The following is a 70,929-nucleotide window of genomic DNA, read 5'->3' on the forward strand; positions in this document are numbered from 1 at the left end:
GATGGGAGGTTAAAACATTCCAGTGCTTCCTTAGCGCACATTCTCCAGGTAATTCTCACGAATCCATCATTTGCTATGCAGACCTCAAAGCAGTTCGTTGAAATACAGAGATTTGGTGCTAATTCAAAAATCTGTGAGTGTATTTATGAAAATGCTTGAAAGGGACTACTAGGGCGAATGTGACTCCTTTTCAAAGGACCCTGGGTACGTTTTGAAAAAAAATCACATTTTTGAATTTGCACTCTCTTTTGATCTCTGCTGAAACACACAAATATCAATTTAAGGACCAGGTTTCCAGCTAAAAACGGTGCATTAAAATTCAGCACTTTACTCGCTTCCGTTCCAAAGCCCCCTAGGCTAAGAATAGGGATTTTGTTTTCAGTTGTATTGAGATACAATTGACACACAACGTTGTGTGAGTTTAAGGTGTGTGACACGATGATTTATGTCACCGCATTCCTTGGCTCTCTGACTCTCTCTCTCTCCTGCCTTCCTCTTTCATCTGTAAGGACCCTTGGGAATACACTGGGCTCACCTGGAGTGTCCGGGGTCATCTCTCCGTCTCAAGGTCCTTAGCCACGTGTGCTGAGTACCCTTTTGCTGTGTAAAAGTGACATATTCTCAGGCTCCAGAGCGGAGGGTGAGGACACCTTTGGGAGCCATTATTCTGCTTATCAGCCATGTCTCATCACTCTCAGTGAAACCCTCGGTTGACAAGCCCCACTCACTGGCTCACGACTTTTGCTCCTCTCTTTGCCGCCGTGTCTTAAATATCAGCAGACAGTTTAGATCTCTAAAGACAGTTAATATGTGTAAAGTACTTGAAAGACTTTCTGCCAGACAGTAAGTGCTATAAAAATGTTAGCTTTTATGATTGGATATTATTATCATCAAAGGAAACCTTCTAATGTGAAAATTCAAGAACAAAGCAATCAGGCAGAGGGAAAAAACTGGGGGGAAAAGACTGCATAGGAAGATGAAAACATACCAAAAAAAAAAAATCTGCCATTAACATTTCCTCAGAGAGAAGAAAGAAATCGTATCCGGGGCACCTGGGTGGCTCAGTCACTTGAACGTCAGACTCTTGATTTCAGCTCAGGTCATGATCCCAGAATCGTACTGAGCCCCGTGTCGGGCTCCTCACTGAGTGTGGAGCCTGCATGAGATTCTCTCCCTCTGCCCCTCTCCCCTGCTCGCATGTGTACTTTTTCTCTCTCTAAAAATTTTTAAAAAAGAAAGAAAGAAATCCTATCTATGAAATGAGAACTGGACACTATCAAAATGAAGGGAAACAGCCAGAAAATAAGTGTGTGCTTTCAGAAATTCAAAATATCTGAAGCATATGAAATTGCCACTTTTTGAGATCGAGAGCCGTCAAATATTGGCCATTTCATATGGTTCAGTCTAACATGAACACAGAAACCAAAAACTCAATAGAAGAAAACGCTGAGAAAATTTCGCAGAACAGGAAGGTAAAGACGTGGAAAATAGAAATGATGTAAAAAGCATCTCTCCACGAGGTCCAACAGATGAGGTCAAAGAGATGCTCACAGGAGCTTCGAGAGGAAAAGTGGGGGTAGAAACAACCTCATGCCAAAGATCAGAAGTTGAAATGCTTGGAGCTTCTCAACAGAAACCACAAAAGCTGGAAGTACTAAGCAGTCCCCTCTTATCCGCAGTTTCGCTATCCGCGGTCTGGGTTACCCAAAGTCAACTACGCTCTGGAAACAGATCCTCCTCCTTCTGATCTATCGGCAGAAAGTCAACAGGAGCCTAAGGCTGCGTCCCAGCGCCTGCGACATTCACCTGGCTTCATCGCCTCACGCAGTTGTTTTATTATGTCACCTCATCACAAGGAAAAGGGTGAGTACAGCGCGTTCACGGGAATGTGCTTTGATTACGGTATATTGTTAGAATTGTCCCATTTTATTATTCTTGCTGCTCATCTCTTACTGTGCCTAACTTAGAAATTAAACTCTATCCAGGTATGTATGTATAGGACAAAACAAAGCGCGTCTAGCGTTCGGTACTCGGTGTGGTGTCAGGCATCCACCAGAGGTCTTGGAACGAATCCCCTGCTGATAAAGGGGAACTACTGTTTCAGGAACGAAGCCTTTCAAATGTTGGGAGAAAACAATTGCCAATTAACAGTTCTGCAGCCAGCCAAGTTTGGAGTTAAGTGTGAATGTTGTATGCTGAAGACATTTTCAGACTGGCAGAACCACAAAAACTTCTTTCCTATGCGTTATTTCTCAGGAAGTTACTGGAAGACAGGCTCCCACCGCCCCCCGCCCCCCGCTCCAACTGAGGGAGTGGGTCCCAAAGGAAGAAAGAAAGATGGGTCCAGGAAAATTCTGGAACTGGCGATAAAGGTGCGGCTAGTAGCAGGAGGACTGGGCTTAAGAGAAAAGCAAACATATCTTAAAACAAGGTTTTACAATATGTTGTAAATAACGTAACAGAGAAAACCCTCTGGAGCGGGGGGGGTCTCATACTTGCACGCAAATTGCCTGGAGGGTCTGTTGAAGCAGCCCACCCTTCCTGGGCAGTAATCGTTCTGTGTATATGTTGTGGAGAGATTCAGAGGTTCACTGGGGGAAGAAACGGAAAGGTTGAAAGTGGTTGTATCTGCAGAAGAAACTCTGATAATCACCAAAGCCAGCCCTGCCAGAAAAATATCTGGCCCTTTAAACCCTTGGTCAGCAATGCTATGGCGGGTGAGCCAGCTGCCTATTGTTGGGAATGCAGTTTTCCTGGCACACAGCCACACCCATTTGTTTGCGTATTGTCTCTGGTCGTTTTTCTACCATGAGGGTAGACTTTGGTCGTTGGGAGGGTCCCTGTGGCCTGCAGAGCCTAAAATATTCACCATCTGGCTCTTAAATTAATCTTTATGTATTTTTGAGAGAGAGACAGACCCCCAGCAGGGGAGGGGCAGAGAGAGAAGGAGACACAGAATCCGAAGCAGAGTCCAGGCTCCAAGCTGTCGGCACAGAGCCCGACGCGGGGCTCGAACTCACCAACCGCGAGATCATGACCCGAGCCAAAGTCTACTGCTTAACCGACTGAGCCACCCAGGCGCCCCCATTTTGAATATTTCTTAAACATTTCTTCATTTCTTAAACATTCCTTCATTTCTTCTCCATCATGAGCACAGGGACATACATTTTAAAGCTTTTAAAAAAATTTTTTTAACGATGATTATTGAGAGACAGAGACAGAGCACGAGCATGGGAGAGGCAGAAAGAGAAGGAGACACAGAATCCGAAGCAGGCTCCAGGCTCCGAGCTGTCGGCACAGAGCCCGGCGCGGGGCTCGAACTCACGAACTGCGAGATCATGACCTGAGCTGAAGTCAGAGGTTTGACAGACTCACCCAGGTGACCCTACCCTCTGGCCAGCATGTCTATACCTGAAACCAATACAATATTTCTGACGATGATTGAACAAGAATAATTAGAAAGTCGGTGTTCATCAAACTGAAAACTAAAGTAAAGAAAACACAAAGACCAAAAACTGAATGACTGCAGAGTCCTAAAATCTCAGCCCTGGAAGAGATCACCTGCGACTGCATTGTTTTACACGGGAGGAGACTGGGGTGCGCGCCCCGACACTGGTCCCAGGTCCAGGGATGGTGGGGGACCTTGGGGCGCGCCCCCGCAGCTCTGTCTTCACCAGGCCGCTGCTATCTACCCCCCCCCCCCCCCCATCTAGCGCTGTGTTTCAGTGGCTTTCCATCTAGGCGGGTCATAAGTCGCTAGAGTAAGGTTTCGGGAATGCAACTTGGTGTGCGACTGGGGTCGCGGGGCGCTGTAATTCAGCGTTCCACGATGCAAGCCCAGAGCCCTGAAAGTCACACAGAACTGACCATTCCGAACTTCAAGATCACGGAGGATGCACAATCAATGCTCTGTTATAGGCGAACCGCTGTAACGAGTGGATCCAGAATGTAACGGCTCGTGCAGATTCCCAGAACACTTTGTTTCTCATTCCCAGAACACTTTGAAGGGGTAGGAGTGGAGGGACGGGAGGGGGTGCAGCGTGCAAGGTTGGTGGGGACAGGGGAGGGAGGGGCTGTGCTCTGCGCAGTCACGGGGGCGGGGGGGGGGGCCGCGCTGATGGCCGCGCGGTCATCTTCAGCATGTGGCTTCCAACCCCACGGCAGCTGCCACGGTTCCCGCCAGTAGGAAGTGAGGAGGGCCGTGGGGGAGTATGTGATGCCCAATGTCACTTCTGCTCCATTTCCAGTGGCTAGAACTTGGCCACATGCCCGCACCTGGGGCAAAGGCAACTGGGAAATTTGCGCATATCTGAAAAACCAGGGAACATAGGACGGACTTACTTTATTCATTCATTGTTTAAATGTTTATTTATTTTTGAGAGAGAGAGAGAGAGAGAATGCACAAGCAGGGGTGGGGCAGACAGAGAGGAGGACAGAGGATCCCCCGCAGGCTCTGTGCTGACAGCAGAGAGCCTGATGCGGGGCTCGAACCCACGAACTGGGAGACGATGCCCTGAGCTGAAGTCGGACACTCAACCGACTGAGCCACCCAGCGCCCCAGGAAGGGCCTACTTTAAAACAATATTTTGTATACATTTTCAAATAACACGCTCGATATGTTTTCTCCGACTTACAAACACCGGTCTTCCCCATTCTTGTTGCTAAAGATGACATTAGCCACCAACGCTGGTAAAGCAGCATGGCCTTGGTATCACCTACCTCCTTCCTCCACCGGAAAGTGGAAATGAGTCACGGGGGTGTTCTGCAGGTGCCTTTTGTCCCGCCTTAACTGTCAAAGACACTGAGTCGTTGCCTTAGAAGGGCAGTTTCACTCGACAACTTGGGGGCTGAAAATTAGCAGGTGGGGCTTTTCGTCGAGACTTGAAAAGGACATAGTCTGTCCAAGGACCCGACCTGATCGGAGGCTAAAACACTAAAGCATCAAAAGCCATATTCACCCGCTAGCCCTGACAGGGAATGGCCGGGGATGAAGCGAACTACTTTTCTCTTCCACACCTGCCATAGTTCAGACGTGGAGACAACCCTGACCCCAGGTAACGCGCATGTGGCTGCCTCCACTGCTCATGTGAGCATATGCGTCCTGGATCCTGCAGCAGAAAACTCGCTGTCACCTCCGTCTTGCATAAACTGGCCGGGGAGGGGCGGGATCCACATGCAGTGTCTGCTACTTGGTTTGCTCTCCCAGGCCTTGCTGATGACCCCAGTGCAGGGTGCGGTCGGGCGGTTCCCTACAGGCATCACAGATAAATGGCACTTGCCTTAAAATACTGCCTGAGCCTGTCCTGTCCTCATCCAGGGGCCATTCACTCGCTTTTGTAGTAAAAATGATTTGATTCATCATCTGCTTTGGGGAGATGTTCGCTTTGATTTACAAGTTCCTGCCATCTAGTGGCCACGTTAAGAACCCATCGTCTCTTTGGAACAACGATCCGATCCTTGAAATGTGAGCTGGTTTTTAACTGCCTAATGCACAGTAGATGTTCGAAACTATTTGATGCGAAGCGTAGTTCAACCAAAAGTTTCAAGATATGGTGTATGAAACACACAAGAATGTGAAAGAAAGTGGACGGAATTGGTGGCTAAGCTCTTGTCTGTGTTCTAGTCCAGTAAAGATCTCTGCTCGGAGAGGTTTGTCTGGAGACCCGGGTGGAGGGGCGGGGGGAGGACTGGACTACCCCAGCGGCTTTGACATCTGTCTGCACATTACCATCACCTGGGACCTTTTAAAAATCCCAAAGCCCAGGCCACATCCCAGAGCAATGTCCTGCATTTACACACACAAAAAATGTACTTTATTTAAAGCAAAACAAAGGCAGGAAAATCCAAATTTTTCTAATTATATGAGGTATGATTATTTACTTTGTGAAAGGCTTCCTCTCTTTTATGAAAAATTCACCACAAGATTTCTTAAGATAACTGACTCCTTTTCTATATTGTAAATTAGTCAGTTAAAAAAAAAAACAGTTGTATATTCACCTACCTTGCAACCCTTCTTTAGGTTAAAGCTAGGCACATCAAAATATTTGTCCGAGTCATTGGCTCTTTAGGTTTGTACTTGTCCATCCAGCAGACAAGCAAACAGAAAGAGGAACTTTCCAAAACCCAGAGAGACTCCCCTCCCTCAGGGCTGCTATGTATGGGTACACAGGTTGTGCACTGCACAACTCCAGGCGGCCCGTGGCACATGGACGGTGATGTGAATCACAGTCCCCTTTGTTTGTACAACATGGTGGGGCTGCTCTGATGGCAGGTGTCACAGAAGGAAGAAGCGGGGCGGGCATGCCTGTGTTGACTTGTGTTTCTTACACGAGAGCTGACGCACCACCAGCTCACTTTTGCAAGACCCCACAGCCCAACCCAGGGGCCGTCACTTCAAGGCTGTCACTTCAAGTACCGTTTCTCCCGGGATGGCTTCAGGCTGGTTCAGGCCGTTTCTCCAGGTAGAGGAAGAACGTCTCTTTTCTTTTTCTCCTTCTAAAAACTACTTTCTCTGAGAACATGTTTTTAAAAGACCCGTTCCAGCTCATCCATATTCAAGAGAACTTTGTGCCTTGTGCTCTAAACATGAAAACCTCAGCTAACAGATCTTTACTCCCTGGAACAGACACCATGACTCCTTGTCAACCTTCAGTGTCGATCTTGCCTTTCTTCTTCTGAGCAAATACTGATCCTCCCCACCCCACCCCCATATTCGAATACAAGTTTAAAGTCTTCTCTCAAAAATATTATCAGTTTTGTGTCTCAAGTGGCCTTTGAAATGGGTTTACCTGTAAGTGTGAGCCTCTCTCAGCTGGGAATCACAGCTTCTAGCCAGTGGTTCCTCCGGCCACTAGATGTTCAGTAAACGTCAAAAGCTGTCTTGTCGAATCCGAAGTCTGGGGGTCCCCCCCATCACGCGTCTCTGGGGAATCATACCCACTTCTTGCTAACGTAAGTTCTTCCAAATCCACCGGGTCTTTGGAATCTCGTAGGTTCAGTTTTGCGCATTTCTAACTCCGAGCCTCTGCGACCTGGTTATGAGTCAGACACTGGGGAAGCAAGAGACCCCCGCTTCCTGCTCATGGAAACGGGGACAGAAACATGCTTTTGCTGGCTTTTCTCTTCGCGCGTGGGAATCACGGGACACCAAGCCGGAGCAGCAGGCAGGGACAGTGCACGCGATGCTTCAGTTGCCAGGCTTGGGAGACCGGATGCACCCGAGTTCAAACCCAAGCTCTGCCACGTGTCATCTGTCAGTGTCTTCCTCCCTTATTCATCTGTAAAATGGGGATAGGGACTCCTACCTCTTCGGCTTTGTGAAGATTAATTGGAATAAGAAACGCAAACACTTAGCCCAGTGCTTGGAGAAAGCATAATCTGGGCTTAATATATATTATAGCCAAATACGATAAATAAGAGGTTGATCGTTTTGTTTCCCGCAGGAAGCTGGACAGCACAACGTGACCGGCTGTTTTATTATTCATCATTCTAATAGAAGGAACGATTAAAATTGTTCCTCTTCGTGAAAAGGTGTGGAGGCTATGGAAAGAAGAACTTCTAGGAAAACCTTATTTCCCTCTTGAGGAGTTTCCCCGGTGTTTTTTTTCTGAATTCTGGTATCTCGTAACGTAACTGGACTAAAGCCCTAGTTTAATAAGACAGTTAAAGGTGTGATTCGCATATAGTGAACTTTAGTTCAAGATCATGAGGGGCGCCTGGGTGGCTCAGTCGGTTAAGCGGCCGACTTCAGCTCGGGTCATGATCTCGCAGTCCGTGAGTTCGAGCCCCGCGTCGGGCTCTGTGCTGACAGCTCGGAGCCTGGAGCCTGTTTCGGATTCTGTGTCTCCCTCTCTCTGGCCCTCCCCCGTTCATGCTCTGTCTCTCTCTGTCTCAAAAATAAATAAACGTTAAAAAAAAAATTTAATTCAAGATCATGAAATGCTTTCCTGGGGGTTTCTTTCCTAAATTAAAAAATGAAAATATATTTCCGAAGTAACTGCTACTTGGGGAGTGGAGCTAAACCTGCCTTGAGTCGGAAGGGAAAGAAAGATAGCCAACCAAGGTTATCTGAAGCAAAAACCGAAATGGAGACAATTCTGTTACTTTTGGTCTTAGCGATGCATTATTTGTTTCGAAATTGCGATTACATTTAACGCCCTAAAAGTGCAAGGCAGGTGGGAACAGATCCTGTGTCATCCGGAGCACATCTACTCATCAGCGTGGATCTCCATGCCCCCCACCTCAGCCCAGCTGCCAAGGTCGGTTCAGACGGTGCAGAATCACCTACTTAACAATCGCCTCCACATTAAGGCAACATTTATACAGACCTATTCAAAACACTCTTTGTTGTTGTTGTTTTTCCTTCAACAGTAAAAGCACACTGCCTCCCTGGGAGGATGATTAAATTCTCCAGATGCACGCGCGTCCCGAGCTGCGGGTCCAGGATAATCAGAGCCGGGTAGCTATTTGTCCTTTAATTTAAATGGGTCCTAAGGCTTAGAGGTAGACAAGGAGAATCAGCCCAGCCGCCTGCGGGAGCCAAGACAGGGATGGAAATGTGCGACTAGGGCATGGCATAATGACAAACGGACCAGAAAGGCACTAGCCTTGACTAGGGGGTAAACAATTGTGGGTCAATGCCAGAGTAGGACCAGAACTTCAGATCTCTGGATTTTTATTTTTTAAGAGACAGAGAGTGCGGAGGGAGAGACTCTTAAGCAGGCCCCACGCTCAGCCTGCTGATGCTGAGATCGTGACCTGAGCCAAAATCGAGAGCCAGATGCTGAACTGAGCCACCCAGGTGCCCCCAGACTTCATTTTGAAAGAAACTACATAAAATAACATGTGTGAAATATGTTCGATTAGTTCATTCGTAATACACCTATTGAACAACCGCGGTGTCCGGGAACATCACCCGTGGTAGGTGTAGCAAGTAAGTAGGAAGTAAGAGTGAAAACACGGCCGAGTTCAGGCATGGGCTAAGGTAAAAATTCCAGAAAAAACAAGATATCTTAACACAAGCAGGTAAACCATTGTGGGTGGGGCAGAGGGTCTGTTAGGGGAGGATTTTGGTGAAAAGTCTGAAAAAACATGAAGGCCAGCTGTTATAGACCCGGATTCTGTGTGGACAGTAGACAATGGCATCATTCATTTGTTATCTCTTTACTTAAACATCGTTGTTTTTTTTTTTTAATGTTTACTGATTTATTTTTGAGAGAGAGAGAGTGCAACAAGCAGAAGAGGGGCAGCGAGAGAGAATCCCAAGCAGGCTCCACACTGTCAGCGCAGAGCCTGATGCAGGGGTCAAACTCACCAACTGTGAGATCGTGACCTGAGCCGAAATCAAGAGTCGGATGGTTAACTGATGGAGCAACCCGGGTGCCCTGTTTTTTTTTTTTTTTTAATGTTTATTTACTTTTGAGAGAGAGAGAGAGACAGAGTGTGAATAGGGGAGGAGCAGAGAGATAGGGAGACAGAATCAGAAGCAGGCTCCAGGCTCTGAGCCGTCAACACAGAGCCCGACGCGGGGCTCGAACTCACAAGCTGTTGGATCATGACCTCAGCTGAAGTCGGACGCTCAACTGACTGAGCCACCCAGGCACCCCAGGTGCCCCGTTTTTTTTAAGTAGTCTCCGCAGCTAATGTGGGATTTGAACTCATGACCCTGAGATCAAGAGTCACATGCTCCACCGACTGAGCCAGCCAGGGGTTCCAAATATCGTTTTATAATCACGGTAAGATTTCTTTATCCGTTTGTGGTCTACCCATTTCCTAGCCTATGATTTTCTTTGCCAAGTTAATGAAAACTATAAGGTGGGTCCTAGTCAAGATGAAACAGATGCTAGATGCCAGTAATAGCCCGCAAGTTGCAGGAAACAGAACCGTCTCCAGACATTTTCACGCGTCTCCCGGGGGGGACTGAACTGCCCCTGTTCGAGAACCACTGGCCAAGAGACAAGCAAATTTATCTAAATCAGGGAACGTGTCCCACAGGTACACCCAGTATTGCCATTCGAGTTGTTAGAACCGTCCGGTCAAAATGGTTGCATATCAGCAATTTCATAAGTTTCAACCTGACATTGACATATGTGTCTACTGATTGGCAAATGGCAAAATAGTGACTGCTAGTCGTAGTGAAAATAGTGAATAAGTGGCCTTCGAATACAAACTGGTGAGTGGAAGGTCATCATCATAGCAGCAGTGTGACTCTGTAGATTGTAGAGATATTAAACATATTAATATCCCAACTGGGAACAGCAGCTGAAAAAATGTTTTCATCCGTTTGCTGTTGGGTCATCAGAAGCTGAGAGTGAATTCAGTGCTGAGAAGAATGTGGCTGCCGTTAACATGTATTTTCTGCTGATTAGATAAGGAGTCACCAGATAACAGAGCTTACTGGCAGTTTCGAAGGCGGGCAATGGGGTGTGGGGGCGGTGCTGGTATCGGTACCTGGTGATGGCATTGGGGTGGGGGTGCCCAGAAGGCTGCAGCAAGGGGTATTGGTGGCCCCGTGGTCTGCAGAGCCAGAGTTCGGGTCCACGCCGTGTGGAAAGCTGTGGTATTCACAGGCTCTGCCACCTGAGATCCGGGGCACCCAGCATGGTGGTCCCTGGGCTGCAACAAATCCAAGATCTGGGATTGGGGCCCTAATAACATCCATGTAAGGGGAACAGCACTAGATGAGTTCAAGGTGGTTCCTTGTGTGAAATCACCACTCAGACCTCTAGAAGCATCATTTAGCTGGTCAGAGTTGTGTCAAACAAACAAAAAAATCAGGAATGATTTAGAAATTATTAGAATGTCTAATGAGCATTATGCTAGCGCTTAGATGACTGGGTAAATAGTTAGGGGTTGGTATAGTTTCATTTATTCAGAGTATACAGGGAGCACATTCATAATTTTATGTATGTATTGATTTTTATATTAATTTTCTTCCCACTGTAGTTGTAGATATATTTATTCACCTGTGGCTATTATCAGATGTCTGGAGTCCCACTGGGTCCCAAAGGTGAGCTCACCCTATCCAAGATTGAAGACTGAGCAATCATTTTCCGTGTTTCAACATATAAAAAGGAGGTGCCTGGGTGGCTCAGGTGGCTGGGTGTCTGGCTCTTGATTTCGGCTCAAGTCACGATCTCACGGTTCGTGGGATCAAGCCCTGTGTAGGGCTCTGCACTGACAGCTTGGAGCCTGCTTGGGATTCTCTCTCTCTCTCTCTCTCTCTCTCTCTCTCTCTCTCTGCCCCTCCCCTGCTCTCTCTCTCTCTCTCTCTCTCTCTCTCTCTCTGTCTCTCTCTGTCAAATACATAGACTTAAAAAAATATTTAAAAATCAAATGTAGAAACAGAAGACAGAGAAAGGAGTTCAAAGTGTTGCCCACCACTAACCTCGGATGCCTTACTAACCTTCTCTGAGCCTCAGTTTTCTCATCTGTGCTGTTTGGCCAGAGCCAGTGGGCTTGGGGAAAGAGCTAAATGTCTCCAGGTGAAAGAATGTTGCACGCAGTAGGGACTCATGTTCCCTCTGGGGTTTCCATTAATGAAGGAATTAATGAGCAACCTTTTTCTATATTAAACTGAAATGATGTATGCCTAATGCTTTGTATTTCACTCAATAGGAGTGTTTATTAAATGTATGTTATGGACTGAATTCAAGCACCTTATAAGGGTCTAAATATTCCAGAGGAGTGTGTTTGCACTAAAATCCCTGGTCGCGGCTACAGTCTGTCTCTTACCTAAGATCGTGTAACCTTGAAGGAGTGCCAGTGGGGTTAATAATTTACTAAGCATGGCTTTTTCCCCAAAGACACTTGAGCTGAGGCTTTTTTCAAGGCTGAAGAAGGTCACATCATTCTTCTTTTAAAAGATCAAGAAAATCACATCGTGTTTTGGAGAACTGATATGTAGACAGTTGTCATTCAGAGAAATGAACAGTTTTATTTTTGTTAAGAAGCTGTCCTTGTAATTCAAATTGTTACATATGATAAATCTTCAGAAAGTACATTCCGAACTCTTTCTCCCCCTTTAGAGTTCTATGCTGGAGAAAAAGAAAAAGGTTTCAAAAATTATTCGTTTTCTTTGTAAAAAAGAAACACTATCTTTGAAAATAATTTTTCAAGTTTATTTATTTATTTTGAGAGAGACAGTGTGAGCGGAGGAGGGGCAGAGAGAGAGGTAGAGCGAGAGAATCCCAAGCAGGCTCCGCAATGCCAGCACAGAACCCGTCGCGGGGCTCGAACTCACGAAACCGTGAGATCACCACCGGAGCTGAAACCGAGGGTCGGACGCTCAAACGACTAAGCCACCCAGGGGCCCCTCAAATAATGTTTTTTGGCAAACATGAAGAACCGTGGATTTCAACATTTCCCCACTACGTTTGCCGAATTAATTAGGTGGCATAAACACTTTGTGTCTTTTTAACGGACACCTCTGAGCCCAAGGAACAAAAGAGCTTTAGGACGGGACAAGAAAGAAATTGTGTTGCCTTCACAGCCCTGATGACTTGGAAGGCAGTGGGAACTGACCATGGTGGCGTAAGGGACTGAGGCAAGAGTACAACAAGCACAGAGTACCTGGGGGGTCAGTCGGTTGAGGGTCCGACTTGGTTTCATCTCAGGTTGGTGAGTTCAAGCCCCACATCGGGCTCTTCACTGATAGCCTTCTCTCTCGCTCTGCCCCTCCCCCGCGCACATACACACACTCTCTCAAAATAAATAAATAAACTTTAAAACAATTTAAAAAAAGAATGAAACCAGCACCAGCAAGAACACGTATACTGCTGATGGGGGTGCTGTTCTCATGGTCGCGACCCACTCCTCCAAGGAAAAGGATCTTAGTGTTCTGGAGAAAGAGAAGAAAACGTTGGGGCAATTCAGGATCCAGGGGGACAGAAAGCCAATGGTAGAACTGGAAAGATTTTGGGGGGGGGGTGTGTCCCTTATGATACAATGATCAGATGGATGTGTTTTGTTATTTGTCGTCTATGATCTGTCTAAGAAGTTTCTAGGGGTCGCTTGATATTACTTCCTATTTTATTACTGGAGTGTTTATGAGAGTGGCTGTGTCTGCACAGCGTAGAGGGAAGTGGATCCTTAGGAAGATGCCAAACTCTGAAGGGGCTTTTGGTTTCTGTCTATATTGAACGGGTCAACTGCAAGAGAACCGCATTTTTATTTAACCAGGTGCTGTGCCCTCTCGGGATGCACATTTAAGGAGTGTTGGTTGGAGAACATTTCTCATTTTTAAGTTCTGCCCGGCACGTCTCCTTTATTTCCAAAAAAAGAAAAGAAGGAAAAAGTTGTGAGAATCTGCCAAGGAATGTGCTAGATGAGGGGCTTGCAAACCACTTATGACCAAATGCCTCTGCACGGCCTTGGAGCTAAGAATGGTTCTTGCATTTTTAAGTGGTTGGAGGCAAAAAAAAACAAAAACAAAAACAAAAAACAAAACAAAACAAAACACCCCAAAGAATAATATATCATGATACATTGAATAAAATCACAGTTACATGACAGTGTCCGTAACTGAAGGTCTGTGGACACACAGCTGCTATCTGGCCAACTCCTATGCTGGACTTTGAGGACAAAGCTGTGACCAAGATGGACCCAATCTCTGACTCTGTGCTGCTTACAGTCTAGGGGCACACGGAGTCAACATGCACATAAAAGCAACAAATGACAGCTACAGATTAAGATAAACGCTATGACGGCAGTTACCGCAGGCGGCGATGAGAAAAAGAGACACCGGAGTTGGGGTGGGGGGAGGAAGGAGACTTGTGGTTTGAGGGGAGATTAAAGAAATGACATTTATAAGCTGGCACCAAGAGATCAAAGGAGCCAAGCCTGTGATGGAGGAGCCAGTGGAAAGAGCTCTCTGAGAGAGGAAGGCGCATATGCAAAGGTCCTGTGGCCGGAAGGTTTGTTTGTGTTTTAGGCAGGAGACTAGAGAGGCTGACGGTCAGGGAGGGAAGGGCATATGAAGCTGGCAGATTAGACATGGGCCAGTTCCAAGTACCGTGGGAAGCCATAGGCGGGTTTTAAGCAGGAGGGTGACATTATACAATTAGCTTTGATTAAAAAAAAAAAACTCTTTCTGACTGCTGTATGGAAAGGGACAGGAGGAGGCTAAGATACTGAAAATGTTGTAGAGGAGGTCCAAGCCCAGGGTGGCTGGTGACCATGGAGGTGGAGAGAAGAGAACAGGCTTGGATGGAGACTTTGCAAATGGAACCAACAGCCTCAGCACATAAAAAGCAGCGGGAAGGGGGCGCCTGGGTGGCGCAGTCGGTTAAGCGTCCGACTTCAGCCAGGTCACGATCTCGCGGTCCGTGAGTTCGAGCCCCGCGTCAGGCTCTGGGCTGATGGCTCGGAGCCTGGAGCCTGTTTCCGATTCTGTGTGTCCCTCTCTCTCTGCCCCTCCCCCGTTCATGCTCTGTCTCTCTCTGTCCAAAAAATAAAAATAAAAATAAAAAAAAAAAAAAAAAAAAAAAAAAAGCAGCGGGAAGGTCAGGATCAAGGATGATTTACATATTTTTGACTCAACTGGATAGTTAGTGGTGCTGTGTACTGAGGGAAGAATGGGTTGTTGGGAGGAGAAGCATTGAGTCAACAGCTAAATGGAAAGCACACACACACACACACACACACACACACAACATGGATGGATCTTGAGGGCATTATGTGAAGTGGAATAAGCCACTGAGAAAGGCAAATACTGTGCAATCTCACTTATTATTACTATTATTATTATTTATTTTAGAGAGAGAGAGAGAGAAAGCACGTGTGAGCAGGGTAGAGGGCCAGAGGAAGAGAGAGAACGAATCCCAAGCAGGTTCCACCCTTGGCTCAGAGCCCGATGTGGGGCTTGATCCTATGACCCTAGGATCATAACCTGAGCCGAAACCAAGAGTTGGGTGCTCAACCGACCGAGCCACCCAGGCGCCCCTGTATGATCTCACTTATATGTGGAATCTAAAAAAGCGAAAGAGGTGCATGGCCGGCTCAGTTGGAAAAGCATGAGACCCTTGATGTCGGGGTCGTGAGTTCAAACCCCACACTGGGCAAAGAGCTTACTAACTAACTAACTAACTAACTAAATGAGCCGAACTCAGAACGACACAGAGTAGAGTGGTGGTTACCAGGGACTGTGGGGGGAAATGGAGACATGTTGCTCAAAGGGTACAGACTTCCAATTATAAGATGAATGAGCCCTGGGAATCAAATGTACAGCATCGTGATTCTAGTTAATAGCACTGTCTTATATACTTGAAAGTGGCTAAGAGAGTGGATCTTAATTGTTGTTACCACAAAACAGAATGGTAATTACGTGACGTGATAGAGGCGTTAGCACTTTGTGCGCCTTAAACATACAGAAGTTCTAGGTCAATTATATCTCAGTGGCATTGGAGGAAAAAAATGCTTCTCATTGGAGAGGCCCAGCTTCTTCTGTAAAGAACCAAGTAGTAAATATTTACCCTTTAGAGCCACATGATTTCTGGCCAACTCCTCAACTCTGTCCTGGTGGCACAGAGCAGCCGTAGACAACGGGTAAGTGGGTGAATGTGCAAAACTTTATTTACAAAACAGGCCATGAACAGGATTAGTTTGCCAACCCATGCCGTGGATTTGGATGTTCAAGTCTAGCCCTGGAGAGAGGGGTCGGAGCTGGGGATATAAACATGTTAAGTCATCATCAGGATTCGGTCATGGACCTAGATGACCGTAAGGAGAGCTTATAAAAAGGACAAAGAGGACAAGAAAGCCCAGGATCGTGCTTGGAAGGCATTCCGACAACATTCCAAAAAATGTTGGGTGGGTGGGACAATCCTTATCAAAATGGTGTTACTGAGATTACTTAGGAGCGGAAAACATGGTCCTGGAGAAGAAGTACTGTTTTTGTGCACCGAGTGATCTAAAATGGAAAGCCTTCTTCAACTGCTCCCACTTACACAATGGAGTGACTTAAGAGGCAATAAATAGGAAAAGCTGCCCGGCTCTACTGTGTAGCTGTGTGGCCTTGGGCAAGTTCCCTAACCTCTCTGTTCCTTAGTTTGAAGGTCTGCCATGTGGTGTTACAGACAGGTACAATATCATTATTCCTTCTCTCAGTGGCTCCCTGATTCTAGAAAGGATTTGCAACGACGTGCTCTTACTGGGCCCTACTTAATTTAGACCCCCCCCCCCCACTTCTCTGTCACTTTGGCTCATGCTGATACGAAGCTCAGTTTAACTGAACTTACTTTATGTTACTCCTATCATCAGAACATTAGCCCACCTTCTCACAACATTGCAAATGCCGTGTCCCATTTAAGAAACTTCTAGCTCCACTCTTGTAAAACTCCCTCACGCTCCCAGCTCCACCCTGGCTGCTTGAATAATGTATGCTGGATCTAGCTCTCTTAAGCTCACTGAGGGCACCAGAGTCTTTATCTTTGATCGAATTTCCAGAAGTGACGGATCCGACCTACATGGAAAGGGCATTCTTCTGGAAGGCATCAAATGCCATGCAATTACTCAAGAAATCAGCTAATTCCACCTTCACCTTGCCTCTAAAGAAAACTTACTCTTGGGCCGCCTGGGTGGCTCAGTCAGGTGAGCATCCAACTCTTGATTTCACCTCTGTCAATCGTGAGATCGAGCCCCGCGTCTAGCTCCACGCTGAGGATAGAGCCTGCTTTAGATTCTCTTTCTCTCTTTCTGCCCCTCTCTCCACCCTCTCAAAAATAAAAATAAAAATAAAAATAAAAATATAAAAAACAGAAAGCTTACTCCTTAATGACCACTGGATTCAAGGGCAATTTACTTTTGTTTGTTTTGTTCTGGTTTTCATTTAGTTGACTACCATCATAGACTCATTGATTTTTATGGATTTGGTACATTTTAGGCAATTATCATTCCACGAATGGTTGCAAATTGATAAAGGGAAGAAAATGAAACTTTTATCTTGCTTCTCCAGTACAAACTGTATTTTGGGATAACAAAGTAGCCCCAGAGGGTGAAGGAAAGCTCTTTTTTTGTTTTTTAATTATTTATTTATGTTTCGTTTTTTTAGCTTTTCTTTGCTGAGGAGCTCCAGCTAATGTTTGTAGACAGTAACGGATGATAGAACTAGAAAACTGGCATTTTGCAGAGTAGAAAGCCTTATTATGCAGAAATCAGGCTGTCACCACCTTAAAGCAGTGATCGATCTCAATATATCTTAGACATAATAATTTGTTAGACAATGTCTGACATGTTAATATGGCAGATATGATCACAGTGTTGGAATCATGAAGAAAAATGTCCTTATCTTTTTTATTTAGCAGCTCTTACTGTGATATCACTTACGTACTGTTCAGTTCACCCATTTAAAGTGTAAAATTCAATGGCTTTTAGTGTATTGCCTGTTCCGAAAACGGAATCACACGACATGTGGTCCTCCGTGGTAACCGGCCTCTTTCACTCGGCACACTGTTTCTAAGGTTCACCCATGTCATAGCATTGTAGTAGAACCTCATGGCTGAGTGATATTCTATTGTGTGGGCAGGTCACATTTTGTTTGGCCACTCATCGGTTCTTGGACATCGGTGTTGTTTGTTTCTTTTGACTATCGTGAATTGTACTCTATGAACGTTCATGCAGACTATTTACTTGAGTACCTGTTTTCGATTCTGGGCTCTGCCCCTAGGAGTCAAGTTGCTGGGTCACATGGTAATTCTATGATTAACTGTTTGAGGAACTGCCAGATGGTTTTCCAAAGCAGGGGCGCCATTTTAAATTCCCGCCAGCATTGTGTGAAGGTTCTAGGTTCTCTACATCCTCATCAACATTTGTCTTATCTTTTTTTTTTCATAACTAATTTTTTAAATGACAGACTAAGATTATGTATTCATAGCTTATATGATGGGTAAGAGATAATTGGCCCTTACATACAAAGAAGGCTTATATATTTAAAATGCAATAATTTAATAGAAAAAAATCAAAGGTCATAAGTAGGTAATAGATGGAAAAAACATGTATATATTTTTTCTTTTTTTTAACTTTATTTTTTATTTTTTAAAATTTACATCCAAATTATTTAGCACATAGTGAAACAATGATTTCAGGAGTAGCTATCTTTAATGTCCCTGACCCATTAAGCCCGTCCCCCCCTCCCCCCTCCAGCAACCCTCAGTTTGTTCTCCATATTTATGAGTCTCTTCTGTTTTGTCCCCCTCCCTGTTTTTATATTGTTTCCCTTCCCTTATGTTCATCTGTTTTGTTTCTTAAAGTCCTCATATGAGTGAAGTCATAGGATATTTGTGTTTCTCTGATTGACTCATTTCACTTAGCATAATACCCTCCAGTTCCATCCACGTAGTTGCAAATGGCAAGATTTCATTCTTTTTGATTGCTGAGTAATACTCCATTGTATATATATACCACATTTTCTTTATCCATTCATCCATCGATGGCCATTTGGGCTCTTTCCATACTTTGGCTATTGTGGATAGTGCTGCTATAAACATGGGGGTGCCTGTGGCCCTTCGAAACAGCACACCTGTATCCCATGGATAAATGCCTAGTAGTGCCATTGCTGGGTCGTAGGGTCGTTCTATTTTTAGCTTTTTGAGGAACCTCCATGCTGTTTTCCAGAGTGGCTGCACCAGCTTGCATTGCCACCAACAATGCAAAAGAGATCCTCTTTCTCTGCATCCTCGCCAGCATCTGTTGTTGCCTGAGTTGTGAATGTTAGCCATTCTGACAGGTGTAAGGTGGTATCTCCTTGTGGTTTTGATTTGTATTTTCCTGATGATGGGTGATGTTGAGCATTTTTTCATGTGTCGGTTGGCCATCTGGATGTCTTCCTTGGAGAAGTGTCTGTTCATGTCTGCAAATATTTAGAGCTCTTTCTATATTCAGAGATCTCGGCAAAATGATGTGTGGAATACAGGATGTGAAAACGGTTCGCAAAGTCAAATCGGTGTTTGCTCATATCAGCCCTACTGATGAGTCAGTGAAGGTAGAAGCCAACAATGGAAATCGCTTATCATTCTTATATTCTCCGCTAACATTTTATGTTAGAATAATGAATATCGTCCAACTGCCCCAAATCTGAGACCACATATACACATGGCATATGTTCTCTTCATCCTGAGTCTTGAGTCTTTGTATATGTGTCCCATTTTCCTGAAGGCTCTCTCAAGTTCACATTCTGTCCAAGCAGTGCACTGTGGTTGAGCACTGGTGGACCATTGGACCTAGTATTGATGCCTGTATGCTGTCCCATACCCTACTGATGCTAGTTTGGCCACGTGACTTGCTTTCGCCAATGGGACATTAGCAAATAAGATAATACCAGAGGCTTGTGAAGGTCTTGCTCATTGAGGCTTATCTTCTTGGAACACTCCTTCTTGGAACTGTACAGCCATTCTGTGAGGAAGCCGGAAAAGCCCTGAGGAGAGGCCCACATAGAGGAAAGGAACAGGGGTTTGTTCAGACAAGCCGTTCTCAGTCTGGTGTGATTTTATGCCTTAGGGGACACTTGGCAATGACTGGAGACACTTGGTTGTCACGACTGGCGAATGGGTGCTATTGGCATCTAGTGGGTAGAGGCCTGGGATGTTGCTAAACGTCCTACGGTGAACAGGACAGCACCGTCACAAAGGCTTACCCAGCCCACGTGTCAGGAGTGCCAAGGTTGAGAAACCTGCAAAACACCAAGGTTTCCTCACAACACCCTGGGTCCTTTGGGTCAAGGATAAAGGGGCTTGGGAGACAAAGTGTTCACACTTCAATAAAATCGTCTATAGCTGATCTTTGAAGCCTGTACATTTACCAGTGACAGCTTTCCGGGCAGTCTGCGACTCACAATGATTTTCCATGGTCCCCATGTTACATTTCTCCTTGTTTCCCCTAAGCATCTAAGCCTAGTAACTCATCAAAGGGCTGAGCCAACCACGATTTTGTTGGTTGCCCCAGCCTACATATTGTTTCTCCCTGGCAGCATTGAAGTCATAGTTTGTGAGGATTCCACCCTAGCTTCCAAACCCCTGACCATTAACATACTCAGAGACCAGGGGCTTTCACTCACTTCTGCTGCGTTCGAGAATGCATCAGTTTTGTTACCAAAGAACCATGGTCCTGCCCTGCTGACAAGAGGCCACTTTCCCCCTGAAAAGAACATGTATATAGCTTGTCTCTGAGAAAAAAAGTTTAAGGACCTAAAAATTACAGCAATATTGTTAGTAGAAAATGTTATTAGGAGAGTTTAAAAATAATTACATTAGCAGACTCATTCAGTAAAAATTTTAGACATATGGTTGAGTATGAGCATAAATCTCATTGCCATGGTAATTAACTGTAAAACACAGAGATAACAACTCACTGCAAGGAGGGCTGGGTTGTTCTTTTCTTTTTTAATAATAGAGCACATACACGTCCCCAGGAAGAATGGAAAATGCTGCCAGAATGGGTGCTTTGGACAACTTTTGGGTAAACAGGCGGATTCAGGAGTTTAAAGAAAAGCACATGGACCCAGATGAAACATCCCAATTACATGAATAATCCCAAGAATCCCCCAAATCCCAATAATATGAGGTCAGTTTACAGCGGGCTACAAGCTGCCTTCCGTGTGGACGGAGGGCCAATTGTTGGCAGCGAAAACCCAGCCATTTATCCGACCTGTTTAATCTGTTGTCATTGAGAAGCATTAAATTGGCCAGCAGGACTAGCACGTGGGGCCCACATTCTCATGTAATACATTCCTTTCCTCTACATTTGATTTGTGCACAGAGGTTGGCATTTGCTTGAGAAAACCTTTCTTGCTCCCTTCTGCAGGGGGAGAGGGGAAGGAGCAGGCTCAGGGGCTATGGAGAGGGGTGGCTGGGGACCACCTGGAGGGAGTGGGCAAGGGGCAGGGTGAGGTTCCTGGGGTCAGGCCAGGAGAACCGACTGGCTGGACGTTGCAAAGCTGGCCTGAGGACTACCTGAAGACGAGGAATCTAGAGGCGCCTCGGTTTGCTCCCATTCACCATCAGCATGGAGAGTAACCCTGCCCCTCCATGTGTGGTCAGGTCTCAGATGGCCACTGGCATTGGCGGCTTTTTTCAAGGGCAGCGGGCAATTTTGTAGCAGTTGAGGCACCAGCGAATTTTGACTAAGGACTAGATAGTACATAATTTAGGCTTTGCGGGCCACGAGGCAAAATGGAGAGGTTATTACGTAGGTACTCACACAACAAGAGAGACAACAAATTTTCACAGTGGTTTCATGGACAAAATACAAAAAATAAAAATAATTTAGTACAGCTTTTTGCAGTACGCACCTACTAAAGAGAGGAAAGGATTTATTTATTTATTTATTAAGGGGATACTATTTTTCTTAACTGGGGTGCGATGGCAGGACAGGTACGATCACACAGATTGCAAATGTTCATGTGTAATTACCATGTTTAGCGCTCCGGTAGAAATAGGCAGCGAGGGGAATCCGGCCCCGCGGGTCAGAGTTTTACAGATCCCTGGAGCTGAACACCAGTCGTCTGCAATGGGTATGGGGGTATTCCGTGTTGGGGGGCTCGCTCCCGGTTGCTAGGTACGTCCACAGCCTCTTCCCGCACCCGCCCGCGGTGCCCAGTTAATCGGGCTCATTGGCCCTCCCTCTCGAGGCTGGACGGGAAGGTCTAGAACGGGGCCGAGAGCTCTCCCTCTACAGCCCCTCCTCCCCAGCTCCGCTCCCTCCAGCTCCCCCAGCTCCTCCTCCTCCCCCCGGGTCCCGCCGCGGCGCGTTCCGGCTCCGCCGCCCGACTCCGGGTCCACCAAGCCCCGCCCCCGCGAGCCCGGCTCCGACTCCGCCCCTGCAGCTCCGCCCCCTCCAGCTACTTTCCACTCCGCTCCTCCCTTGGTCGACAGCCGCGCTTTCCCGCTCGCGTCGCAGCCTCCGGTGCCACTGCCGCCTCCGCCATGCCCAACATCGTGCTCTTCAGCGGCAGCTCGCACCAGGACCTGTCCCAGCGCGTGGCCGACCGCCTGGGCCTGGAGCTGGGCAAGGTGGTCACTAAGAAGTTCAGCAACCAGGAGACCAGGTGGGGGCCGCGCCGGCGGCCGGGCCGGGCCGGGCCGGGCCGGGGAGGGCGCCGGGCGCGCGGCTGCGGGGCCGGGCCGGGCCCGTCGCCGCCCCCCCCCCCCCCCCTCCGCTCCGCATCCCGGACCACTCCGCGGCCGCCCGCTCCCCCTTCCGGGGCGGGACGGCCACGACGCGGCCTCCGCGCCACCGCTGCGGCGCCCAGGAGACGCGGAGGAGGGCGGCCCGGGGCCCGGAAGGGCGACCTCGGGGCGGTCACCAGCGTCGAGGAGAGGTGGGCGCAGCCGGCGGGAACCGCCTGGGTGCAGGGCACGCGGCGACGGACGCCTCTGGGTGTGCTTGCTCGGTGCTCCCAGATCCGCGCCTGGCCAGTCCTCTACCCAGCTCCGCCCACGCCCTCTGCCCGCCGGTGCCCTGCATCCACCTGGGGCCCGTCTGAAAGCCGCGTCCCCTCCCTGCCCGGGAGCTCTGATCCCCGCGGCGGGCGGGGCGGGGGGGGGGGCGTGGGTGTTGTAAAAGCTCCCGGGTGACCCTCCGGAGCAGCCGGGGTGCAGAAGTCTGGGTTAGCCAGAGGGGGTGTCTGTGCGGAGGGCTTGAAGAGCGTGAGAGCTCCAGAGGGCACGTGCTGGTGCCCCTGAGCGTCCTCTTCAGTTTTCTGTCCCAAACACGACAGACTTTCATCCTCTTCGTAGGCCTGGGACTCTGCTGTCTCCAGCAGCAAGGCCACGCATGGTTCGGGCGTAACTGCCACCTGTGTCTCAGGTCCAGGAGATGCGGTCACCTCTGTTCAGTGACGTCAGGCTGGTGGCCACCCTCGGAAGCGCGACAGGGGCCCCGTTTTCCACCTGCCTGAGTCCACCCAGCTCTTTGAACAATTTCAAATTGCTCTGTTTTTCTTCTCCCCCTTAAATGCTTAGCCCTGTACACACTAAGTCATGTATCTTTGGCAAAGATCCAGTTCAACCAACACTTTCAGCAAGCGATTCTGGAACAATTGATGCAGGCTGTCAAAAACAAACAAACAAACAAAAAACAAAAGCAAAAAACAACAACAACAGTCCTCCATCTATACTTCCCACCATGTCAAAAATGAACCTGAGAGGGATTGCAGACTTAAAATGTAAAACCTGGAACTAAGCATTTCTAGAAGAAAGCATGGGAGAAAACCTTGATGGCCTTTGGCTTAGTCAAAAATTTCTGAGCTCCTGGGGAGTTCTGTTAATACATACGGGGAAAATGGTGTGTGTCGAGTCAACTTTTTAGGCTATATGAAGCCCCTTCTTCCGGGTGGGAAATCGCAACACGTAGTCCTGTTGATTCTGTAAGTGAAGAAACGTTTGGGAATGGGTAACAGGTGGCATAAATGCCAGGAGTCCTTCAGCCAAAGATTTCCGCTTTGTGGAGTTTCATACAGAAGCCCTGGAGGGCTCTGGAAAAGGAGAGCGTAGCTAGGTTTGAATGTTGTGATGTCTGGCCAGTCCTATTTAGGTCTCAGGAGCTCTAAGAAGAATGGGGTGATAGTTTCTGTTCAAGAGCTGGCGTCGTGTAAGTAGGGGAGAAATGTCCGGGCAAAGTAGATTTTGAAAGCAAATTTGTTGCCCTCCTGTGTTATCTCCGTGCAACGCGATCCTGTGCTGCCGAAGAGCCACAAATCTAACTCGGAAGTCCGTCGTGAAGTCATTGTTGGATTTCTGTTCCAAATACTGGATGTACTGTTGGGTGCAACTCATTCAGGCATTGAAGTACGATTGTTTGTATGTTTAACTCCGTTTTATTTGCTTTCCAGTATTTTATCACCACCACCTGATAAGTAGAAATCGTGAGGTCTGGAAAACCACGAAACAGGATCTCTGGGAATTGCTTCTACAGTCAGATTATATGTTTTTTGTTTTGTTTGTTTTGTTTTTTAAGTAATCTCTAAGTCCAAGGTGGGGCTCAGACCCATGACCCGGAGATCAAGAGTCTCCCGCTCTACCGACTGAGCCACCCAGGTGCCCCAATATTATATGTTTTTAATACTTAGAATATAAAACGTTAGCTTCCTGACTTTTCTCCTTCCCATAAACTGTCTAGGCCCAGGGGTTGATTTGTACAAACAGTCCTGTCTATACTAGCTGTTGTACTAGAGATCTGGTTTTTACTGTGTGGTCCCAGGGATGAGACACAGGGTAAAAGGAAGAGAAAAATGATTCAGCTCACCTAAGACGCCCCTTCCTGAACGTCTCCCCTCAGCTGGGACCAGAAATCTGCTTTGATGTCCTGCTTATCACTCCTTCCGTTCCCCACTTTTTTTTTTTTTTTTTAAGATTTTTTTTTTGTAAGGAGTCTCTACATGGGGCTCGAACTCACAACCCTGAGATCAGGAGTCGCCCACTCCACCAACCGAGCCAGCCGGGCATGCCCACCCCCACCCCCCACCTCATCAGACACACAGGGCCTCCTGATTTTCCCTTCTCATCTCTGAATCATTTGAGGTACAGCAGAGAGATGCCCGCCCCAGCTTCGCTATAGACCACTGAAGTCCCACCGTGAAGGTGTCCGCGGGTCTGTTCTAACATTTTAGCCCCGGTCACTTAACCTGCCCACAGGGTCGTTCGCTGATACCGAGAGACCCCACATTCTGGTTATCTATTGCTGTGTCACAAGTCACCGGAATTCAACAGCTTAAGACAGCAATTGTTTATTTCACTCCCACAGCCCGGGCAGCGCCCTGTGTGCTGGCATCTGGAGCAGTTAACTGGGGGTGGCGGGTCCACTTTGAAGACGGCTCGCTCACACGGCTGGTGATTTGGTGCTAGCTTTTGCCTGGGAGCTTGGGCCGGAAGCTCAGTCCCTCTCCATGCGGCTGCTTGAGCTTTCCCATAGCACGGGAGGCAGGAAGTGGCCGCAGCCAGTCTCTTAAGGTCTGGACCCTGAAGTCAGTGCATTGTCGCCTCTGTCACAATCGGTTGTCGGGCAGAGTCCTCCCAAATCCAGTCCCCCCCCCTTTTTTTTTTTTTAGAATTTTTTTTTTAATGTTTCTTATTTGAGAAAGAGACAGAGAGCAAGTGGGGGGGGGGGAGGGGCAGAGAAAGAGGGAGACACAGAATCCGAAGCAGGCCCCAGGCTCCAAGCTGTCAGCACAGAGCCTGATGCGGGGCTCGAACCCACAGACCGTGAGATCCTGACCTGAGCTGAAGTCGGCTGCCTAACTGACTGAGGCACCCAGGCGCCAATCCCCTTGATGGGAAGAGTTTCAAAGCATCTCTGCAGCCACCTTTTCATCAATGAGCACACTCACTCATTGTTGAGTCAGATAAACTCATCTGCCTTCTTATTGGCGGATCGGTGAAGATTCTCCATCTGAATGGCAAACGGATGCTGCCTTCTGGCCACAAGTGTTTGAAATTAAGCCCCTACACTAAAGATTGGTCGTGATCATCTTTAGGAGTAGAAGCAGGAAGAAAAGTTGCCATGGTGATAGGATTTTTTTCAGCCTCTGCCGGACTGCTGGTCATGCGGGCCCTGAGGTTCCCCAAGAAAAATAGGCCAAAGAAGCAGGTCTTTTGGGATAAAGCGTCATAACACCAGAGGGTAGCAAGTTTTTTCTGTAACAGGCCAGACGGTAAGTGGTTTAGGCTTTGCAGGCCCGTGCCCTCTGGGTCGCTGCCACATCTTCCGGTTGTGTGGGGTAGAGGTCTGTCATGGGTCACTGCAGTCCTTTCTGGAAGCTCGAGGGGAGAAGCCGTTCCCTTGCCTTTCTCAGCTTCTAGAGGCTGCCTGTGGCCCTTGATTCCTTCTTCCATCTTCCAAAGCCAGCAACGTAGCATCTCTCTGACGCTGCTTCAGTCCTCATGTGTCTCCCTCTCCCATCTTCAAGGACCCTTGTGATTGCATTGGGCCAACTGGAATACTCCAGGAAAATCCCCCTATTTTCAGGTCCGCTGATGAGTAACCATAATTCCATCTGCCGACTTGTTTCCCCTTTGCCATGGAACTAACATTTTCAGGGATTCTGGGGCTTAGGACATAGACCTCTTTGCAGGGCCATTCTGCCTACCACGCCAATTTCCAAATTGACTTGATTCCACAGTTGAGAGGATGCTCACAAAGGAATTACATTTAGCCCCTTAGAACTCGAAATAGGAGGGAGCACATAGAATTGTGTCTCTCTCACCCTGGGGGTGGTGTCAGACTGCTTCAACCTGAAGTGGGTCATCATTTTCCACTGTTACCAAAAGTCATTTTCAGATCGGCTCAACTTGAAAGCCTTCATTTTTGTGTTTCGAGAGCCTGACGCGGGACTCGAACTCATGGACCGTGAGATCATGACCTGAGCCGAAGTCGGGCGCCCAAACGACTGAGCCACCCAGGCGCCCCTGTGTTCCGATTATTCTAGTTGAGGTTGGGTAGAAGCTTCTGTTGACTCAATAGACTATTGCATGGATTCCAAATTTTTTTTTTTATTTTTAAGAAAGAATCGGCTCTTTAGAGAAAATATGATTGGGTCTAGTTGTCATTTAAAATAAGATTCACGATATTTCTTTTTAGAGGGAGCCCCTTTGCAGCTGGTCTTACTGGAATGCTTTCCTAAAAATCATCGTGCTGTGCAGAGTCCTACAATAAAGACCACAGGGCTTATGGGGGAAATGGGGTTGGATGGGGGTGCAGTGATCAAAACTTCAGCAACATTTTAAAAAGACGCGAATGTCATAGAAATGGTAAAGCACTTTATACACATTACAGGCTTAGCGTAAGCGCTGTTGCAAGTATGGCCCTTTCCTTGGGGAAATGAGTCCGGGGGGGGGGGTGCTGTAGCTTTGGGGTTCTCGTGAGGCGATGGAGGGAGTCTGAAGTGGTATGTCGAGTGGTGATACCAGATGCGGGCGGGTGTGGCCGTTGTCATGGGGAGGCGGGGCGGCGGTGGCATCGCAGGAGGATTTCTTGAGCGGCTTCTCCATCCAGCTGGGCGCCATCCAGTTTGCTGCAGTCTTATCTCGGGATGAAAGACGGTGGGCAAGCCAACACGGCCTTCGAGTCCGGCTCGCATTGTTCCTGAGGTATCACTTGGAAGAAGATTAGGCTTTTCAAACCCAGCATCGTAGCAGAGCTGAAGGTCTCCCGGGCGCCTGGCAGTGCTGTGAAGGACGTGCCCCGGCACGTGCCAGGGACGGGCTGGCCTGCGGGCGTGTTGAGCGCTCAGGATTCTCCGCCCACAAAACAGAAATTGTCCAACATGCAACTTTCAAAGACTTTTGAAGCCCCTCTTCACTCTTTCTCCAGAAGCTACTGGAGGATGCCAACCAAAGTGCAGCAAGAAAGAGGATACAGAAAGTGGGCAATGATGTGTGGGAGAGGGGTGGTGGGATTCCCCCCCCCGGGGGGGGGGTGGCATCTGTGCATGGGCAGAGAGAACCTGGCTCAGCCGGCGACGGGACAAACACGGGTGGGCCAGTGACATGGATGTCACTCTTGGGGCCTCTGACACGGTGGGAATGTAGACTGTCAGCCAAGCTTTTAGGCCGGAATTTGGATTCACTACTCAGAAAACTTAACAGGTGAAAAGGTAGGACAATACACTCCAGGGAGAACAAAGCACCGAAAGTTGTGTGTAAAAGGGAAATATAAACTTGGATTGAAGTTTACTTTGTGGCTCGGCTCCGAGTAGCACTTACACAGTTAACAGTAGCTGTCGTATTTGGTTGGAGTATTGATCTCCGTTGGGATGGTGGGACCAGAAGGCTGCAGGTGTTATAGGCAATGGGAGGTGGGGGTGGGGGGTGGGGATAGACTTATGTCCTCGTCTTCATAGCACGGTGACCACACGTGATGCTTAAAATGAAAAATCAAAATGAAGCTATACAAACTTAGTAGTTGGAGGCTTGAAGGGAAATGCCTAAAAACCATACCAAGAGTCCAAATTGGTTGCCTCTGGAATGTTTGTTACAAGGCTTACAGAATGACTTCACTTTGTTTTGTTGTTGTTGTTTTTTTTTTTAATTTATTTTGAGAGAGAGAGACAGAGAATCCCAAGCAGTCTCCGCACTGTCAGCGTGGAGCCCGACGTGGGGCTCAACGTCATGAACCCTGAGATCATGACCTGAGCTGAAATCAAGAGTCAGACGCTTAACTGACGGAGCCCCCCAGGCGCCCCCAGAATGACTTGAATTTTTTAAGCAGTGTGTATATGTAACTTTAATAAAAGTAAAAACTCAATATACTATTTAGCAGAAAGAAGTCAATGTAACAGGACTGAGACCTATTTCTAACGAGCATAGTGGACCCTCTCCTACATGGAAAGTTCTGCTCACAAGGTGGTCCTCAGCTAGCCTTTGGGAACTTCATTTTGGAAACGGCTCCCCCCATTCCCAGATACGAACAGCTCACCCTACTAACCTGTATGAACAGTGTGGTTAGTGCGGAACACCTGGGGGTCCGGAATTTTGGTACGTGCCAGGCAGATGGAGCCCTTGTGACCAGCCCCCCGATCGTACCCTGGACACCGATGTGTATGGTGAATCCTGGCCACTTATCATACCTAACGGAGCTCCAGGGGACCTCGAAGACAGCAAATATACTTGACTATTAACAGATGGCATTTTTCTTTTCCCAGCGTCGAGATCGGTGAGAGCGTGAGGGGCGAAGATGTCTATATCATCCAGAGTGGCTGTGGAGAAATCAACGACAACCTCATGGAGCTTCTCATCATGATCAACGCCTGTAAGATCGCATCATCTTCCAGGGTGACTGCCGTGATCCCGTGTTTTCCATATGCTCGACAAGACAAAAAGGACAAGGTAGGAGATTTGGGTCCTGTTGGAGGAACCCGCTCTGGGTGAACATCAGCCTTTTTTCCTCCCCTCCCATAGTAACTCAGAGTATCTGGGAAACATTTGCTTTCTATTTTAAGGACTGTGTAAATATGGTATCTCATCCTGGCTTTTCAAAGGTTTGTCTTTGAACCAGCCATTACGTTAATATTTACAGATCTGCATACAGATAAGGCCTATTTTTGCATGTATTACAATACCATATAGCCCTGGTGACAAAATTGTTGTCTATCTCGATGGTGGTGGGTAGAACTAAATAATGCCACCCACTGAGTACAGAAAACTGGGGAACGGGAATCACATCGCTGGAGCATATCAACGCCAGTATCTCGGTTGTGATTCTATACTGTAGTTTTGCAAGATGTTCCCATGAGCCCAAACTGGGTAAAGGGCACAGTGGGACCTTTGAATTGAGGTGAGTCTACAGCTCTCTCAAGATAAAACATGTAATTTAAAAAGATACACCGTTACCTCTTTGTCACTGTTCAAGAAGAACGAAGGTTAACATCGTTGAATTTTTCTTTTAGCAACAGTAGCACTAGAGGAGGCTGTGTGGGTTTCTAGAAGAAATTAAAGATCTAGACCTTGCCTTTGAGGACAAAGAGAGAAGTTGGAATTTCTGGCGAGCTTTAGAAGGGATTGTATTAGTTTCCCATGGCTGCTGTAACACACGTGTAACATCACCACACGCTGGGTGGCCTAAAACAACAGAAACGTGTTCTGTCACCATTCTGGAGGCCAAGCGTCAGAGAACAAGGTGTCGGCAGGGCCACGCTCCTTCTGGATACTCCGTGCGGGAAGCCTTCTTTGCCTCTTCCGGTTTCCGGTGGCTCCTGGCATTCCTTGGCTTCTGGAAGCGTCACTCTCACCTCTGCCTCTTTCTTCACATGGCCTTCTTCCCTGTGTCCGTGTGTACTTTTCCTCTTTTATAAACAGACAGTCGTTGGGTTAGAACCCATCCTGATCCAGAGTGATCTCATTTTGATCTTTGCCTTACTTCTATCTGCAAACACCCTATTTTTATTTTTATTTTTATTTTTATTTTTATTTTTATTTTTTTTTATTGTTATTTTTAAATTCTCTTTAAGTAATCTCTACACCCAAGGTGGGGCTCGAACTCATGACCCCGAGCTCAAGAGTCGCAATCTCTTCTGACTGAGCCAGCCAGGCGCCCCTGCAAACACCCTATTTTTAAATGAGGTCACATTCTGAGGCTCTGGGTAGACGAGTTTTAGGGGGATATCACTCAAACCACGATAGGGGTCAACCCCTAAGCATTTATCTGCTTTATATCTTACGAATAGGTAGCTGTTCATTCGGGTTCCGTGTGAATCCTTCCATTTTGCAAGACACACGGCTGTTCTGTGATACGGTGACTAATCACGAGAAGGGTTCCTCCCGATACACCTCCATTTATCACCCTAATTTATTTTCTGAAACAACACAGATTTCCAAACAGCATACGAGATTCTCTCATATATGAAAAAAATCCCTTTATAAAGTTGTTTTTCATGTTTATGTATTTATTTTGCAAGACAGAGAGAGAGAATGAATGAATGAATGAATGAATCCATCCCAAGCAGGCTCAGCACTGTCAGCATGGAACACGACATGGGACTTGATCCCACGAACCATAAGATTGTGACCTGAGCTGAAATCGAGAGTCTGAGGCTTACCCGGCTGAGCCACCCAGGTGTCCCCAAAATTCCTTTATAAATTTGAATTCCCATACTGAGGTCCCCCTAAATTATAATGCCTCTTCAGATGTGGTTCCCAGGCCCCATGCTGAATACAGCTGTCTGTTAATTTCTCACTAGAAATTTGATCTCCAGAACTCGATTCTGCAGTTAGATATGATTTACCCTGTATCGATTAGAAGGGGTCAACATCCTTTTTCTGTAAAGGGGTGTTTGGTCTCTGTGGCAGCAGCTGAACTTGGGTTGTAAATGGCGGGTGTGGCTGGATTCCAGGGCAACCTTTATTTATGGAGACTGAAATGTGAATTTCATATAATTGTCACTTGCCATAAAATGTTCTTCTTTTGTTGTTGTTTTTTTTCTTTTCATCCAGCTATTTAGTCCTGTAAAAACCATTACTACCTCACAAGCAGTACAAAAACAAGTGGCTGGTCATGAGAGTGGGTGTGTGTGACGTCGTGACCGTGTGTCTGTATCACTTTGTGATGTAGCTTTAGCTGAGGGCAGCGAGAACCTTAAGTCGCATGTGCTGCTGTGAAGTTTCTCTGTCTGCATCTTTAGCTACTAAACTTCCGTTCATTTTTGTCCCCTAAGTATGATCTCTTGTCTTAGGTATTCCTCCCATTTGTGCGTTTCCATGGGACTGTTAGCGTCTTCACTTTTGTCCATATCACAAAGGAGCCAATGATGTTCTGCTGTTTCTCGTCTGTGTGGCAAGAAGTTTAGTAAATTCGGTATTCTGCGATTTGCAATTGGGTTCTCCTTTTGCTTTGGCATTCAGTGCTAAGATAAGCAGTGCATTGTATCTTCTTGGGTAAATGATTGCTTTCATTGTTACGCGGCCCCTGTCCCGCATGCACATAGCCCTAACTTTTCCTTCACTGATACCAGTCGAGACTGCCGCACGTTTTGCCTGCGAGCATCCAGTTTGCCGTTACTTCTGTTTCCAAGGTTGTGTTTTTCAGACTGTGTTGCTCACGTTCATTCATAATGAACTCTTTGTCGTGTAGACAGACCGGCACTGCTTGGCCCTGGTCCTTTGTGTGCGCCCGTCTCCTGCTTTCCGGGGGGTGTGACCACACTCCTGGCCTCCGGCCTCTGCCAGTGGTGCCCCCCATCCCCCCACCGTGCTGACGAGGACAGCCCTACAGAGTTGCTCAGACACTAGCGGGTTTACCTCTTCTGTGGCACCTGCCTCACTCTTTACCCTGTCTCCTGGTGTGGGACACTTGGGTGCGTGTTCCGTTTGGGGCCATTTTGCACACCTGTTTCCTTTCATGCCGTCTGCATCACATGGTTGTGTGTGTCTTGAAACAACCTGGTACCTATTTTTAGTGTTTCCTTGTGTTTTTTTAATTTATTTTTAAAGTAATCTTGCACCCCATGTGGGACTCGAACTCACAACCCTGAGGTCTAGAGTCGCGTGCTCTTCTGACTGAACCAGCCGGACGCCCTTTTTTTTTTTTAGGTTTTTATAAAAGCTGTTTTTAGTTTTTAACCCCATCGGACAGTTCCACACTTGGCCAAGCTTAACTGCTGATGGAAGAGATAAGACGTTCATTGTCAACAACGCACAGGCAGGGATGTGGATAGCCATTGAGAGACTGCACGGAGAGCAGCGGAGGGAGGCCTGAGTTCAGAAATTGTGTGGCTTATTGTTAGAGATAACTTACTAGAAAAGAAGAAATCGTGGACGGTTGTTGGCGTCCGGTTTCTTTCGCTGCTGTGATAAATTACTATAAACTGGGGGGCTTAAAACAACCCAAATGTTTTCTCCTGCTGTCCTGGAGGCCGGAGGTCGAGAACCGAGGTGTGACAGAGCTGTGCCGGCTGTAGGCTCCAGGGAAGGATCCTGCCTGCCTCTTCCAGCTTCTGGGGGTGGCCTCACTCCTTGGCTCAAGGCCACATCCCTCCAACCTCTGCTCTGTCTTCTCTTGGCTTCTCTGATCTCCATGAAACCTCCTTGGAAGGAGCGTACCAAGGGATTCAGAAGTGCCTGAGAGAAGTGGCCTGAGCCTGTGAGCAAACTTCATTTACCAGGAACTGGGCTGAGCGATGAGACCCCGAATGTGGGAAAACCCTTCTCCCTACTTTTCACTTTGCTTAGATCGGCTAGAGGCCCTACAGTGTTTGAATGTGACGGGAAGTCATGGGCCACCCTTGCTCTCTGGGCTCAGAAAGAAAATTCTCCTCAGCCACGGGGGGATCCCTGGGCTGCATCCAGCCCACTGGGTTTCTCTAGTCCTTTTCCTTCCCATAGGACTGTGCTACCCATGATGTCTGAGACACGATGAAATTCTGTGTAATTGACCTATTCAGAGTTATGTGCAAAGAAGCCCGTGTGTGTGTGTGTGTGTGTGTGTGTGTATATATATATATATACATATATATATGTATGTATATATGGGCTGTAGCTTTACATATATATGTGTGTGTGTATATATATGTGTGTGTGTATATACACACACACATATATATATTTTAAACGTTTGTTCACTTTTTGAGAAACAGAGACAGAGTGCAAGCAGGGCAGGGGCAGAGAGAGAAAGAGACACAGAATTCGAAGTAGGCTCCAGGCTCTGAGCTGTCAGCACAGAGCCCGACATGGGGCTCGAACTCGCAAACCGTGAGATCATGACCTGAGCCAAAGTCGGACGCTTAACCGACTGAGCCACCCAGGCGCCCCGCCCCAGCCTTTCACCCTAATTCAAAACCTGCTTCGTGATGTTTAATGTTCCTGCTTCTTTTGAAGCAAGGCCCACACACCTGTAAAATTTTATTTTTGGTTTCATCTGTATGTGCAAAAAGCCAGGGACTAGCTCAGACAGTGAAGGAAAACTTACGGTTTCGTAAGCCATTACCCATCAGCACAATGAGCTGCTAACACAGAGAAAGGAAGCTGATGTAGGAATTGGAAAATGCCTGGTGTATTGTAGTCTGAGCTCTGGGGTCACAACCTTGGAATCAAGTGGACTCAGGTTTGAATTTCAGTACCACCATTGACTCCTTTCGTCCTTTGTAACAGTAGCTTAAACTCTCAGTTTTTAGCTCGCCTGTATATTAAGGATAGTACTGGCTACTTTTTCTGAAGTACTTAGAGTATAATAAACATGTGGGTAGACAGACTTTTTCCAAAAAGAGCCGGGTGTCAAATTTTTACACTCGGTGGACCACCAGATCTCTTGGTCAGCTCCACCATTTTGGCATGAAAGCAGCCATATATGATATGTAGATGAAGGGCTATGTGTCCGTGTTCCAATAAAATTTTGTTGCTGGACATTGCTCTATGAATTTCATGTGTCTTTCAGACATCACAAAGTGTTCTTCGTTGGATTGTTTTTCAACCTGTTAAGAACGTAAAACCCATTCTCAGCTCATAGGTTGTGCAGAAACAGACCACAGCCTGGGTTTGTCTCCTGGGCCGCACTTGGCCGATGCCTGCTGTGGTGGACACTCAATAATTGCTAGTTTCCTTCCCTGGTAAAAACAGTATGACGTGGGCAAAGCTGGAAATCATTACATCTGAGAGGGCAGAAGATTGCTTCTTGGCCTTTTGGCTAAGATCAAGTGTAGTATCTGAGAGGATAGAGGACTTGAGGCTTTTTTCAAAATCATTTTCAAGGTTATGTTCTCTTTTCAATTATCAAATTGTTTCGATTTTTTTACCTGGAAAAAGTGAGCACAGTTATCCTGATGTTAGTTTCTGTAATCTTGTAAATTTCTACCGCTTGTCAAATGTATGCTTTTAGCAGGGCAGCGTCTGATACATTGATTAAGATCTGGAGCATCCAGAGAATCTTGGTCATGGCTGGGCCGCCTCACAAAATGTTTGACTTTTCTCCATTTTTCATCAGGGGAGTTGAACGTTTTACTTTTGGTTGCTGTTCCTTAACGCTACCTTTGTTGAAATGCCATGCTGATTGTTCTCATAGTGGCTGTAAAGTCGGTTAACTCGCAAATCTTTCCTGCAAGATTTAGTCGGCTCTTGAGCCAAACTCATAGGACAAAACCCAAATTTGTAAACAAGGTCTGGAGAAGGAAATCAGAAAGTATGAGTTTAGAAATGACCTGTGGTTTGGATCTCAGAAGTAGCAAATGCGAGATACCACGGAGGAATGTTTTTTTTGCCCATTATAAAATTGTCAGAAGAGCCCCACTTGGATTAGCGTCGAGAATCAGATTGCATTACAGAGAAGTCCCGGTGATCAATTTGTTCTTCTAATTATCCTGAAATTGTGTTAAGCTAAATCATTCTCACAGTCATTGAGGCAGATAACTAAGCCTTGAAAACTCGACGTGGTAGAGTTTGTGTTATTAGATGTTTTCACTTTCTGGAAACCTCCACTGTTCACATTTTGAGGTTGGAAAGAATGTATGTGCATGTTATATATGTATTGCTGACCTTAAAAGTAAAACTACCAGTTATTTTACTGCAAAAGGTGGGTTTATTCAAGAATTAAAAAACAAACAAACAAAAAAACGTAGGCAGGGCACCTGGGTGGCTCAGTCGGTTAAGCGTCTGACTTCAGCCCAGGTCACGATCTCACGGTTTGTGAGTTCAGGCCCGCGTCGGGCTCCGTGCTGACAGCTCGGAGCCCGGAGCCTGCTTCAGATTCTGTGTCTCCCTCTCTCTCTGCCCCTCCCCTGCTCATGCGCTGTCTCTCTCCGTCTCTCGAAAATAAATAAACGTTAAACAACTAAACAAACAAAAGTAGGCAATTCTGGAGGACACAGGAAAGGTACGCTTTTGAAGGAGCAAAGGGGGGGTAGTTGGGTTGTGATGAGTTAACAACTTCAAGTCAGTTGGAGAAAACTGGGGGTTTGAAGTATGGTGGCTCTTCATCGACGGAGCTGTTGTCAGGGATGAGGAAAACATTTCTCCCTCCTGCTGGAGTAGTGGAATAATCAGTGTCCATGTGCAAGGTCGAGTCCGCCTCTTCCCGTTGGGTCCGCAATGGAGAAGGCATATGGAAAGGCGTGAGAGCTCCCCCTCCCGAAACCTCCCGAGTCCATTTTCGTGGGGGTTCCCATTACTGCTGTTCACATTCCCCCCTTTTGATCAGGATCTTTCCTTGGAAGCATCGCAGATCACCAGTCAGGTTCTCTGCATTTAGTGGTTTTATCTCTCGGTGCCAGGAAGGACCTTCTCTGGTGGTCACGTTCTCACCTCGGAGGGCGGGCGAGTACACAGCAGTTGGAAACCACTTAAGCCACATTGAGCAACAGGGAGGGTTGGGAGGGACAGCCCTCAGGCATTTTCCCATCTGAAGTCTGTACCTTCTCAAGACGGTCAGCACTGAGCCAGCATCAGCTTAGGGGGCACATCCTTTCTGCGGGGGATTGATAGACAGCAAGTGCACGGTCAGAAGCAACGTGACCGTTCCAAAGTGTATGTTGGTTCTAAACCAGAACCCTGGGTCTGAAGATATTTACAGGCCCTGTTTGGACTTAGGGAAGAAGGGTTTCTCACTGTGAAGGCCATCCCGGGGTCATGTTGCCTCCCGAAAGTCATCTCCTGAGGTGGCTATGCACCAAAATCATGAAGTACTGTAAGAGCACACGGAACCGAGTGCATTTGGGAACCTAGGGCCCACCTGTAACCATGAAGCAGTAGTTTTGAGCCCTTTTGCGAGAATAGCAACACTTTAAGGACGTTTTAAAACCCTGTTGTTCTCTCAGAAGAGCTGTTTAGAGCCTTGTGTGTTGTCAGTAACAGCCCGTAAAGTTGTGGATTCAGAAACCGTGAATCTGGATAAGAATCCAGAGTCTGTTCCTAGTTTAGACAAAAGAATGGCTTTTGTGGATTCTGAGCTTCCTAACCCTTCAGAAACGCTCACAAGATCGTAATGAGGCGGTTGCTGGAAAGGTCATCATCAAAAGAGGTTTCCCCCTTTGTAAGAGATTGGGAAATGCTGATAAAGGGCATTTTCTTTCTTCAAAAGAAGTGACAGTGAGAAAAAAATACACAGGCCTGGGCCAGACGGCTTGGGAAAGCAGTCTCCCCAGATGTTGTCGGCTTCGATTCCAGGAAATCATGTCACCAGATGGTATGCAGGTCCCGTCAGGGTTTGGGGCTTTCTTTAGATGTGTCACATGGATCTAAGCGTCGGCACAGGGGTTGGTGAACAGATCCTGATAAGGGCCTTTCCAATGAGTTTGAAGACTCTTCATGGAGGTGGTGTCTTTCCCAACAGACAGATCCTCCAGGTGGCAAAGTGTGAGGAGTTAAGATCATTGTCTCCTGTGCGCCAGGAAAAGATTGCTCTAGCAGAGCATGGGTATGTTTAATAGAAGCAACCAGACCTTTACAGTGCTGAAGATGTCTCCTTTTATCAACTGTGGGTCAAAGAGGGAGGGGCCAGAATGCACGGTCATTCCTCTATCTCCAAGGGTGACAATGTATGAGTTCCAAAAGGGGGAGGATCTGAGACACAGTCATTTTTTCTCACCAAATTTTAGCCACAGAAGAGGCACTGGCCTGTCTACAGGGGACGCTTCGGTCCAGTGAGGAAACATACAAACCATGACTGAAACATACTTCTATCCATGAGATGGGGGGAGCTGCATGAAATCCATTTGCCAAACCTCAGTTGGTCCACTGAGACAAGCCAAGTAAACCAGACCCTTCTTGCGGCCTTCCTCATATGTTCCCATCGATATGGGTTTATGAATGCTATCATTCTGTCAGTACGCCGATGGTTGAATGTGTGCGTGGTGGGACATAGAGGGAGCTTTAGAATTTCCGGGAGGTGGGGCGCCTGGGTGGCGCAGTCGGTTAAGCGTCCGACTTCAGCCAGGTCACGATCTCGCGGTCCGTGAGTTCGAGCCCCACGTCAGGCTCTGGGCTGATGGCTCGGAGCCTGGAGCCTGTTTCCGATTCTGTGTCTCCCTCTCTCTCTGCCCCTCCCCCGTTCATGCTCTGTCTCTCTCTGTCCCAAAAATAAATAAAAAACGTTGAAAAAATAAATAATAAATAAATAAATAAATAAAAGAATTTCCGGGAGGACCGGATCGTGATTTGGTCCAAACCCGAGTTTGCTTTCTTTATTCAACCGATAGTTGTTAGATTTCCAGATATTGACTCTCCTCTGGGGCTAATTGTTGGGCATCTCCGGTCAATTTTTCTCATTTGTCATTTGAAAGAACGTCCCTTTGGAACATGCCAGAGGTCTGGGTGTCAGTCTCCTTGAGAGCAGCACATGGAAATACCAGCAAGGTGGTATCCCTTGGCCCCCAGGGGGTCGCGTCTGGAACCCCTGGGAACCTTCGTAGCCAGAGCTACCAGCAAAAGTATGGTACCCAATAGAGGTTGGATGCAGGGGCCATTTTTAATCTCATCCCCGCTGGGGGTAAGGAAACCTTGTTGCTGCTGTCACATTCCAGAATCATGAGCTACCCCAAAGGCATACTGACTATCAGTATAAATGTTTGTGGTTTTGCCCTCGGCTAAAATACAGGCTTGAGTAAGAGCATATAAGTGAGCCTTGTTGGCCGAAGTAGCTGAAGATAAAGGTGACAGGCCTCAGGGACTTCAAAGGGAGTTGTAGTAGCATGTCCAGCATGGTATTTACCATTTTTACTCTTTTTTTTTTTTTTAATGTTTATTTTTGAGACAGAGCATGAACAGGGAAGGGGCAGAGAGAGAGAGAGGGAGACAGAATCCCAAGCAGGCTGTGTGCTGAGAGCAAAGAGCCCGATGCAGGGCTTGAACCCACGGCTTGTGAGATCACGACCTGAGCCGAAACCAAGAGTCGGACACTTAACTGGCTGAGCCACCCAGGTGCCCCTCCCATTTTTATTCTTTAAGAACCCTTAGTAAGCTGGGAAAAGTGTGTATCGGTGAGAGGTGTTTCCTATAAGTTGTCACCCGGAGTCCAAAGGCGATCTGTCAGCCTTAGGCACTTGGGAGGGGCTTCATCAGGGGAGGGGGGGAGAAGGTGGCCCAGGTAAGGCTCTCACAGTGAGAGTTACTTGGATGAGGAGTAGTTAGCAGGGGTGTCTATTAGGTTTGCTCTTTCTATTTCATCAGTGGCCTGGACTAAGAGGACAGTGGCAGGAATGACCCTGGGGCAAGGGGACTGTCCCCCAGCCAGAGGGGCTGGTTGGCTGTAATACCCATTGGGGTGATGTTGGGGGAGGACTCAAGGGCATCCCCTCACCTCTTGCTCACAAAAAGGCAGGTTGCTAATTAGGATGTCTGAGGGCAGGGGCTTTTGGTGGACTTCGCTTTCAAGTCTCAAGGGGCTGTGTCATCCCCCTCTTTGCAAATAGTAGGGTTACGTTTGTTATTTTTTAGTAAAGCACACAGAGGCTGAGCCGTGTGAGGGACGTTCGGAATCCAGTTTCGACAATAGCCAGCCAGTGCAAGAAAGCCTTGTGATTGGCACTTAGTTTTAGGTTTGGAGAAATTGAGGATGCCTTAGAGTCTACCTGGATCCAAATCTGGTCTGTGTTCTGAGATCGTGTGCCCTAAATATCAAAGCCTGAGTTTGAACAAACTGTCATTTTTGTCTGCGGAGACTTTCATGTCCCTTTAAGGCCAAAGGTTTTAACAGGTGGATGTTGTCTTCCCATGTAGAGGTTTGAGAACGGGGACAGAAGCAAAGGGCCTGTGTATTGTGACAGGATAGAGCCGGCAGAAAACTTTGTGTCATCCAAATCAATTTTTAAGGTTTGTGAAGGGTTAAGGACTCTATGTAACCCTGGGGCATTACTTTCCGGGTGTCTTTCCATCCTTCCCAAATGAAGGTAAAAAGATACTCGCTATCCTTATCAACTGGCATATGGGAACAGATCCCTGGGAATGGATGTCAGTAGCCCGTGAGGGTTGGGAACAGTGGGGTGCCACGGGACCCCGGTGCTGTTCAGTGCTCGGAGGTCCTGGATAGAGTTCTGTCCTTGGCCGTTGGGTTTTCTCACAGGTAGAATTGGGGTGTTACAGGGACCATTGCAGGGGATAATGAGGCCCTGAGCCTTGTAATCCTCTGCGGTGGGCATGATGCCTTGAAAGGCTTCTTTGTGTGTAGGCTATTAATTCTAGGGATCAGTTTGAATCTTGATGGGAGGTACCCTGTGGGTTCTGCTGGTGTCCGTTGAAGACTGCCCATAAAGAGGACGGTAGCTGAGCCAGTAGGAATAAATGATCAGCGATCGGTACCCCCAGCCTCTGCCACAGTGCCATCAGAGACAGAGCATAGGAAAAGATGCCAACGGGTCATTGATTTCCCCCTGTTGGCTGTTTTGGTTACTACTCTCAAATTCTAGAATTATTTTCCTCTTTTGGGAGAGAGAAATTCCGGCATATTTTTCTAAGAAATCTGGGCCCAGTGAATGAGTAGGGAGGGGTGGAGGAACCAGGGAAGAAAGGGTGTATATCTCTAAAAGGGCCTCGACAAAAGGGAGCCGGTTCGGAGATGGGAGCCTGTTGAGGTTGACCAGAGACCCCCACTGTTGGAAGTGTTTTAGCGCTCCGGGGCAGGGGCTGATTTACGGCGGTGTCGGGAACAACAGAGACAGACTTCTTCCCAATCTGGATAGTCGTTGCTGCGAGCTGATCAAGAGGGATGATTGGGAAGAACGCCTGGAGCTCCTGGCAGCCCCACTGTAGACAGCAAGATGGAGTCACTCCTGTCCGGCAGGGGCCTGCGTCGAGCAATGATACGAACGGCTGAGGGTACTAACAACGGTGAGCTCTCCCCGGGACCGGCACCGGCTGACGACGCCCCAGAACCGATCAGCAGCAGAAGCAGGGGAGGGGTGCAGGTGCCCAGGACTGACCAAATCCCTTTAAAAGGGGGAGGGCTTTTGCAGTGGTCGGGCCCCGCAGACGTGACCCTGAGCGCCTGAAAAGGGAGCTGCCGCCGAAGGCTCCGGCCGAAGAGAACGGAGAGCCTCCACCGCTTGAACAGAAGGGGCGGGAGGGCCGAGCGCAGACCCGGCCCGGGGCCTCCTCTCAGCTGCGCTCCCGCACACCGACTTGGCGGCGGCCTCGTTCACTTCCTACCGCCTGTGTTATCTCGATCGTCGCGTGCCTCGTCCTAGGTCCTGCGCCGTGTGCGGGGAAGAGGCCAAGTTAATCACGGGCTCCAATGTCACTGGGTCTGGAATCCCGAACCCGCTTTCTCATTACGTTCACCTTGCTTTAGGACCAAGCACAGCTGGCGCTGCGCAAAGACCCAACTCGTGCGTGCGCCTTCACGGCGTGCTCGCGACAGTTGGCATGGTCGGCAGGGAACTGAGTCACAGCCGAGACCAGGGGAGATTGCCTCGGAAAGGCACTTGGAAGGTTAAAAAGGATTAAACCGTTTGGGGACGTTGCAAAGATAAATGCCACTACTGGCCAAGTTAGCCTAGAACTTGGCAGAAAGACGCCAACAGAAAATGTGGAAAAACCTGTATACACATGCGAGGTATAAGTGGGAAATAGAGCCGCACACGGTTCAGAAGCTGTGAATTGCAGCCAGTAGCTTGCAAAAAAGAAAGAAAGAAAGGTCCGGGCACTTGGTAAATACCTAAAAACAATGGTGAAAAGGGCAAAGCCCTTCGTGTCCCGGGCGCCCATTGCACGGGTACCTACCTTACTGATGAGAACCATCCTGCAGTTAGACTAGGAACAGCAAAGGGGTGAGGAGCTAGCTAATAGACTAATAAGGAAGGACAAAGCCATGAATAGTTTAAGTTTCAAGGACGAAACACCCTTGGGACCCCGGGACCCCCATCTTGAGGACCCAGGAGACCATGATGACCTCTAGGGGGGTGACTATCAAATCAGACTCTGCTTCTGCGGGTTAGGGGCTTTGGGGTGTCAGCTGGTGCTGGTCTTGGTGACAATCTTGTAGCTGCAATGCCCTTAACTGTTGGCATCATTGCTGGATACAGGTTCCTGCTTGACATGAGTGACTCCATCTTGCTGTCTACACCCATCATGGGGAATTAGGACGTTGGAAAGGAAACCGTAGCAGAAACTACGCTTGTGGTTTTGTTTAGGAGCCTTCATCTGTTGGAGCTGAACATTGAAAATTTTAGCCCTCTTTCTTGTAGGTGACTCACCTAGGCAAGCTAGTTTGCCAGGTTAGTCGAATCTGAAGTGGTCAGTTGCCCATCCCATCCTGGTCATCTTAACGAAAGGGGAAAGATCCTGGAGCAGTGATAAACATGGACTTAAATGTTACCCCGATGGATTCAGCACCTAAAGACCAGAATTTTCTTTAAAGATAGTTTGGAGTCGATTATAATAATCGTGAATGGATTCATCAAGCTTCTGTGTATAAGCCTGAATTTTGTTCCAGTCAACAGGCTTAGGAAAAGCCATTATAATTGCTTGCTGGCGATTTCCAGCAAGTTTTCTAGCATCTTGCCAAAGGGTAGGGGTCTGTTTCTCTAAATCCTGCTCAGGATTTTCCCACTGGGCTAGTTTCGCCCAACGAAACTGAGTTTGAATATTTGGTGGTGGGAGGGTGCGGGGTGGAGAAGAGGCCTCAGAAGCCTTTTTTTCTTTTTAATTGTTTGCCTCCTTCAGTTTATAAATTGTATCTTGGAGAGAGGCAATTTTACATTCCCGAGAGTGTTTGGAAGCTTCAAAATACCAATTAAAATAGAAATCCCATTCAGTTTTGTCATTTTCGAACCATGGTTGTTGTCCAATTCAGCTTTGAGAAAATTAAGTTTGGGGAGATTGAAAGTTCCCCTTAGTGGCCATTGAAGTTCTAAATTACTTCTGGTTAAGTCAGTCCATTTATTTATAAATGTGCGTGTGGAGGGCCCATAGTGCTTAAACATAAAACCGGCCAGAGTCCCAGTGGGTGGCGGGGCGGTGGGTGTCCTCAAAGCGCTCAAAACATTTCGGTGACTGGGATCCCATTTCTTAGAGGGTTTTCGGGAGCCAGCCTGGTTCCAGAAGGAATCGGATGAAAGTCCCGCACAGCTCTGGGAGGCGCAGTTCCAGTGGAAAGTCTGATTTTGAAAATGAAATCAGACCGAAGGCCAGCCTGGTTCTGAAAGAGGACTTCAACCGTCTGCATTCTGTCCTCAGTCTACTTTCTAATTAAGTTCTCCTCTCCAGCTTATCTCTTTTGTTTTATTATTTTTTTAATGTTTTATTTAGTTTTGAGAGGGCATCAGTGGGGGCGGGGCAGTGAGAAGGGGGGAGACAGAGGATCCAAAGCGGGCTCTGCGCTGGCAGCAGCAAGCCGGACGCGGGGCTCGAACTCACAAACCGGGAGATCGTGACTTGAGCCCAAGTCTGACGCTCAACCAACTGATCCACCCAGGCGCCCCTCCAGCTTCTCTCTTAACTCGGGCAGAACGCCCTGAGGGCACAGCATCCCCTGATGGGAACCCAAACTTACCGCTCAAGCAGTAAGGACCTCCCTGTGCCAGCAAGACCCCCGTGATGGACCCCAAGACAAATGATTGGTTGCCCTGACCTTCACTACCCACCTGCATGTACCCCCCACCTTTGCCCCGCATTTGCCTTACTTAAACCTAGAAGTGTTCCTGGCACTTTGCAGACAGTCTCCGAGATGCTGGTCCACTGTCTTCCCAGTGGTGGCTTCGCTCAACTAAATCCCTTTTTTGTTTCACTACCGCTCGTCCCTCTGCCTTTGGATTTTGTCGGTGGCCAGTGGCCGAACCTGCTCCGTGGGTAGTGCGCCTGTTTGCTCACCCGCCCCGCAGCTGTCGGGGGTCCTCTCTGGATCTCCCCTCTGCTCACGAAGTAACATTAACCTTAAAAATAGACACTGCCAGGGACTCCTGGGTGGCTCAGTCGGTTGAGCATCCGACTTCGGCTCAGGTCATGATCTCACGGCTCATGGGTTCAAGTCCCATGTCGGGCTCTGTGCTGACAGCTCAGAGCCTGGAGCCTCCTTCAGATTCTGTGTCTCCCTCTGGCTTCCCCTCCCCTACTTGTGCTCTCTCAAAAATAAATAAATATAAAAAAAAAATAGACACTGCTAGTTATTTTACCAGCAACAGATGGGTTTATTCAGGAATAAAAGAGAATTGCGAAGAAAGAAGCTGTGACAAGATTGTAGGCAAGTCCGGGGCATAAAGGAAAGGTAGGCTTTTGAAGGAGACAAGGGGGGAGTTGGGGGGCTCTTAGGAACTAAAGTCCATTGGAGGAAACTGGGGGGTCAAAGAGTGGTGGCTTCTCATTTTCTGAACTGTTTCCTGGGCACGGGGAAGGCACCTCTTCCTTCTGGAGTAGCAGAGCAGTATCCATGTGCAAGGTCAAGTCTGTACAAGGTCACATCCGCCCCTTTGGTTGTGTCTGCAATTGACTAGGAGTGGGAGGGCGGGAAAGCTCCCCCTCCCAAATCTCCCGACTCCATTTTTGTGGGGATTCCCGTTACGAATGTCCACCGTATGTTATTATAAAGTAATGTTTGTTTGCTTTTTAAGAGTATGGTGTGTCAGAGAAAGTACACATGATCTGTTGACATTATGATGTAATTCCTTCCCGTGTATGCTTTTACATGAGTCTACTCTATACTCTGTGTATTTTGTAGGGATGGTTCATTTGTTACTATTGTGATTGAAATGTTTTCTTGTTGCCAGTTTGAGGTGTAATTGACATAACATTGGGTGAGTCTGAATGAAATCTTTTAAGCTTATATATATATATTTTTTTTTTGAGGGGTTGGTATATGAGCATATTCCTGTTTACAGTAAAATGCTGACCTCTTTTCCTAGCTTCAGTCTCTGTGTAGTCTTTTATATAATTTTTGATATAGACGGTTATTGGCCAGGATTTATGATGGCGGAACTACAGCTATGGAGAAGTTAGGTAACTTTAAAGAGGATACAGTGTCAATAAATCACCTTGCATCCCTTCTTGAAAAACCAAAGTTTTAATCACCTGAAGTTGTTCTTTCTTCAGTCTGGTTTTCGTGTAGTAATTCGTGACAGCATTCAGCTTCCACTGCAGTATATCAAGTCTTCTTGAAGACCCGACCTTGGCTTTCAGCTGGCCCCTGCCTCCCTTGCCAGCATTCCCTTACACTCCCTCTTGGACCAGTGCCTGTGGCCACCCAGCTTTCAGTCCCCAGATGTGACCTCCTGGCCTCGGTGCCGTCACACGTGCTGCTCTTTCTGGAACACTGGTTTCTCCCCTCTGCTGGCCACACCTTAAAAGCAGTTTCCTCCAAGGGGCCTCTGATGATAACCAGTCTCTCTCTCTCCTTTTTTTGAATGTTTATTTATTTTGAGAGAGAGAAAGAGAGCACAAAGAGAAGAGAGAGGGAAGCGAGAAGAGAGGCAGAGACAGAAGTACAGCAAAAATCCCAAGCAGGCTCCACGTGGTCAGTGCAGAGCCTGACATGGGGCTCGATCCCACGGTTCGTGAGATCATGACCTAAGCTGAAATCAAGGTTGGATGCTTAACCGGCTGTTTCATTGTTTGCTTCTTTGATACTTGTTCTCGCTGCACAGTGTCAAGCTGGTAACATTGGGTGAAATAAATGGAATGAAGAACTTTTGTTGTTATGATGTAAGTTTCTTCCTTGTTATTAAGAATTAATTAATGTAAATGATTAAAGTCTTAAATGACTTTAAGTGGTTAATGCTGATTTTGTTCACATTATCTCTTCCCTTCTCTTCTGCTGTTATAAAATCTATGCCTTTATTTTTTAGAGCCGTGCTCCGATTTCTGCGAAACTTGTGGCCAATATGCTGTCAGTGGCTGGGGCAGATCACATCATCACCATGGACCTGCACGCCTCTCAGATCCAGGTTCCCGCCTTTTCTTTCTTGCCCTCGGTTGTGACCGGGGGCTTAGTGCAAGTGGTTAAATCCTGATTCTGTTCAACTGTTTTCGAGGGAGGTAACGTTACTCGTGGTCGCGTTTGTATACGGTGGCTCTCTGGGATTTTCGTCTTTACTGAACTTGGGACTATAGTTCAATGTAGTTATCACCTGACTCTGCCACCAACCTCTGTCCAAACAGTTCTGGGGCGGTGGGAATGGCTTCTTGGTAGTAAAGTGTATAATTCCATCTCAGCTTCTCGACAGTCATGGGAATGGCAGAGTTGTATGTTTTTTAACCTGTTCACAACTGAGTTCCTTTATGAAACAGGCCAAATTGTACTGTACCTGCTCTGTAATACAGCAAACATGAAACATTTAGCTTGTAATAAGGTGCTTGAGGCACAACAAATCTCTTCACTCCCTTGCAAAGCCATTCTCCTATTGCTTAGAATACAGGCAGGGGGCACCTGGGGGGCTCAGTCGGTTGAGTGTCCGACTTCGGCTCAGGTCATGATCTCACGGCTTGTGAGTTCGAGCCCCGCGTCGGGCTCTGTGCTGACAGCTCGGAGCCTGGAGCCTGTTTCCGATTCTGTGTCTCCCTTTCTCTCTGACCCTCCCCCGTTGATGCTCTGTCTCTCTCTGTGTCTCAAAAATAAATAAACGATAAAAAAAAAAAAATACAGGCAGTCATAATATAATAGAATGTGTCTCCAAACATAATGGATGGGACTGAAGTAGGCTCCTGGAACATATCTGTCTTTTGATTTAATTCTGTTAAAATTCAGAGAAGGGAGTCTGCTGAAAAGGCTTCTTTTGAATGCAAAATTCAAGTTTTACTGCTCTCTGCAGGGATTCTTTGACATCCCCGTGGATAATTTGTACGCGGAGCCCGCGGTCCTGCAGTGGATCCGGGAGAACATCGCCGAGTGGAAGAACTGTATCATAGTTTCACCTGACGCCGGGGGAGCCAAAAGGTAGCCAAGTGCGCGACGTTTTTCTTTTCCTTTTTTTTTTTTTAACGTGTTAGGTAAGGAAGCACGTGTTTTAAATTACTTAACGCTCTATTTTCGTAAATGAATGAGTAAGGGGTCTACAGTCTTGCAGAGAAGGGTGCCGTCAACTTTAACATTTCCTCCTTCATGAGAGAAGCACACACACACATTTGTTTCCAGCAAAGAACATGTTTTACTTGAGGTATTTTTTCAGTTATGTTTTCCTAAACAAATTTCTTTTTAAGGTTTATTGTTGAGAGAGACGGAGAGAGGCAGAGCGTGAGCGGGGGAAGGGCAGAGAGAGGGAGACACAGAATCCCAGGCGGGCTCCAGGCTCCGAGCCGGCAGCACAGAGCCCCATGCGGGGCTCGAACTCCGGGACCGTGAGATCATGACCTGAGCTGAGGTCGGAGGCTTAACCGACTGAGCCCCCCAGGCGCCCTGAGTTACGTTTTTCTGATTATGAAAGTAATGAGCTTCATTGGAAAATAAGGCTTTTAATTAACACAATTGACTAAGCTAGTCCTTCCTACTACAAATACTTGACAGTGGGAGCCAAAGTAGAACAGAATTTTAAAAAAGAAAACTGTGTCTATCGAGCACCGAGGACAAAGGAAGTATCCGGGACCAGGAAGTGAAGAAGGGCTGAAAACCATGCTCGAGTGGCCTGGGGGTTCGGGTATCAGATCCAGGAAGAGGCTGGTAATTTAAGTGTTAGCTGTCCCCATAGAGGTCTCCAGAGAGAAGGGAGGGAGACAGTCTTCACTCAGGCCTTTGGAGGTGGGGGACAAATTAGCCACCCGTGAGAAATCAAACTGAGAGCCTGTGCCGTGTGCAGATACACGTCAAACTCTGCATCCTGCCCCTGTGCCCGCCCCACCCCCGCACCATGTGGGGCAGGAGAGTCCCTACGTTGAGAAAATTTACACAAAAATTGATCCCAGGCTACAGAGCTCCTGCAGTGGGAGAATCCCACAAGCCCAGCCACTCTGTAAGCACTCCGCACTGAAGACAACCTCATGCCTGATGATCCAAGTTCAAAAACCGGGAGGGTGCAGCCCACCCAGAGCCAGCGTGTGCAGATAACACGGCGGCGGGCCGCCAGCACCGTGGGGGTGACGGAACGATTACCGGACTGTAAAATTACTGAGTTGGACAGAAATTGACGTGGTGCTAAAAGCACGGTACTGAGCTGCAAATCTCGCGGGCTTTGCAGACTCCGGGAGTTAAGGAGCAGTCGGTACCGAGTTCACGATGAAGGGTGACGATGATAGAACGTTGATTCGGTACGGGGTGCTTTACTGCGGCCTGAGGCTTGCTGACCTTGTAGAAGTGTGCGGCGGCCAACTGGGAGAGGAAGACAGGGTGGCATGGGGTTGAGTGCCCAGGTAGGCGTCTCCATCAGGAAGGGAGAGGAGCAGAAGAGCTCTGTCCATCAGTCCAGTGCAAAAGCCAGTCAGCTGCTACATGTGCCGGGAGAGTGACCTGTGACGGTTGACCTTCAGGACGTCTTTAAAATGCAGATGCCGCATTTGGCTCCCTCGTCCACCTGCAGCCCAGCGAGGGGCCTAGAATGGAACTTAAAAGCTTATGAGGAGCCTGGGAAGCTGTCCTAAAGGCCACGCAGGGAAGCGAAGGTCCTAATTCTCAGAAGAGCCTCGATGAGCACCGAGCTGCTGTCTTGACAGTTTGGTTCCCCGCTCTGGAGAAGGGGACGACCAGGTGGGGCTGGGCCTCCGACAGCAGCAGGAAGTGGCCGTTGACAGGAAGGAGACACAAATACATAAAAGCCAGAAACAGAAAGTTATCTTGCAGAGACCCCAGCCGGGCAGCAGCAGGGCCCTCAGCCGGGACCTCCAGGTCAAAGCTCAGCGAGTGTTGTCAGCTTAAGAACACCGGGGAACGGGAGTGACATTGTGCAGTTCCTCGTGCAGGAAATGCTTGTGGTTTCCTTGGAAACTTCCATTAAGTGCCGCCGTGGAATCTGCATTCATATACAGGGACTCCTCCGGCCTGATACAGGGTTACAGAGCTGAACAAGTGGCCGCTTTTTTAAGTTTTTTTTTATGTTTATTTGTTTTTGAGAGACAGAGAGACAGCATGAGCAGGGGAGGGCAGAGACAGAGGGAGACACGGAATCCGAAGCAGGCTCCAGGCGCTGAGCTGTCAGCACAGAGCCCGATGTGGGGCTCGAACTCACGGACCGCAAGATCATGACCTGAACCAAAGTCAGACGCTTCACCGACTGAGCCCCCCAGGTGCCCCAGAATCCACCTATGTAAAGTGCACAGCTCAGTGGTTTTCAGCGTATTCAGGGTATCCCTCACTACTGTCACATTCCAGAACATTTTCACCACCCCAAAAAGAAACCTGTACCCACAGCCAGTGACTCTGTGTTCCCGCTCCCCCCAGCCACCCCTGATCTACTTTCTGTCTTGCCTTCCTGTGTTGCCTCTCTGGACATTTCGTATGGACGGATCGTGTAATACGTGGTCTTTGTGTCTGGCGTATTCCTTTTCCTTAAGCAGAGAAAAAAAGACTTTGGCAGCTGATCAACCAAAAGAATAGATTCCATAAATTTGTGTGGCCTTTCCTATCCCAATGCTGTTTTTTATAGAGAGTCTAAAAATACACGTGCTGTTAGCAAACCTTCAAATTGGGTAATGTCCCCCATTTCCTTCTTTAGAGACCTCAGTTCTTCCCAGTTTCAGAATTCTTTTGTTTGCACACGTCTCCCTTTTTATTTGACACAAAGGGTGATGTGCTGTGCACAGTTCTTCAGTCTCCAGTCTCCACTCCACTTCCTTGTTCGGTCTTAGCAGTGTTTCATTGTTCTTTTTTTTTTTTTTTTTTAGTTTTTGTTTATTTTTGAGAGAGAGAGACAGAGCACAAGGCGGGGAGGGGCAGAGAGAGAGGGAGACACAGAATCGGAAGCAGGTTCCAGGCTCCGAGCTGCCAGCACAGACCCCGACGCGGGGCTCAAACTTGCGAACATGAGACCATGACCTGAGCCAAAGTCAGATACTTAACCGATGAGCCACCCAGGCGCCCCAAATGCTTCATCGTTCTTTAGAGCTGAGGGGTACGTCCTTTGTGTGCATGTGTCCTAATTCCTTTCACATGACCCCTCCCCCCCCCCCCCCCCCCACTCGTAGGGACTGTTGTTTTGTACTCTGACACGCGCTCCTACAGCACGAACTTCCTACCTTGGGTACGCATTTGCAAGCAGGATACGTTCCGAGGGCAGTTGCCAAGTCTTTCACAAAAGATAGACCGGTCGACAGTCCCCAGTATGAATGCCGGTGACTTTATTAACCAGATAGTGATAATATGGCCTCTTTTCCTGTTAATTCTGGTTGCTGTGGATAAGGTCAAGCATGCTTTCTGGCATGTTTATTTTCCAAGATGGCCTATTCGGCCTATTCGTACCTTCCTGTGTTGTCTTATTGGCTGAGGGCCTTTTCCTTTGACTCATTAGGAGTTTTGTGGAGGCAGGATTTCTTGCCTTGGTGCATTTTTATTCCCTGCAGCACTTTTAGAACATTCTTCTGTACTCATTTATCTCCTTTTCACGTTACGGCTTCTGGGTTTAGGAAGAATTCACCCTTCTGTTGATCTTTCTTCTCCCACGAATTCATATATTTGAAAGTAAATTGCCCTTTTCCTTTTTAACGTTCCAGTTTTTCTTCCATCTGGTATTTGTTTTGGAACTAAGTGAAGAAGAATCCCTGTTGATTTGAGACACCATTTTATATACCAAATCCCCCCCCATCCACTTGCCAACCCTTGCTTTTCAAAATCCAGAATCAACTAACCAGAGTTCATGGCCAGCTGTTTTTTTCAGATCCCCTTTAAACCACCCCTCTTACCTCTGCCAGGAAAAGTCCAGCTTTTGGGGGGCACACATTGTAGATTTTTTTGCCACCTCCTCTCCTTTTCTTCTTCCTATTCTGGACTAAGCTGTTCCCCACCTGGCAGGACAACCGCACAGGTAACGCAGGGTACATGCACTTGACGTTATTGGCGCCATCTTTGCGTGATGCAAAAAAGCCATTTCATCGAAGAAAATAATCTAATTGATTATCTGATCAATTAGAACTTAATGCCTTAGTAAAAGCTTTAAAGCCTGACTTGTTGCAGGTAAAACTTAATATTGCCACAAGAGGTCACTCTTGGATTGTCTTTGAAGCTCGATTGGGCGGACAGCTAAGGGAAAAGAAACCTTAGAAGGTAACACCGCCGCTGAGATGGTCTGCGTTCACCTGACACTGCTGTGGGACGTTGGTGAAACGAAATAATTGAGATTTGGGGGGAAAGAAGGGAAAGACGGGTTTAGAAGAAGTGGAAATGAAAATATGTATGTTACTTTTGTTGTAGCTTTTTCTGCCTAAGATTTCTGCCCGATACATTGTCTCCACATCATTTGTTAGGAGTAAGTCTTAACTCTCGTATACAAGGCAAAGAAGAGTTGTATAGCAGGTGCCTCACCGATAAGCCTGGCCTGCCACCTTGCCTTTCTCTTGCCTGCTCTGCCCTTTCTGAGGGGATGACTTTGGAGCATTTGCCATAGATGAGCAGAGAAACTCCTGGTTTACAAATCTCAAGGCCCCGAGTGTAGTGAAAGCCATTTGCATAAGCTGACGTGTTAACATGGATTTGTGAGCCCCCTGGCTGCACCCCAGACTGAGCAAACGGCAGTTTCTGAATAACTGCATTTTCGTTGTGCCCGTAATTTTTTGTTTTCACATACACTGTGTTTTCATGCTGGTAAACACACGGCTGTTGTCTTAGGCCTTTTTTTTTTTGAAGTTGTTATTTGAATTCCAGTTAGTTAACATACAGTGTCATGTTAGTTTCAGGTGTACAGCCTTGTAATTCAACACATGCCCGTGATCTCTTTTTTTCTTTTTTAAAGTTTATTGACTTATTTTGAGAGAGAGAGAGAGAGAGAGAGCGAGCACAAGTGGGGGAGGGTCAGAAGGAGAGGCAGAACCCCAAGCAGGCTCCACACCATCAGCACAGAGCCTGATGTGGGGCTCGAACTCCGGACCCATGAGATCCTGACCTGGACCGAGATTAAGAGTCGGACGCTGATTTTTAAAAGGCGGAAGAGGGGCGCCTGGGTGGCTCAGTCGGTTAAGCGTCCGACTTCGGCTCAGGTCATGATCTCACGGTCTGTGGGTTCGAGCCCCGCGTCGGGCTCTGTGCTGACAGCGCGGAGCCTGGAGCCTGCTTCCGATTCTGTGTCTCCCTCTCTCTCTGACCCTCCCCTGTTCATGCTGTCTCTCTCTCTGTCTCAAAAATAAATAAACGTTAAAAAAAAAAAATTAAAAAAAAGAAAAAAAAAGGCGGAAGAGTCTTGTGCGCGTGATTTTTAAAAAGTACGCACAAACGCTAACAAATGGCACACCGCTTTCTCATCTGGAACTTTTATCCAGTGGTCCAGGCACCTGGCATTCATCCCCAGCTGCCACAAACACAAGGCCCACTTGTCGCCGTGGTTTGCCTACTGTGCATCCCAGGCCGGGCCTGGCTTTTCTAGTGAGAGCTGATTATCTCCGGATCTTGGGTGTGGTTGGTTCCTAAACTACAGCTTGAAACCGTAAGAGCTTTTGTTAACGCTGACAGTGTTTAACTCGTCTGTCCTCTGTCGGCGTCTCGGTGTCTCGGAGCAGGGTCACCTCGATTGCGGACAGGCTGAATGTGGAATTTGCCCTGATTCACAAAGAGAGGAAGAAAGCAAATGAAGTGGACCGGATGGTTCTGGTGGGCGACGTGAAGGACCGCGTGGCCATCCTCGTGGACGACATGGCCGACACGTGTGGCACCATCTGCCACGCTGCGGACAAGTACGTGGATGGTTTGGGCAAACGGGAGAACGTGTCATTAAGAAAGGAAACGTGGCAGCTTTAAAAAAAATAAAAGGGGGCCTGTTTCTACTAATTCTTGCTGCGGTGGCTTGGGCGTGGCCTTTCAGACCAAAGGATGTTCTAGGCCCATTTATTATTTTGTTTCTTGGTGGGGAAAAAAAAAAAAAAGTACAGGCCTTTATGGCCCGGTTTTCACTTTTAAGGATGCGCTTTCAGTGTATTTGAAAAAGGGTCAGAGAGGGCGCTGCCCCTGAAACCGAGCAAACCGAGCACAGAAGAAAAGAGACCGTGTTGCGGGCGTCTCTGGGCCTTGGCCCCTTCTGTTCCGCCTTCGTTCCAGCTGCCTCAGCTGCTGGCTCCGGAAGGATTGAGAGCAGCGTTGTGGGGAGTGGGGGCCACCCCACCCCCCAGCCACGTGTGGCCCTGGAACACTTGGGGTGCGGCCAGCGTGCACACCAGGTTTCAAAGACAGCACGAAACAAAGAATGCAGACTGTCACAGTAATCATTTTATAGTGACGTGTGTCAAAATGATGGTATTCTGGCTTGATTAGGTTAAACCTGCGGTTCTCAACCAAGGGCATCTGTGCTCTCTGGGGGACATTCGACGGTGTCGGCAGACTTTTTTGGTTGTCACAACTGAGGGGAGGGCGTGGCTAGTGGGGTGAGGCCGGGGATGCTGCTCAGTGAAGAATTGTGTGGGCCCAAGGCCAAGGTTGATTATCCCTCATTTAATGGAATACAAAGTGTCTTGCTAGTACACAGCTTAAAAGATTCTTTTTTAGGCTAATACACGTGAGTGAAATTCGTTTTTGGTTTTTGTGGAACGCACTTGTTGCTTTTTTTTTTTTTGAGAGAGAGAAAGAGAGAGTGAGCGAGCTTGAGCAAGCAGAGGAGGGGCAGGGAGAGAGAGGGAGAGAGAGAATCTCAAGCAGTCTCCGCACCCAGCATGGAACCCGATGCAGCTCGATCCCACCACCGTGAGATCATGACCTGAGCCGAAATCAAGAGTCGGATATGTAACCGACTGAGCTACACAGGCACCCCCACGCTTTTTGCTTTTTGTTTGTTTGTTTGTTTAATGTTTGTTTATTTTTGAGAGCGAGAGAGCGCAAGCGGGGAAGGAGGAGAGAGAGACGGGGGCCAGAGGATCCGAAGCAGGCTCCGTGCTGACACCAGAAAGCCTGATGGGGGGGCTCGAACTCATGAACCGTGAGATCATGACCTGAGCCAAAGTCAGACGCTTAACTGACTGAGCCACCCAGGCGCCCCACACCTCCTGCGTCTTAACTCACCCTAAGGGGAGGATGTTTGAAGAATATGTGTGTACCCTTAATTTTTCTGTTTCCTGTTCTACAGGCTACTCTCAGCTGGAGCCACCAAAGTTTATGCTATCCTGACGCACGGGATCTTCTCTGGGCCAGCTATTTCCAGAATAAATAATGCCGCCTTTGAAGCTGTTGTGGTCACAAACACCATCCCGCAAGAGGACAAAATGAGACACTGTCCCAAGATTCAGGTACTTCTACAGTGTAGGCAGAACGAAGCCGCGAGGAACCTACATCCGATCCCCCAAGATAGCTTTGAGTCCTTCTGCGTGTGACGGCGAGCGCAGGGAGAGCCGGCAGAGGTCACGGCTGCCTGTAACACAGGGCGCGATTCACGCGAGGTCTGGGAAAGGCTGGGGCCGGCAGGGGTCAAAGTCAGAAGTAGGCAGGCAGCCAGACCACCCTGGAAAAGCAGTAAAAAACGGGCCGTGCCAAAGCTAAGCAGAATGACCGTCTGACCCAGTAAGTCTGCCTCTAGCTCCGGAGCCCCAAACTTGAAAATGGGCATGCATCCAGAAACGTGCACACACGTTCATAAACCACGCTATTCGCAGTAGCCAAAGGCTAGAAGCAGCCAAATAAATGTCCATCCACGGGTGAATGGGCAACCGAGGCGTGGTCCATCCGTCCAGTGGAATAGCATTCTCCCTTAAAAAGGAGGGATGTTCTGACACGTTGGGACAACGTGGATGAACTTGGAAAACGTTATGCTAAGTGAAAGCGAGCAGACTCACCAGGACACACATCGTGTGATCCCGCCTCTCTGAGGGGCCTAGAGCAGTCCAGTGTGGAGGCAGAAACTGGGGTGGTGGGTGCCAAGGACTGGGGGGTGGGGCTGGGGATATAGTGTTTACTGGGGACGGTTTCTGTTGGGGATGATGAAAACAGCTTGGAAATGGGTAATAGCCATGGCTACACAACATTGAGAATGCACTTCAAGCCACTGTGGTTAAAATGGCAATTTCTAGGTTATATATATTTTACCACAACTTTTTTTAATGTGTATTTATTATTGAGAGAGAGAAAGACAGAGTGCGAGCAGGGGAGGGGCGGAGAGAGAGAGGGAGACACAGAATCCGAAGCGGGCTCCAGGCTCCGAGCTGTCGGCACAGAGCCCGAGGCGGGGCTCGAACCCACGAACCGTGAGATCACGACCCGAGCTGAAGTCGGGCACTTAACCGACTGAGCCACCCAGGCGCCCCCACAGGTTTTAAAAATGGAGGGGAAAAAACACACGGCGCTAAGGATCTTTAGAGCTTTCCTCCTTCCTGTCCTTCCTGACTTGGGAGGCCATTAGAGAATTGGTGATAATCATGTTCTACCAACTGCCCTGAGCGAAGTTGAAAGGATTTGGGTCCCCATTTTGGGACACACCCACACTTATCCATCTGTGGATGGTCTGTGGCTGTCGTCACGCTACAGTGACTGAGTTCAGTGTGGCCCGCAAAGCTGAAAATACTTACTACTGGGCCCTTTACCGATCGCTGACCCGAGTTAGGTGATCCCAGCCGTGCTGTTAAGGGACACAGTCACTGTGTTTTTGGAAACCAAGAGACAAAAGAACCATCCATGTAACGATTGAGTAAAATGAATCTAAAAACAATCAACATCCCAAGAAAAGGATGTCTCTGATTTACAGCGACTCTGAAAAGCCTCTGAGTATCTGTACTGAAAATCTCGCTTCCGGGATCCCATATGTGTTTGTAATTTGAAGATAGACCCAAACTGTCTCTCAGAAGAAATGGGTGTAGAAGACTGATGGTAGCATGTCTTGGTGGCCTGGAGAAATCCTTTCTCAGCTCTCTGGCTTTTGAGTTTTTAATTAAATATGACTGAGATGTCCCACTGTCCTCTCCCCTTTTCTGTTGGCGTCTAGGTTATTGATATCTCGATGATCTTGGCAGAGGCGATCCGAAGAACACACAACGGTGAATCTGTGTCTTACCTGTTCAGCCACGTCCCGCTATAGATCCCGGATGTGGGGTACGGAGCAGGCCTGTTCTGGCTGCTGGCTTGTGTGCATTTGTCTCTTCTTAGTTTTAGGACTCAGCAATTATAGGATAATGCAAAAAGCATTCGATCTTTGTATACCGCAGGAGCCATGGTTTTTCTCCTCCTCAAGCTCAAGACCATTTATTTCCAGTTTGGGGTAAGGGTGGTGGTTATTTCATCTTGTTAAGTGAACTGTCGTTAGTGAGCTATGTTTTGTCATCCCGACTTGTTCTAGTAGGTGACCTCTTTGTTTGTTTGTTTGTTTGTTTTTTTTCAGTGTTTTGAGGCCACAACTCAAAATATATATAATTCCACTGTGTACGTTCATAGTTTATATATTTTGAGGTTGCCAAAGGTGACTTCAGATTAAAGCCTTCTGTGTAAATAATGATAATGCCTATGGACATTTGGGTAAAACCCTGTATACAGAATTAGCCTTTTACTTCGGAGTGAATCTTAGAAAATTTATAATACCCTGAATTTTGATTTTTTTTTTTTTAAGTAACCAGATGTCAGATGAACCATTGCGGTTATTGTGCTTAATTTGACCAAATTTTATGTGGCTTAAGATGGCCACGGACGCGTTTACCTTCTGATAAACGTTAGCCGTTTCAGAGGCAATGTAGTTTGGTGTCTTTTTTGTGATTGCCGCTTCTGAAAAACATGGTATAACTATCACTTACCTGCAGTGTCACGTTCTGAAATTGCAAAATTTGTGTTTGGCAACAGATCTGATTGAGAAAGTGTCGAGATAGACCCTGTGGGCTGACTGGTGGCCCTCACGCTGTGCTCTGGCCATCCCAGGGGGACAGCTCTTTGAGCGGCCTCTGTCCCGCCGTCTTATTTTACGGCCTGTTGTTAGCTCTGGCTTTCACGTTGCCTTTTTTGCGAGAATCTCATGTTGTGGGGTTCCACCAAAGCACAGCCTCCCCTAAGCCCCCTCCAATGCACTAGTCTGATTGTTATTTCGTTTTTAACATAATAAAAAGGTGAATTTTTGTGACAGCCACCAAATGAGTAGTTGAACATTCCATCCTTCGTTTGAATTTCATATGCCTTTGCCTCAAAAGTAGCAAGTCTCCTAGTCAACTGATTATTTTAACTAAAACTGTTAAATGAAAAATGTGGGTAAGGCTGACGACAAAAAGCACAAATAAGTAAGCATTAGTTGCCCTATTAAGATCATGTCAACGTGGTGGCAGATGCCTCGTGGAGGATGTTGTGACTTTTGCTAGATGCACCTTGGTGCACAACCACCTGAATTTTTCAGCCCCGAAAGAGGAGAATCTGCCTCAGAGACAAAGCCCTGGTTATAGTAACAGTCTCTCCCTCTGCTCAGTCTCAAAACTCAAAGAGAGGAGACCCTCTGCTCTAAATTCTTCAGGTGAGAAAATCCAATCTTTAAGTCATCGAGAGACTTGAAGCACAGTCTTTAAGCTTTCAGACTTCACTGCAGCAGAGGTCGAGATTTAGAAGGATCATTTCGGTCATTGCATTGTGCTGTACCTTAAAATGGCTTCTGAGAAAACAGCATCAGGCCCTACGATATGGACTGGCTCTATCTAGGAAGAGTTGACTTGAGATCTGGAAAGAGCCTATTTCGATGTATGTGACTTTTAGTTTCAATAAACGAGTGCTGTCTCTTTCTGGGAATTTCTACGCACAGGCAACTGAAAATGTAGCCACGAGTGCACGTGGGTAGACGGCCTTGGGATACTAGTGTAGACGTGTTGACGTGACAGCAGAAAGTTGATTCAATGGTAATCATTTCATCTTAAGATAGACTCTAAGATCTAGAGCTAGTTTTAAAATCTTCACATAAAAAAAAAATCTGCATGGTCATTATCATGAACTGATTGTTTCTCTCATTTAGCCTCACTTTTTGTTTTCAAGTACTTCTGGTACATTAACTGATTAGGCTAGACTTGGCCACACACAGTGGCAATGTAGTCCTTAACTGTTTGATGGTTTCACTTCAAGAAGGATGACGAAGGTGACCTCAGGAGTGGCCCGATCCCAGAACTTGGGTATCCCCTGCTGCTTGCCTGGAAACATCGAAGTGATGATGAATTGAAGTGATGATGAATTGAAGTGATGATGAATTGAAGTGATGGATGAATTGAAGTGATGAATGAATGAGCCCAGTAGATTGGTTCTGTCCAACTCTGCTGAACGGGGCTGGACTCCCATATATCCAGCCGAAAGGGGAATCAGAGAAATACAGAAATACCAAAGCTGCTCATCTTCCAACTTAAATTATATTAATCAGCTTACGGATGCTCGTATTAGAACTTGCCTCTGTTAGATGTCAACTAGATTCAAGAAAAGATCATTTGCAGTGCTTGTATTTTTTTAGAATATAGGGTTTTAAGATTGTCCCAACACTGTACTAAACCACATCAATAAAATCATGCTACTACTTTCTGCCGTAGTTTGTATTGTCATTGCGGAGTGCTGTGTTTTGAAGGAGGGATGTGTTTCGATGGGGGTACCTCAACGTGTTTGCTACTTCACGATGATAGTCTGGCGTCTAAACTTACAGTAAAGCCAGAAGTTCGGTGGAGTTCAGCTTGTCTCCCTGTTGAAGGTATTTCTTTCAGGGCTGACCAGCAGTCTCTTTGTCCCATAGTTTAACAGCTGTGCCACGTAAGGCATCCAAGTTGATAATTCTAGATGTTGCCTGTAAAATTGGAGATCGCACAGTGTGCTTACACGTTAAAGGAGTCATGTTCAGTGTCCATAGATTGGAGCACACCAAACTTACACTGTATTTCAGCAGGGGCTGAAGCAGGACAGCATCGGGCATTTGGTACACCACATGTTGGAGTGAAGATGGCCAACGAAGATGGGAAGCTGAGGGCTGAAACGTATCCCCATATCCGTCACGTATATTGCACAGAGAAGTCAACAGAACCCTCCTTTTCACTACAGATCTTCACCTTATGATTTATTTCCCTGTATCTTGGGAATGCATCCCTCCACCTTCTCCTTGCCCTTGCTTCCCAGAGATGCATTGTAAATCGGTTGGCTGTACCACAGTCTCTGAGCTGTATTTTCTCCCCTGAAAGCGTGTGATGCTCAGAAACAGACTTCACCACTTAGTAGAGTTAAAACAACAAAAGCTCTTTGGGAGGGTTGCTTCACCTCCCTTGTGCCTCAGTTTCCACAGACACAAAATGGGACAATAGTGCCTCTCGTAGGTATGGGATGAGGATTAAATGAGGCCTCTGACATGCTTAGAACTGATTGTTTTGGGGGCGCCTAGGTGGCTCAGTCACTTAAGTGTCTGACTTCGGCTCAGGTCGTGATCTCACGATTCATGAGTTCGAGCCCCGCGTCGGGCTCTGTGCTGACAGCTCGGAGCCTGGAGCCTGCTTCGGATTCTGTGTCTCCCTCTCTCTCTCTGCTCCTCCCCCACTCATGCTCTGTCTCTCTCTCAAAAATAAATAAACACTAAAAAAAATTAAAAAGAACTGATCGTTTTGTACATTAATTTCAACTTTTAGAGCAGGCATCTTGCATGTTCCCTTTGAAAGAATATAAGTAGATGGGAAGAAGCAAGATTGTCACGCATTTTTTAGCTGTGAAGCCACGTGCCTGTGATCTGGTCATAAGTGTGACCCCCTCACCCAAGGCACTGTGAATTGGGGAAGAATGCCATACAATAACGGAGACAGGGATCAGTCGAGGCCATTCACAACAACCTGATTTGATTCACCTCCTCAGCATAACGACAACCCAAAGTGGTGCCCGATACAAGCAGTAAGGGCACGGGGCCCCTGGGTGGCTCAGTCGGTTGAGGGTCTGACTCTTGATTTCAGCTCAGGTCATGATCCCAGAGTCGCGAGATTGAGCCCTGGGTCTGGCTCTGTGCTGAGTGTGGGGACTGCTTAAGATTCTCCCCTCCCCCCCAGCAAAAACAACAGCAACGACAACAAAACCGCAAGGGCCGTCTACACTTTTTCCCCCCAGCTAAGGATTTATTGGTGTAAATGCCATCCCCAACCCAGGCCCTAAGACCCCCTTCTGAGTGGGGGAAGGAGGAGAAGGGAGAGCCCCAACAGTGCCCAAGAACACCGCAGCCCCTGGGTCCGTGCAGGGCCGGTTTGGCCCAGGTGGGAGGAGGCAGGTGCCCCTTCAGCAGGTACTGGGACTCGGGGCTGGTGGAGAAGCCCGTCCTCTTGTGGCCGAGAGGGAGCCAGTATGGAAGTAGGTCACCCGGGCGTGCACGTGGTCATTCCGCTTCACTTGCAGGCAGAAGGGAGGGGTGAAGGTCAAGTCTGCCACTTTGACGGTGTGGATGACCACCTCCACCAGGGGCTTCTTGATGGCCGTGTCTTTGATGCGAGCATGTGAAAGCCGTACACGTTCTTCCACCGGTGGGTCTTGTAGTCTTTGTACTGTCGATCTTCGGTGGTTGTCACGTACAGTGTGGCTCGGTGCGGGAAGATGAGAACGTCAGATGCCAGCCACTTGTCCCTGTGCCCGAGCCCACGTCCAGCACCACCTCATCCTTGAAGAGATGTCGGTTGCGAAACCTGGAGTGTGGGTACGTGAAGCCCAATGCTCCTGCTGCTGAGACTGATTCACGCATTTTGCACTTTAAAGGGGCGATAAAAAGAGACTGGGAAAGCAAACGATGGCATGCAGTGGACAGAATCCTAAATCGGGAGTGTGGCAACCTAGAGTCTGGTTCCTGACATGCCACTAGCAAGCTGTGTGACCTTGGGAAAATGTCTACACCACTCTGGGTCTGAGTATCTCTACAAAAATGAGAGGGTAGCTGATTGCTGAACTCCCCAGCAGTTTTAATAGGCTATGCTATCCCTTCTAGATTTAGTTGGAATATCTAGTAACTGAAGGTTGTGCTTCCAAAGAGGCAAAGATGTTTACAGCCCCATCAGGTGAACCACTTGTTTTGGCTTGCTGGAAGTTTTAGCACTGAAAGCCCTACATTCCAGGAAGCCCCTCAAGTCCTGAGCAGACCAGGATGCTGGGTCACCCTCGTTGTGTCTTCTAAGTAGATGGTTCTGGATCCCCAGCACTGCCTTAGCTAAGGTATCCCATGGGCATGGCTCTGATTTCATGCTGCAACAGAAAGCAGGCTATGTGACAAGCCCAACAACGTGCCAGTGAGTGACCTGTGGCATCATGGTTCTTATTAAATATGCTGTCACTGAACTGTAGAAGCTAAAGGCTTGTAGGAGGAAATAGGGAGACATTTTGAGAAAATGCATTTGAGACCTGGCTTGACGGCCAGTCCTTTAGCACAGCTGCCCTCAATGCTGTTTTAAGTGGTCTTTAGAGACCCCAGGGCACAGTCCAAGCAGAAGACAGAGTGTCCTGAGCATTCGTTGATGGACATTGCCCTTCTGAGCATTGAGGAGGGGGTCAGAGATCTGTAAGCACTTGGCCGTGTCTGAAGATAGTCTTCTCTGGTTGTCCCTAGACAAGGGAGCGATAGATTCAGTATCTTTTTTTTTTTTTTTAACATTTATTTATTTTTTGAGAAACAGAGACAGAGCATGAGCTGGGGAGGGGACAGAGAGAGGGGGAGTCACAAGATTCCGAAGCAGGCTCCAGGCTCCGAGCTGTCAGCACAGAGCCCAACATGGGGCTCGAACTCATGAACCATGAGATCACGACCTGAGCTGAAGTCAGACGCCTAACCGTCTGAGCCACCCAGGCGCCCCTAGATTCAGTATCTTCTTGTACTGACACCAAGACTATGAATCACAGAAAAAAAAAATTAAGGACTGAAACTGAATTTGTGTTCCTCTTTAAAATCATCAGGGTGATTCGTTGGGGGCACATTTTGCAGTCAAATGTTCTTACCCTGATGTCGGGGGCACATTTTGATGTACATTTGCTGTAGAATGAACTCAGGAAGTGCCACCAATATGTACTCACTCATCTGAGTGACCAAGGAACAAACCCTAAGTTTCTTTAAGCCCCAGAATAGCCTCTGTTTAGGACCAGGGCTGCCGAGCAGTCTCTGAAGGTGTTAGGATCCTTTATTGTTTTAGGGACATTCGAGTGGCTCAGTTGCTTGAGTGTCTGACTCTTGATTTCAGCTTAGGTCATGATCTCATGGTTCGTGGGTTTGAGCCTGGTGTAGGGCTCTGCACTGGCAGTGTGGACCCTGCTTGGGATTCTGTCTTCCTCTCTCTGTCCCTCCCTTGCTCACTCTCTCTCAAAATAAATAAATAAACTTAAAAATATATACTTGATTATTTTAGTAGCCATTTCTGGTGTGCTTCTGCTGTTAAGCAATCTTTTTTCCCTACAATGACTAGCTTCTTCTGTTTATCACATATTTTCCTCAGAGCCAGTTTTATCCCCAAGAAGTGTCTCAAGGTCCCTGATGGAGGCATTTTGGAATGGGGCACGGAAGGCCACAGGTGAGGAAGGAAAGCAGGGAGAGGGTGGGGGTTGCCGAGGGGAGGGGAGGGAAGCTCTCTGAGCTATCGAGGACCAGCCTGTCCCTGGGCTCGCACACCTCTCCCCAGGGACACAACCCCTCTGCTCCCTCCTTTTTGTCCCTCTGGCCATTTTCTTTTGCTCCCCCAGGAGAACCGATGTCAGGGTTTCTCCACCTCAGCACTATTGATATTTTGGGCTGGATCATTCTTTGTGGCGGGGGCTGTGTTGTGCATGTGTTGTAACAATCAAAAAAGGGTCTCCAAACATTGCCACATAGTCCCTGGGGGGAAAGTCATCCCTGGTTGAGAACCGCTGATTGATTCTAACCAGGACCTTCTTCCTTCACCCTCTTTCCTGACTTCTGGACCAATTTCAAGTAGAAAAGCGTTCTGGAACAAGGGGAACAAGGCAATGGCAATCCCCAAAATTGTGCAGCAGTGTTTTGGTAGGACATGAAATTAACACTGATCCCCTACATCTGCCATGAACTGGGTGAGATTTGGGTAGGTCGCTAAGTTATTGGCTTTGTCAGTTTCCTCTTACAGTTCCAGCCTTAGAATGGAGCATGGGGTGTGTTTTTTTGTTTTTGTTTTAAAGTTGATTTATTTATTTTTGAGACAGCCAGAGACGGTGCAAGTGGGGAAAGGGCAGAGAGAGAGGGAGAGAGACCAGGGAGGGGCGGAGAGAGAGGGAATCCCAAGCAGGCTCCACACTGTCAGCACAGACCCCGATGTGGGGCTCAAACCCACAAAATCGTGAGATCATGATCTGAGCCCAACTCAAGAGTTGGACACTTAACCAACTGAGCCACCCAGGCATCCCCAAAATAGAGCTTGGCTCTATTGAAATGCTACTCTTAGGATCTAACCCTATGAATAGAAGCCCATGCTAGCTAGCTACGTGGAAAAAAAAAAAAAAGAGAGAGAGAGAGAGAGAGACAAAGGTCACAGCCTCCCGACCTTCCCCACTGGGACACCAGACATGTGAACAAAGCCATCTGACTGCAACCTCATGGGAGACCCAATAGAGACCGACAGAATTGCCCAGCAGAGCCCCATCCAATGCACAGACCTGTAAACAAATGAAACGGTTGCTCTTGTAAGCCAACACGTTATGGAGCGGTTTGTTATCAGGAATAGAGAATCGAAACGGGACAGCATCTCCTATGAATATCAATATGAATATCATCATCGATACGGAAAACAAATCTTTAGAATCATAAACTCCAAAAGGACATTTTGTTGTTATCTGGGTTAAATTGACGAGATGTTGGCTGATTAGATGACAGAACATGGGCAGCAGAGTCACAAAATGTGAATTGTAACCCAGTTTCGCATCTTACTAGACGTACGCGTCCCCCGGGTATCAGTTTCCTTGTGGGCAAATCATACCTCGCAGGGGTTTTATTCTCAAGCATTGTGAATGACGGTGCTTCTAACCCAACAGAATCATCACTAGGATGAAGGAACGTACAGATGGGACTTGGCATTTTTATGAGCTAGAGCTGTCCCTCCAATGCCAAGCGAGTGTCTTTCTGCTGTCCCTCGCTACTAACGAATCCACTAGGGCTGATTTTCCAAGGCAGCAGACAGAACTTCCATAAATAGCCTTTTCTCTTTTTAACCACATCATCTCCTCCATTATTTGCATCCGGGGCCTTTTTTCAAAGCACCCGCCCCTTTGGACTCGTCTGGCGAACTCTAATACATACATGGGGATTAGAGTTCAAAAACGAAAGAAGGGTTTTGTTATATGAATTTGCATATCCTGTCAAGGACATCTTCAGAACACTTTCATTTCCAGGTGAAATGAAACTTACAGGATTAAGCAGAGAGGCACTACATATTTTAGTGTTTTTTGGGGGGGGCGGCAGTGAGAAACAAAAAAACAAGGTTAATATGATACTGGGGCTTTACGATGCTAAAAATACATGGTAGACAAAGGTAGGCTGTGTTCTGTTTCCACGTCTCACTTACGTAGAGCAGGCTCACGGTGTCCGCAACTTTCTAACAGAGAATATTATTTCGAAACGGTCATGGTTGTATCTGACTGGAGGGATTAGAACTTCAGACTTGTTGCAAAAATACCATGATGCTTGCCACAAAAGCCTGCTGTTCGTTTTATCAAGCAGACCCTGACTTTCAGCATCTGAGAGGGGAGACGGCAAAAATTGGGGAAGCAGTGGGGTGAATACCTTCCTCTCGCTCACATGCTCACCCAAATCAAGCAACTCGCCTACAGAAACAAGACATCTGACTTCCCTGCGCTGGGAACACAGCATTGGGCAGACAGGAGCAGTTTAACGGTCTTATTTAGGTTCCCATAAGCCTTAGGAGGGTGTGTATGATGCTAAGTTTCTGCAGAATTACTTTGATGTCCGTGTCAGAGTCAAATGGTGGCACTAGGACCCAAACCTGGGGCTTCTGTCCCCGGCTGTCTGCCTGGGCAGGCGCCACCCTGGACGCCGGCTTACGTCTGCACTTCCTTTGAACTTCAGAAGCTCGATCCCGGGAGCTCTGCAATGTTTAAATCGCTAGATTAAAATATGACCCTAAACTGGGGCTGCCAGATAAAATGCAGGATACCCGATTAAATTTGAATTTCAGATAGATTGTTTTCTTCAGAAAGAATTTTTCCAGAAGCACATGTTTAGCACATGCCTGTCCCAGCTTCCTAAACCCTAACGAGCCACCGAGGGCCATTCCCGATCCTCTTTATTTCCACCAAAAAGGAGCAAAAGAAATGCAGTTAGACTGAGAAACCCAAGTACGAGGAATCCAGCCAGTGAGAGGCCTGATCTCACGGGCCAGCTGAAGCGAACTCTTGCGCAGAGCGTCGTTCATAGTTCAAGGTTAGCCACTGCGGAAGGGGTAGAAAGTAACTGTTAACAAAGCATCCCGTAGCCGAACCCAAGTTCAGCTGGCCATTGCCCAAAAGGCCATCACTCAAGAGACGAGTTTTGCCTGGAAAGGAATGGAAAGGAATAGGAGCTTTATTCAGGAGGCTGGCACCTTGGGGAGAAGGCGGACTCTTGTCCGAAGGCCAACTCTGAGGTTTCTGCCCAGCTCAGAGGTTTTGAAAGGGGTTTGGGGCAGTTAATCAGCAGAGGGAGTGCACTGGCCTGCAACATTCCTTGATTTCGTGCGGACTCAATGGTGCCAACTACAAACCTTATCTCAGAGCTCGGGGGTGAGCGAGGGATGTCCTGTTCCTGTTTCGTGATGTTCTTTCTGCAAAGGGGGGCAAGGTCTACAGATATACACAGGGAGGTTGGTAAAATCATCTGTGTGACGGAAAACAAGGAAAAAACATTGTGCTAAAAAAGTAGCGAGGCTAATCAGAAAGCCGAGCCCACCTCAGACAGACTTGCTGGCTTCTGTGGCCCGGGAACGTTCTGTTCCTTCACTCCCCAAGACCAGTGGTCTGTAAGTCTCCAAGAAATTAAATTAGTTGTGTTACAGATCAAGGGCCTGAGGTCAGCAAATAAGGTGTGTGTTACCTTAAAGCAAGTTAACCCTTAAGACTGCTTGGAGTGTGGTTACAATACCTGTGGGTAAAAAAGGAGGGGGCAGGGGCACCTGGGTGGCTCAGTCGGTTAAGCGTCCGACTTTGGCTCAGGTCATGATCTCATGGTTTGTGAGTTCGAGCCCCGCATCGGGCTCTGTGCTGACAGCTCAGAGCCTGGAGCCTGCTTCAGATTCTGTCTCTCTCTCTCTCTCTCTCTCTCTCCCCCTCCCCCATTTGTGCTCTCTCGCTCTCTCTCTCTGCCCCTCCCCCCCCCACTTGTGCTCGGTCTCTCTCTCTCTCTCAAAAATAAATAAAGCGTAAAAAAAAAATTTTTTTTTAAGGAGGGGGATTAGAATATAAAGAAACTTTGGCAGGACCCATAAGGGTAATCCACAAATAATGGCTTCTTGTATCTTATCTGCGAATGGATGTGTGTAGGTTATCTCTGCGGAAGAGTTAACACAGCAGGCTGGAGACTGCTGGCATCAGAAAGGCCTGTATTCTGGCAACTTGGATTTCTAGTGGGTTCTCACCGTTCCCAGAACGGATAAGGGTGGCTCACTGCAACTGAACTGTTTTTGTAAACGATACGATTTACGTCCAACACCTGCTATCGGTCTGGGAGTCTGGAATTTTGGCCCGTGCTAGGCAGAGGGTGCCTCCGTGACCAGTCCCCAGTAAAAACCCTCGTTGCCGCGTCTCTAATGAGTTCCCCTGGTAGACAATATTTTACATGTGCCTTGTCGACTGGCTGTGGGGGGAATTAAGTGCTTCCTGTAGGAAGCTTGTGCCTGGCTTGTGCCAGTCATTACCCCATGGGCCTTTTCTCTATATTGATTTTGGTTTGTGTCCTTTCACTATAAAGAATCATAGCTGTGGGGGGGTGCCTGGGTGGCTTAGTTGGCTAAGTGTCCGACTCTTGGTTTTGGCTCAGGCCATGATCTCACAGTTTGTGAGGTCGAGCCCCATATGGGGCTCTGTGCTAATAGTGTAGACCCTGCTTGGAATTCTCTCTCTCTCTCTCTCTCTCTCTCTCTTGCTCTAAATAAATAAATAAATAAACTTTAAAAGAGAAAAAAAATGGAATCATAGCTGTGACTCCTTCTTACGAATCATTGCACCTGGGGGTGGCCTTGGAGACCCCAACCCAATTTCTGTCCCTCTCTCTATCTATAAAAGTTCCAAACCACATACATGTATATTACCTAGGAAAATTTTTTAAAAATTAGAGTCCTTTATATTTGCCTAAAAGCCCCATTCAATCTATCTCCCTTCCTTCCTTTCTTTTTTTCTTTTTTCTTCTGTTTTCTATACATTAGATCTTGCCTCATGAGTATGCATTTTCCATTAAAATTAAAGAAAAGGTTAAAGTCTATTGCCTTGCCTTATATTTACCCAACTAAAAGCCCCAGCCAAAATATTTTCAGAGAGGGGAACGTGGCGGGGGGCGGGGTGGGGAAGAGAGAAGAAACCCAAAAGAAAAGAATACAACAAATTTTGCTGCCTCGATCTCTAAGGGGACAGAAAATTCTTGTAGTTTTTAAATGGGGCAGTGTTAGTTATTTTTTGTTTCATAAAAAAGCTTTTTCAGCTTTTACATGTTCATGTTTCAAAATCTTAGGGCGTTGTTCTGGAAACATTTGTCCATCTTTATATATATAAAACAGTCCAGCCCATAGCTGGAAATACAGCTCTGTCATTCAGGAGTACATTTTTGTCACAGAGCTTAAAGTCACCTTTGGGGGTGGTACCACACATTAAAAAGAAAAAAGCTTTTATATAAAGAAAGGGTGTAAAAAGATTACAGAGATATAAGCAAACTCACTGTGTGAACACCGAGTGACTCCTGAATCAGAAAAAAACAAAAACAGCTATAAAGGATGGCCTGGGGACAAATTGGGGAAATTTAAATGTAGAATCAACATGAGATGGTGTTACGGGATTATTGTAAATTCTTTTAGAAGATACAGGCTTATGTGCTTGGAGCTAAAACGTCATGTTGTTTGCAACTTACAAGTGATTATGAAAACAAATATGTACATAAATATCCACATACGAAGACAGAAAACCGATGGGGCTCACTCTCACGCAGGCAGCAGGCATACAGGCTGCATGGGACAATTCTTCCCACTCCTCTGTAGAGCTGAAGGTTTTCAAGATAAAGTTGGGCAGAAAAAAGAAAGATTTTATTTAAACCAACAGGCTGTTGATATAATTGAAGTTAAAGTAGAATGGTATCGTATCCATTATTAGAAAATCAATAACCACTCTGCTACTGAATTCACCACATTGATTTAGGGAGGACTTGGTATCTTTTTGAGTAAAAAAACCCCAAAAAACCGTGGACTCTCTTTACACTTGACTACTGGACAAGTGGCATTTGAACTGGTTAAACAGCTAGTGAAACGAATCAGATGACTGGTCACTTCAATTGATTAATCTCTTTAACCACCTTCCTCTCAAAATTAACCTAAGGTGAATTCTTCAGCCCCTGCTATGGACAGGACGCTGGGGACAACACATTCCTAACTGTGGGGTCTGTAGTATCACTGGGGAGCTACGAGATACAAATCAAAGGTCAATATAAGAAAGCGTAATCTATATCCTCAATACAGAGTATCATTTCTCAAGATCTCACGGTACGAAGCCTGGTCAGTGTTCACTGATCACAAAGCCTCACCCCTCCATTACAGATGAGAGAGTAGATTGAATTTTACGTAGTCAGAGTTTTTAATGTTTCCTTTAAGACACTGGGGTTGTTGCTGTTGGGTATTTTCTCGTTGTCGTCATCATATGTAGAACAAGTTTCTCCTTTTAAGATTATAGATTTCTCTATGGTTTCTTCTAATACTTTCAATGTTCAGTGTCTTATACTTAAATTTTTGAACCATCTGGGGGCACCTGGGTGGCTCTGTAGGTTAAGTGTCCGACGTTGGCTCAGGTCATGATCTCACAGTTCGTGGGTTTGAGCCCTGCATTGGGCTCTATGCTGACAGCTCAGAGCCTGGAGCCTGCTTCAAATTCTGGGTCTCCCTCTCTCTCTTCCCCCTCCCCCGCCCCCCCCCCCCCCCCCCGCTCATGCTCTGTCTCTTTCTCTCTCTCTCAAAAATAAACGTTGAAAAAAAATTAAATATTTGGACCATCTGAAATTAATTTTGATGTAAGAAGGAAGGTAGGACAGCTATAAGAAATGAGGTAGAATAGCTTAATTTTTTCTGAACTTTAAGCCAGCTGCCCAACATTATTTTAATAGTTCCGTTTGCCACTGATGTGATTTTATTTATTTTTAAACATACTTTTAATTTTTTAAGTTTATTTATTTCAAGAGAGAGACAGAGACAGTAAGCACCAACAGGGGAGAGGCAGAGGGAGAGGGAGAGAGAGAGAATCACAGGCAGGTTCTGTGCTGTCAGCTCAAACTCACGAGCCGTGAGATCATGACCTGAGCTGAAACCAAGAGTCAGACGCTTAATTGACTGAGCCACCCAGGCACCCTGCTATTGATGTGACTTTAAACTAATGTCCCTGGGGCGCCTGGGTGGCTCCATCGGTTAAGCGGCCGACTTTGGCTCAGGTTATGATCTCTCGGTCTGTGAGTTCGAGCCCCGCGTCGGGCTCTGTGCTGACAGCTCAGAGCCTGGAGCCTGTTTCAGATTCTGTGTCTCCCTCTCTCTGACCCTCCCCTGTTCATGCTCTGTCTCTCCCTGTCTCAAAAATAAATAAAACGTTAAACTAATGTCCCATATGTGCCTTTACTCAATTCTGATATCCCCTCTCTTTCGTTGACGTGCTGGTACCATGTCACAGGTGATGGGCATTTTACTGCATTGACACATCGGGAAGCGAAATCCCCCCTGTGTTACTTTTCCATTTAGAAATGACCTGGCTATTCCCGTATGTGGTCTCACCCCGGTCAGCTCCAATGCCTCATTTCCGGAACAAATGTTTACTAAATGAAAGCAGATGACATTGGGGACAAATTGGGGAAATTTGAATACAAAATCAACAGGGATTACTGTTCATTCTCCTAGGTATCATCCTTATTTTAGGAGCTAACCCTAATCTTTGAGATGAACAAAAATGCCTGACTGATTTCCAGATTGCCTCCCGGTTTAGAGTCGATCTGGCAAGCACCCCTTGAAATCCTGTCGGTATGTGGTTGGGATTGCACGGCACTTACAAATCAACTTAAGCACAATTTCCATCTTTTACAATGTTGTGGACTCTAGCCCAGGCAACGATGTTTTTCTCTTCATTTATTTACTTCTTCTCATGCATCTTCGCAACCCCAGGCCTACGACGGCAAGGGGAAGGAGCAATCAGTGAAATTCAGCAAGAGTGTTCCTGAGGAGAGTGGCACCTAACAAGGGCCTCATCAGAGGCTCGCAGCCAACCCACAGCCTTGCAAGGGGCGGGAGCTAGGGGCGTAAATACCCTGACCCCTCTCCACATCGGCCAAACCCAAGCAGCAGCCTTTGTCACCAACCAGTTGGTCAAGTTCATACAGCTCCGCCTCCTGGGACACGGAGTGGAATGCAGAAGCTTGCAGGGCGGACCTGGGGTCAAGTGGAAAGCCCACAGCAGCGGGCAGGGTAGAGCGTTAGAGTCTCCTGCCTTTCTACTATCTCCTTCGTTCCTAAGCATTCTCCGCCGGTTTCCTTCCCAGGTAGTTCCTATTTGTGTTGCTGTTTTCGATAGGATCCCCCTTCCTATCACCACTGCATCAGTTGTCGTCTATACGTGAGAAAGCTATTGATCCATACCTATTGTTTGCATAGCAAATTGGCTCGATAAGAAGGTATTTGACGTTTACTGCCTGTGTAGCTATCACTTACGTGGTATGTGCGTTAATTCCATTACTTGTAAAGAAATAATACCGTTTTCTTTGTTTTTTTCTTTTTTGCTTTTTTTTGGTACTTAATGAGATAACACATACAAAGCAGTAAAAACAGTGTTTGGCTCCTAACAACCCCCTCGGAAAGATCTCCGTTTTTATTCTATCTAATAGGTTTATCAGCTGATCCGGGGTACCAGGGACTTTTCAGTATATTAACCCTGATCACTCTCAGCTGATTTCCCCCACGCCAACCTGCAGTTTTCCAATTCTCTCCGGGTCGACGAGGTGGACCGAAGAACTTTAAACATAACTACGGATGTTTTGACTGTCCCCACAAAGGGACCCAATAATCCGTTAAGAAAGGAACAGTTCTCGCGAGGACCCCAGTTCCAGAAACAGGGCTTTATGTGACACTAGACTCCAAATGCAGCTGACCTTTCCTCCTGAAGTGAGTCAACCAGCCGGCAGATCTGTCTCTCAGGGGGGCCTAAGACAGAGCAAGGTAAATTTAGACCTGTCTCTCAGATATCTATCTACAGAACAGTGGTTCTCAACCCGGGGTGCCTTAGCTCCCCAGGGGATATTTCGCAACGTCTGGAGACATCTGTGGTTGTCACAACTGGAAGGGCAGCACTACTGGCATCTGGTGAGTATAGGTCAGGGATGCTGGTCAACATCTTCCAACGCAACAAAGA

General features: G+C 47.3%; 2 protein-coding genes and 1 pseudogene across 4 annotated transcripts in view; all 3 read left to right on the forward strand.

Annotated features, from left to right (window-relative positions):
- Positions 1–21,831: 21,831 nt before the first annotated feature.
- On the forward strand, positions 21,832–57,891 carry PRPS2 (phosphoribosyl pyrophosphate synthetase 2). The gene is made up of 7 exons (XM_058712386.1): positions 21,832–22,036; positions 28,628–28,811; positions 45,173–45,271; positions 46,136–46,260; positions 51,954–52,127; positions 53,507–53,666; positions 55,352–57,891. Exons 1-7 carry the CDS (start codon positions 21,915–21,917, stop codon positions 55,442–55,444), a joined length of 957 nt encoding a protein of 318 aa, XP_058568369.1. The 5' UTR covers positions 21,832–21,914; the 3' UTR covers positions 55,445–57,891.
- LOC131503355 (U2 spliceosomal RNA) lies at positions 34,079–34,231 on the forward strand (annotated as a pseudogene).
- Positions 57,892–69,993: 12,102 nt separating the features above from the next.
- TLR7 (toll like receptor 7) overlaps positions 69,994–70,929 on the forward strand; it is a 25,234-nt gene continuing 24,298 nt past the window's right edge. For 2 of the 3 annotated variants that reach the window (XM_058712962.1, XM_058712961.1), the window contains exon 1: positions 69,994–70,929. This exon is cut by the window's right edge. The gene's annotated coding sequence lies outside the window, so the exon portion shown is untranslated. The other variant, XM_058712964.1, reaches the window with a different exon arrangement.

The sequence above is a fragment of the Neofelis nebulosa genome, chromosome X, assembly GCF_028018385.1.
Source record: "Neofelis nebulosa isolate mNeoNeb1 chromosome X, mNeoNeb1.pri, whole genome shotgun sequence".
NCBI lineage: Eukaryota > Metazoa > Chordata > Mammalia > Carnivora > Felidae > Neofelis > Neofelis nebulosa.

What these genes read in the sequence shown, in the direction of transcription:
- PRPS2 (XM_058712386.1), top strand. Translation starts at nt 21,915, where the DNA reads ATGCCCAACATCGTGCTCTTCAGCGGCAGCTCGCACCAGGACCTGTCC. An exon ending in TTCAGCAACCAGGAGACCAG is followed by an intron (nt 22,037 to 28,627) that starts GTGGGGGCCGCG and finishes TTCTTTTCCCAG; the next exon opens with CGTCGAGATCGGTGAGAGCG. An exon ending in GACGCCGGGGGAGCCAAAAG is followed by an intron (nt 46,261 to 51,953) that starts GTAGCCAAGTGC and finishes GTCTCGGAGCAG; the next exon opens with GGTCACCTCGATTGCGGACA.